The following is a 72,089-nucleotide window of genomic DNA, read 5'->3' on the forward strand; positions in this document are numbered from 1 at the left end:
AAGGAGGGGGGAGAGGAGGAGACTCCTGCAAATAGCAGAGGAAGGAGGGGGAGGGAGGAGGAGGGGAGGAGGAGCCTCATGCAGATAGCAGAGGAAGGAGGCAGCAGACAGAAATGACACTTAGTACTCTGGACTGAGACAAGTACACACTATAGAGGGATATGCTTTGTTCAGATTTCATATCTGAGGTTTAACACCACTTTAAAGCTAAACTTCTGTGTTTTGTTTAACCACTTGCCACTCGCTAGTGGTGGATTTACTGCTAGTGGACGGCACCACGACATACTGGTACATTGCGGTGCATATGTGGTACACCCCCTGGGACATGCAGTGGTGCTTTCACATGACTGCTGTGTCCAGTAGCCGATCATAATGATTACAATGTAAACAAAACAGTCATGAATTGCTTACTATTGTGATGCTGTGATTGGCCAACAACTATCACATGGTACAGTACCTGGGCCAATCACAGCATCACAATAGTAAGCAAGCTATTCATGACAGCTAAAACTATTGCTTACAACAGTGATCATCACTAATCATCAATAATAGTTTAAAAAAAATCCCAGACCCCCCCCCCCCAGTATAGTACCGTGTCACTATGTCCTTTATTAATTCTCTGGCAAAAACTGCAAATCTTATCACATGTGCGACAAATGTAAAAACTGCTCTGGATGCCAAGTGACTGAAGATGTTGCTGGAATGTTTATATACAGTAGGACTCTGGTGCCCAATATGTGGCCCCTGGGCTGTTGGGCCCCGTATAGAAAGAATGGCAGCGGGGGGCTGAAATGCTCTCTGTGTTCCAGCAATCGCCACTGAAAGAGAGAGAGACTGTGAGCCGAGTTATCTCTGCCCATTGTACAAGTAAGGTCTTGGCCTGGGGGGAGAGAGAGTGACACGGGAGCATGTGATGGGTAAGTGATCACCAATGGGAGGGGACTGGGGGTTCATTTCCTTTTCAATGACCGCCAAAGATGAGGGGTGGGATGGTTCAATTTCACTGTCATGACCAACAATGTGGGGGTGGGGGGGGCGGAGAATGAGGGGGTTAGCTCTCACTGTCACTTACTACCAGTGTGTGGAGGGGTGTTAAATCACCAATGTGGGGGGGGGGGGTAGTTTTAACTTTCACTGTCACTAACCACCAATGCAGGGAGAGATTATATTTCACTGCGCTGATTACCATTGTAAGGGGGGGGGGTTAACTTTCACTGCCAGTGACCACCAAAGTGGGGGGGTTATTAGAACTGACGCTAGTGCTGGGGGTTATTATTGCTGCCACTAACACCAATGCCGGGGGTTATTGCATTGGCTGACACCAATAATGGGAGTTATTCTTGTGTCCACTGACACCAATGATGGGGGTTATTGCATTCGCTGACACCAATAATGGGGGTTATTCTTGTGTCCACTGACACCAATGCTGGGGGTTATTATTGCTGCTATTAACACTAATGCCGGGGGTTATTGCATTGGCTGACACCAATAATGGGAGTTATTCTTGTGTCCACTGACACCAATGATGGGGGTTATTATTGCTGCCATTGACAACAATGCTGGTAGTTATTATTGCATCCACTGACACCAATAATGGGGGTTATTCTTGTGTCCACTGACACCAATGCTGGGGGTTATTGTTGCGTCAACTGACACTAATGCCGGGGGTTATTATTTCTTCCACTGACACCAAGGCTGGGGGTTATTATTGCATCCTCTGACACCAATAATGAGTGTTATTCTTGTGTACACTGACACCAATGATGGGGGTTATTATTGAATCCACTGACACTAATGCTGGGGGTTATTATTGCTGCCATTGACACCAATGCTGGGGGGTTATTATTGCATCCTCTGACACCAATAATGAGTGTTATTCTTGTGTTCACTGACACCAATTATGGGGAATATTATTGCTGCCATTGACACCAATGCTGGTAGTTATTATTGCATCCACTGACAACAAAGCTGGGGGTTATTTTTGTGTCCGCTGAAACCAATAATGGGGGTTATTATTGCGTCAACTGACACTAATGCTGGTGGTTATTATTTCTTCCACTGACACCAATGCTGGGGGTTATTCTTGTTGTGTCAACAGTGTGCGTTGAAAAACTGCAAAAATGCAGCAGGACCCCACATTTTGGGGAGTTGAGGTGCAAAAGTGTGCTGCTATTGTGTGGCCCTCTGGAGGTGTGGGGGTCATCACTTCATGCCCTCTATAATTTTCCAGTTGGCCACCACTGCAGTAGAAGGTCCACACATAGTTACATTGTAACACTGGCTGTTACATAAGTTACAACGTATTCTGCTGACATGCAACAGAAGAGCTTCCAGAAGAATATTTACACACAAAAAGAAAAGTCATACAGCATCTCAGAAGAGCAGTTCTTACTCTAGGGACGTATACCGCGCTGTCCATCTCAATAGAAGGCTGTGTTATCCAATCATATTCATAGTTCTTATTTATTTGTAAGCAGTACCACCATGGCACTCACGATCAGGAATTTTAAGCCATATTTGTCTGACTGTGACGCGGCCTAGCAAAGTGATTTTCTCTTTTAAATAACTCGATGTAAATGAGCTCATCAAACTACATAGAGCTGGGATTTTCTTAGGGCGCATTTCCATATACTACAACAATAATATACCCCACAGAGACAATGGAGTTCTATAAACTAAGAAATATGTAAAAAAAAAAAAAAAAAAAGAAATCTTGTTGACTCAGCAGAAAATTGTTGAAATTGGTCTGGTGATTAAGGTACGGAACACCCAGGGATATGAAGATTAAATGTGTTTTACACCGTAGGGAAAATAATATGTATAAATGCGCAGTAAGATACTTAAACAAAATATAACTGCTCCAAAACCACCAAGATAATTACAGTAATAAAGTAATCTTCCATAAATCAAACGCTTTGGGGAAATTTTCCTAATTCAGCATTTACTGACTTGCTACATGAATTTGTTACTTGATACATATTATATAATATAGATGAACGGAGACGCTGTGTACAATGTTCCAGATTAGAGATGAGTGCTCATTCAGACTCCTTCCTGTAGACAGACCTTGGCTGATATGCCAATCTCACCCAAAATCATCGAGAAACGTTGCCAATGCAAACCGAATGAGAAGAATCTTAAAAGCAAAAGCTGGTACATGCTAGAGCAGAGTTTCTCAGCCAGGGTTCCATGGAACTCTAGGCTTCCTGCATAGGTTGCTAGGGATTCCATGGAACGTTAGGCTTCCTGCAAAGGTTGCCAGGGGTTCCATTGAACTCTAGGCTTCCTGCAGAAGTTGCTAGGGGTTCCATTGAACTTTAGGCTTCCTGCAGAGGTTGCTAGGGGTTCCATGTAACTCTAGGCTTCCTGCACAGGTTGCTAGGGATTCCATTGAATGTTAGGCTTCCTGCAGAGGTTGCTAGGGGTTCCATTGAACTCTAGGCTTCCTGCAAAGGTTGCCAGGGGTTCCATTGAACTCTAGGCTTCCTGCAGAAGTTTCTAGGGGTTCCATTGAACTCTAGGCTTCCTGAAGAGGTTGCTAGGGGTTCCTTGGAACTCTAGGCTTCCTAAAGAGTTTGCTAGGGGTTCCATGGAAGTCTAGGCTTCCTGCAGAGGTTGCTAGGGGTTCCTTGGAACTCTAGGCTTCCTGCAGTGGTTGCTAGGAGCTCCTTGGAGCTCTAGGCATTTAGCAGAGGTTGCTAGGGGTTCCTTGGAACTATAGGCTTTCTGCAGTGGTTGCTAGGAGTCCCTTGGAACTCTAGGCATTCTGCAGAAGTTGCTAGGGGTTCCTTGGAACTCTAGGCTTCCTGCAGAGGTTGCTAGGGGTTCCTTGAAACTCTAGGCTTCCTGCAGAGGTTGCTAGGGGTTCCATTGAATTCTAGGCTTCCTGCAGAGGTTGCTAGGGGTTCCTTGGAACTCTAGGCTTCCTGCAGTGGTTGCTAGCAGTTCCTTGGAGCTCTAGGCATTCTTCAGATGTTCCTAGGGGTTCCTTGGAACTCTAGGCTTCCTGCAGTGGTTGCTAGGAGTTCCTTGGAACTCTAGGCATTCTGAAGAAGTTGCTAGGGGTTCCTTGGAACTCTAGGCATTCTGCAGAAGTTGCTAGGGGTTCCTTGGAACTCTAGGCTTCCTGCAAAGGTTGCTAGGGGTTCCTTGGAACACTAGGCTTCCTGCAGGGGTTGCTAGGGGTTCCATTGAACTCTAGGCTTCCTGCAGAGGTTGCTAGGGGTTCCTTGGAACTCTAGGCTTCCTGCAGAGGTTGCTAGGGGTTCCATTGAACTCTAGCTTCCTGCAGATGTTGCTAGGGGTTGCTTGGAACTCTAGGCTTCCTGCAGTGGTTGCTAGGAGTTTCTTGGAACTCTAGGCATTCTGCAGGAGTTGCTAGGTGTTCCTTGGAACTCTAGGCTTCCTGCAGATGTTGCTAGGGGTTCCTTGAAACTCTAGGCTTCCTGCAGAGGTTGCTAGGGGTTCCTTTGAACTCTGGGCATCCTGCAGAGGTTGCTAGGGTTTCCTTGGAACTCTAGACTTCCTGCAGAGGTTATACAAGAAAAAGAACCGCTGCTCAAGGTGTGTGATGAGAGACTAATTGGAGAGTCTTATAGAGTGCCAGCCCCGGCCCGCCTCTGTGAGAAACTTGGAAAGAAGAAAGAAATGTGTCACGTACCTGGTGGTGAGCATGACGTGTAGAGGAAGGCCTCTCGTACAGCTCCGGCTCGTGAGCTGCTGATATGGGACAGCAGACTCAGGAGCACGGTGAGGTAAGAGTGCCTATGATTGGTCAGAAGTCTGTGCAGGTAGTAGCCAGGAACCCACGAACAGGAAGCCAGAACCAGCAGGTAACAGGCAAGCGAGATGGTAGATAGGTTGGCAGACTTGACAATAAGCAAGCAGAGGTGCACCACATGAAGCAGGAACTGTAGCAGGCTGGATGGCTAGAAGCAGGAACAGACGAGCCGGGTTGACAACAGACAGGCAGATCAGGCATAAGCAGCAGGCAGAAGCGTAGTCAGGTCACAGGCAGGTTTCTGGCAACAGACGGGCAGATCAGGCATAAACAGCAGGCAGAAGCGTAGTCAGGAACATGCCGGATTGGTAGCAGAAGTCAGTACACACAGGAATCAGGATTCAGGTAAACGCTGTAGACCAAACAGCAACCAGTCAGCGTTGAAGCTCCATTTAAATAAGCTGACTGGCGCCAGTTCTGGTGACAGGTGCATGCACGAGCGCGTCTACAGAAGCGCCTGTGGTTGTTCTGGTCGTTCAAGGTTGGCGCCTGCCCACAGGTGTGTGCCTGGAAACAGCAGCTGTACTCCGCAGTCGTCTTTCCTGACAAAATGGCTGCACATCCAGAACACCCGATTGCCTTTTATTGTTCACAAGGATAACACCAAATACAACAACATATGGTCACGTAGACGCGTTTCACACATACATCTTGTGCTTAATCAATAATAAGCACAAGATGTATGTGTGAAACGCGTCTACGTGACCATATGTTGTTGTATTTGGTGTTATCCTTGTGAACAATAAAAGGCAATCGGGAGTTCTGGATGTGCAGCCATTTCTTTCTTCTTTCCCGCAGAGGTTGCTAGGGGTTCATTGAACAACGAGCAATTTCTACTGCTCAGATAAGTTCCCACTGACACCATTTTATCTTTATAGTGATCTGCGAGGGGTTCCTCTGCTGAAAAGGCTGAGAAAGGCATTGCTAGAACAAGAAGACAATGGCGCGCTCATAGTTCCAAGCAAAAGCTCACTGCAAGACATGTAAAAGCTTGCAAATGTATTAGCGCACAACCTAAGTAGTGTGTGAGGGGGTGCACATGCACACTCATGCACTATTATGCCCTGTACACACGGTCGGAAAAAGTGCGATCGGATTGTGTTGTCGTAAATTCCGATCGTGTGTGGGCTCCATCGGACTTTTTCTGTCGGAATTTCCGACGCACAAAGTTTGAGAGCAGGATAAAAAATTTTCCGACAACAAAATCCGATCGGTTAAATTCCGATCGTGTGTACACAAGTCCGACGCACAAAGTGCCACGCATGCTCAGAATAAATTAAGAGAGGAAAGCTATTGGCTACTGCCCCGTACGTGTTTTACGCCACCGCGTTCAGAACAATCGGATTTTCCAACAACTTTGTGCGACCGTGTGTAAGCAAGACAAGTTTGAGCCAACATCCGTCGGAAAAAATCCATGGATTTTGTTGTCGGAATGTCCGATCATGTGTACGGGGCATTATTGTTGCCAAATGGCGTACCTTAGCTGAACGGTGGCATGGACAGATTGCCAAGGGGTCTTCAGCTAGTTCCTGATTTATTGGTCCCCTTACCTGCTACATTTCCACTCCTGTGTATGACCCGGCTTCCCTTTAGACCTGTGTTTGGTTTCCTGTCTACCTGTTGTGACCTTAGCCTGTGTTTGGGTTCTTTCCTATTTTCAGATTTGGTATGTCGCTGCCGGGCTATGAACTGACCTCATTTTGTATCCTCACCCTTCCTCTGCCTTATGTTTCTGTACCTCACTGTCCGGTTGTTGATGACCTTTTGGCTTGTGTCCTGTCTTTGCTCCTGTTTTCTAATCAAGTGCCACCATGTGTCCACCCTCTGGTCCTTATCTGGTGGTCCGTTGTCATCTGTGCCTCACATCCAACAGTTTGCACTGCCTGCTACACTCTGTGTCTTCACATCTCCTGCCACCACCACTGGCGGGTTAGACAGAAGGTGCAAGAAAAGCCCCCTCTCTAGCTTGATTTGCCCCAGATACGTGACACTTGTCTTGTCGAGGTGACTTCTAGAAGCAATATGAGACAAGGTCCTAACCTCACCTCCCGGCCATTGGATTTATACCTCCAGTTCCCCTCCCCTAGGTCGGGTCATTTGACACAGACACACAATGCCCTGATTGGGGTCCCAGAACCAGAACACCTAGAACTTTCACAATACTCTGTTAGCAGCTCTGCTCTTGGTTTATGTGGTTAGACTGGGTGATATGTAAGTAGAGAGTACACCATTAGACCAACAAAAGCACAAATGGGGCAAATGCTGCAATAATGGCTACCCAGACAGATCATACTAAGCTCAGGTTGGATGTCTGGAGCCTTTCATCTTACAGAGCTAAATGTCCCTGACAAAAGCTTGGGACTGTCCACAACCTCCACCCACCATGAAAACATAACCACAAGAAAAGGGAAAGGGGAAAATGGAAGGATCCATTCCTCTTAAATAAGAACCTTCACCACAACAGATTCTCCATAGCTACTTTTTTTTTTTTTTTTTTTTTACTATTTTTGCCTGTCACCACCCTTTTGCTGCCATTTCTGTCTAGGCTAGAGTGACGTGCCCCTGCTCCCCCAGCCTCTTGAGATATTACATCACAAATCCCAGGAGGCTCCAGGAGGTATGGACCCACAGTGGGTGGAGCTGGTATGCGTCATCAGGAGGCAGCTGCCTGAAGCTGTAAGAGGTATGACTAAGAAGGACCAAGATAGAAGCGCAGGACCCAAGCTGCTACACCTGATCAATGGATGGCAGCAGGACAATGCTGGATCCACCGAGAAGGTGAGTATCTGAATCAAGCTCAGTGCTGTGTAGCACCCTCCTAGAAGAGTTTGCCAGAGAGGCTCATGTAAATCTAGTGGCTCCTCGGTAAACCTTGGAGCGGTGTGTTATTATTTTTGGCTGTTCTGGGTCTCACTGGCTGCAGGCTCAAATACATCTCCCTACCTTCTAGTGGATTCTGGAATGTAGCGGGTTGTAAGAGGCAGACCCTTGGCTGGCATATTTATGTGGTCTCAGCCAATCCCTGGGGGGGGGATGCACAGTAGGTGGCTGAGGAGTGTATAAACGGCTTGAGGCCTTGAGCAGCAGGGTTCTTGTTCAGGAGAAGATTCCAGCCTGAAGGCAGTGTGGGCAGTGTGGCTGAAGTCTGCAGGAGTTCATCGAGATACCAGCTCAGCGGGAGTTGGGGGGCCTATTTGCTGGAAGTAGTTGAAGCCAAATTATGGGGATTCACTGAAGATCTGGCTAGGAGATTCACAGGAGAAGCGTCTGGCCGATATTCGATGGAGGCATCCAAGTATACGGGGTCAGTGTAAGTATAGGCCTAGATGTAGGATCTGAGTGATTGTCCGTTGCTTTAACACCCTGGGTACCCGCTCCCATGCTGCTGGATTGGGGCCTGCCCTCTGCTTGGAGTCCCAGGGTTGCCTATCGCTTGCCGAGAGTGGAATTATCCTGAAGAGTATAGACAAGGCAGAGAGTATCCTCTGGTTACTTTGCACACTAAATTCGGAGTATCCCAAAGTCTATTTTGCACCCCAACCAGGTTCAACAAGCATTAAAGTGGTTATAAAGGCTCAAGGTTTTTTTTACCTTCATGCAGAGGTTGCTAGGGGTTCATTGAACAACGAGCAATTTCTACCGCTCAGATAAGTTCCCACTGACACCATTTTATCTTTATAGTGATCTGTGAGGGGTTCCTCTGCTGAAAAGGCTGAGAAAGGCATTGCTAGAACAGGAAGACAATGGCGCGCTCATAGTTCCAAGCAAAAGCTCACTGCAAGACATGTAATAGCATGCAAATGTATTAGCGCACAACCTAAGTAGTGTGTGCGGAGGTGCACATGCACACTCATGCACTATTATGCCCTGTACACACGGTTGGATTTTCCGATGGAAAAAGTGCGATCGGATTGTGTTGTCGGACATTCCGATCGTGTGTGGGCTCCATCGGACTTTTTCCGTCGGAATTTCCGACGCACAAAGTTTGAGAGCAGGCTATAAAATTTTCCGACAACAATATCCGATCGGTTAAATTCCGACCGCGTGTACACAAGTCCGACGCACAAAGTGCCACGTAACCAGGTTCAACAAGCATTAAAGTGGTTATAAAGGCTCAAGTTTTTTTTTTTTCCCTTCATGCATTCTATGCATGAAGGTAAAAAACCTTCTTTTGCAGCCGCCCCCCCCCCCCCCTCCCCCATACTTACCTGAACCCCATCTCGATCTAGCAATGTGGACGAGAGCAGCAGCTCTTCCTCCTCATTGGCTGAGACACAGCAGCAGGAGCCAGGCAACTAGTATTCACCAAAGGAGAGATCAGCAATGGCAGCCTCCATTATTTTCTCATGATAGGGTCACTTTAAATCTCAGTGACCCCCCCCCCCCTCCACTTCCCACCACTGACTTCCATAGAGGGCGCCTTATCCTGACCATGGCCTGATCCTGAAACAGTCCCAGGAATCGAGGAAATGAGCGTCTCCAATCTATGGACACCTTCCCTCCAGAGAACTTTGGGGGTTGTTTACGAAAGGCAAATCCACTTTGCACTACAAGTGCAAACTACTCGTGCACAGTGCACTTGAAATTGCACTGAAAGTGCACTTGGAAGTGCAGTCACTGTAAATTTTGAGGGGTAGATCTGAAATGAGGGGAAGCTCTGCTGATTTTATCATCCAATCACGTGCAAGCTAAAGTGCTGTTTTTTATTATCCTTGCATGTCCCCCTCGGATCTACAGCGACTTCACTTCTAAGTGCACTTTCAGTGCATTTTCAAGTGCACTTTGCACTTGCAGTCTGCACTTGTTGTGCAAAGTGGATTTACCTTTCGTAAATAACTCCCCTTGACTTTCCTCACTTCATTTTAATTCAGCAGAAATGTCATAAAGCTAAATTGATTTATTACCATATAAATTGTAATTCTTTTCCGGGATCCTACAGTAAAATATGCTAATGCTAATAGTAATTGGACTTTCTTATGTTCTATTAATTTAGGCACAAATGCAGAGCAATAACAAAAAAAAAAAAAAAAAAAATAAAATAAACGATTACAAATAACCCGTAGAGCCGTGCGCCAAAAAAAAAAAAAAACTGATTTCCTAAACGCGGCAGTGATGTGAGAATTGGTCGTTTCCCATATAAGCAAAATATGTAAAATATTTATCAGCGGCGCCCAGCCGTAGCGGGAGCAAGTAATCAGAGCATGACCCGCAGTTCCTATCCGGGATAATAGATTTGGCGTTTATTGATTTGTTTTGCTGATAATTGCACCCATAACAAACCGAACGTCTGAAAAAACAATATATCCGCGTCTGCTTCTTATGGAGGCTTGCAGCCGTCAGACCTAGAAGTGCGTGCGTTGGCAATGTGCGTTCGCCTAATAGCAATTTGTTACTGGAGTGCTGCTATCTGGGGCTGTAGGACGGCGTTGCTCGCTCCCATCCATCACGCTGACGTTGTTTTATTATACAAAGTTTATTCTTTTTTATTTTTTTTTTTTTCGCAGCGACGCTCAGCAAAGCGCCGCTTGTTTATGATATGTATTAGCGGAGAGCATAGGCTCTGCTCTTTAAGTGTGATTTAACCCGACTCCTGAGTTCCAGGGCCCGCCATTAATCCTATATCAAGCTCTCTCGGGTTTTCCCCGCGCCGAGGAAGACGCACCGCCAAGTGATTGTCACCGAGCAAAGTTTTGACAAATGTCGCGCCGCAAGTTTTCGTGGAAAGTAACAATAACCTGCTCAACCATGGCGGTTATAGAAACGCAGAAGAGCGACGGCAGAAAAAAGTCCGAGTGGCCCGCCGAGTCTGCCCAAATTTATTTTTTCCTAATTTTTTTTTTTCTGGGGGAATTTTTTTTTTTGTGTTTAACCACTTCCCACCCGCCCAACGCCGTGTGACGTCGCGGACTTTGAGCGGCGATATCTGAATGATAGGTGCAGCTGCAGGCATCATTCAGATATCATTCTTTTAGAGTCGGCGATTCTCTTCACCATGAGAACGATCATAGCGGCTGTTCAGACACCTGATCGTTCTTAGAGGTGGTGGGAGGAGGGTGAACTTTTCATATTAACAAGCTGGTGACTGGTTGCTAAGACTGCCCTACATCCTAGCAACCAGTCACCTGTTGGTAACTTGAATAGTTAACTCAGGCAGCTCCTGCCCTATGTTCAGTGCTGCTGTGCCTCGTCTTGTCTCCTGCTCTCTGCTCTGCTGTGATAATGACCACTGCGGAGGCTGGGGGAAAAATGCGGCTTCTAAATGGCGTGACTGCGGGTCCAGATAGGACAGTGGCTCCGTCCGAATCCGGACTATGGTCCGCCATTTAGTGATGCCTGATCTAAAAGAACCAAATGGTACAATTTTTATATTTATCTTTCAGCGCTGAACTATGTTGATAAACATTTGCCGGAGGCTCTTTTTTTTTTCTTTTTGACAGCTGTGAGTGGGCAGAGAATGGCTCTGCACTGTATAAATCGTGGAAATGCTGCATTAAGATCGTGAGGGGGGTTGAATCGAGATCCCGATTTTTTAACAATAGTGCAGCTCTAGCATGGTAGCAATGTACAGACAGCACAGAATACTAAAGGTACAAATATTTACAATGTACAATTTACAATATTTACAATGAAATGTGCAGGCATGTGGGGACCCTTCATACAAGGTCCCGCAATGTGGGGACCCTTCATACAAGGTCCTGCAATGTGGAGACCCTTCATACAAGGTCCCGCAATGTGGGGACCCTTCATACAAGGTCCCGCAATGTGGAGACCCTTCATACAAGGTCCCGCAATGTGGGGACCCTTCATACAAGGTCCCGCAATGTGGAGACCCTTCATACAAGGTCCCGCAATGTGGGGACCCTTCATTCAAGGTCCCGCAATGTGGGGACCCTTCATACAGGGTCCTGCAATGTGGAGACCCTTCATACAAGGTCCCGCAATGTGGGGACCCTTCATACAAGGTCCCGCAATGTGGAGACCCTTCATACAAGGTCCCGCAATGTGGGGACCCTTCATTCAAGGTCCTGCAATGTGGGGACCCTTCATTCAAGGTCCCGCAATGTGGGGACCCTTCATAAAAGGTCCCCCAATGTGGAGACCCTTCATACAAGGTCCTGTAATGTGGAGACCCTTCATACAAGGTCCCGCAATGTGGGGACCCTTCATACAAGGTCCTGCAATGTGGGGACCCTTCATTCAAGGTCCTGCAATGTGGGGACCCTTCATACAAGGTCCTGCAATGTGGGGACCCTTCATTCAAGGTCCCGCAATGTGGGGACCCTTCATACAAGGTCCTGCAATGTGGAGACCCTTCAAACAAGGTCCCGCAATATGGGGACCCTTCCTAAAAGGTCTCCCAATGTGGAGACCCTTCATACAAGGTCCCGCAATGTGGAGACCCTTCATACAAGGTCCCGCAATGTGGAGACCCTTCATACAAGGTCCCGCAATGTGGAGACCCTTCATACAAGGTCCCGCAATGTGGAGACCCTTCATACAAGGTCCCGCAATGTGGGGACCCTTCATACAAGGTCCTGCAATGCGGGGACTCTTCATTCAAGGTCCCACAATGTGGGGACCCTTCATAAAAGGTCCCCCAATGTGGAGACCCTTCATACAAGGTCCCACAATGTGGGGACCCTTCATACAAGGTCCCGCAATGTGGACAGATCCCCACTGAGCAAAGCAGAGTCCGCCCCATGTGATGGGGGCCTAAAGCCGGTCATAGACTGTACAAATCTCGGCCGGTTCAGCAGGGGACCTGAGAAGAGGAGGATCGAGGCTCCTCTGTGCAAAACCATTACAGAACCGTTTTTTTTTTAAAGCTGAACCTTGAATACCACTTTAAACTTCATGGTGTGACGGTATGGAGTGCATCTTTGTTTCTTGACTTTGCTACATATGCAGAGCGGGATGAACTTCTAAAAGCTCACTGTCAGGACCTGAACCTGCGACCTGTGCTGTGTCTAGTGGTGTCTCGTCTTCTTGCTGAGCCACCTGGGATACTGGAGAACTCCATGGACAATTTCCTGCATGATAGTGCCTTGAACCTTGTTTCTGGTGAACCTTGAACCCTTTGCACCTCCTATGAACTTCCTATTTAAGCCATGTCTTTGCACTTCCTGTTTGCCAGATTATTGTTCTTTCTCCAGCCAATATCTCGCTCTTGTCACTCCTGGTGCCGTCTGTATCTTCGCTGCCACTCATTACTGACCTTTGATTTGTTCCTCTTCTATGCTTTTGCTTTATCCCAACCTGTGATCACGTGTTACTGACCTTTGGCTTGTTTATTGATCCCAACCTTTTATATCTGCTACTGGGCCCAGGCTTGCTCACCTCCTGGTAGGGGAGCTGGGGAGCACGACCTGGTACTAACATGCAGTAAAACCCAGTGGCGGTTGTTCTTTTTTTTTGGGGGGGGGGCGTCAAACAACCACTCCTCCCCAGGCGGCCGGCAGTGGCACTAATATCCCACCCCTCCCGCTCGCCGTCTGCCAGTCGGTTCCTCACTTACCCCATTTAGGTGGTGGGCTACGGCTCCAGTGTCCTCTCCTCTGGCATGGCGGCTTCCACCGTGCGTTTCCTATCTCCTCCTAGGCGCTAGGCGTCCAATAGGATCGCCGGACGTTTTGGCCAATCAGGAAACGGGTCTCACGACCCGCTTCCTGATTGACGGGGAGGAGATTTGGTGTGGAAATAGGAAATATTCATTCTCTATCTGCACACAACTGGATGGGTTTGGGGCGCAGAGTTGTGTGCTGAGCCCATCCAGTTGTGGAAGCCTATTAGGGCCTCCGGCTCTAATCACGTGTTTCAAAAAAACACACCCCCCAATTGGAATCCATAGTCCAGTGCCCTGTATTTAGATCAGGGGGCCGGATGCATTAATAGGGGGGGGTGGCGCCCGTGCACCCCTAGTGGATGGTCCGCCACTGGTAAAACCCATCCCCACCATCAGGAGCTCTGGTGAACATTGGTTAGTGCTTAGACTCCGCTCCTCAGGTGAGCCTGTGTATTTCACCAGGGTCATCTGTTGCTGCACTTATCCAGCTGATCGGTGGGAGCCTGGCTACTACTATAGGTACTGGTCTCCGAGTCTGACTACTATAGGTACTGGTCTCCGAGTCTGACTACTATAGGTACTGGTCTCCGAGTCTGACTACTATAGGTACTGGTCTCCGAGTCTGACTACTATAGGTACTGGTCTCTGAGTCTGACTACTATAGGTACTGGTCTCCGAGTCTGACTACTATAGGTACTGGTCTCCGAGTCTGACTACTATAGGTACTGGTCTCCGAGTCTGACTACTATAGGTACTGGTCTCCGAGTCTGACTACTATAGGTACTGGTCTCCGAGTCTGACTACTATAGGTACTGGTCTCTGAGTCTGACTACTATAGGTACTGGTCTCAGAGTGGTGAAGGACCTGAGAAGCATACCCAGGACTTGGAGCGGTGCAGTCCTTTTCTTTTTCTTTACAGGGAGCGCCGATGATCATATGATCATATCATCGCCAATGAATATTCGCTGTTTCAACACTGATCCTCCTCCCGGCCAATCGGGAAGTGGGTCTGATACCCGTCACCCAATTGGCTGGAAGGACAGGCGATCCTATTGGATGCCTAGGAGGAGGGGAGGAGACGCATGGCGGAAGCGAGGAAGAGAAGACACTTGAGCCGATGCCCGCCGCAGACTGATGTCCACTGATGCCCCGATCCTTGCTGCTGCCCAATGTGCCCGCCGCAGCCTGAAGTCCGCCGACGCCCCTATCCCAGCTGCTGCCCGATGCCCGCCGCAGCCTGATGTCCACCGATGCCCCATCCCCGCCGATGCCTGATCCCCGCCGCTACCCGATGCCCGCCGCAGCCTGAAGTCCGCCGATGCCCCTATCCCAGCTGCTGCCCGATGCCCGCCGCAGCCTGATGTCCACCGATGCCCCCATCCCCGCCGATGCCTGATCCCCGCCGCTACCCGATCCCCGCCGCAGCCTGATGTCCACCGATGCCCCCATCCCCGCCGATGCCTGATCCCCGCCGCTACCCGATCCCCGCCGCAGCCTGATGTCCACTGATGCCCCCATCCCCGCTGATGCCTGATCCCCGCCGCTACCCGATCCCTGCCGCAGCCTGATGTCCACCGATGCCCCCATCCCCGCCGATGCCTGATCCCCGCCGCTACCCGATCCCCGCCGCAGCCTGATGTCCACCGATGCCCCTATCCCCGCCGATGCCCGATCCCCCGCGCTGCCCGATGTGCCCGCCACATAGATGGGGTAATTGCCGGTGGACCAGCAGACAGGGAGAGGGGTATTTGAGGTGCCGTGCGGGGGGGGGGGGGGGATGGGCATGGGGTGTGTGGTTGTCATCCACTTCATATACCTGTGCTCAGTATTATACATGGAATAAGACTCACACACCAGTTAATTGCCCCTTCTTCATGATGATAAATTGGAGCGCCAATGTACAGTTAGCACTTAGCAATTGTAATTATTCCCCAATCATATTAATTTTAAACAGGAAAATAAATAAATAACGGCGACATTATGATCATAAAATATAGTCCCATTAATAAAACATGCGGTGTGATTAATGGACTCCTCGCCGTCCTCTGAGTGATAAATGGACGGTTCCCATGCAAATCCCCCATTGTTTCTTCTTCAGGTCTGAGAACACCCCGCGCCGTATTATGGAAATAAAAACCGCGGCTCACCTCGGATTAAGGTTCTTATTCATAACCTTCGCCAATCATGATCATTAATGGTAACAAAAAAAAAAAAGTATCTTGCAGATATGACCTTCCTTAGGCAAATCTCATTGGCTGATAACTATAGACTTTGCTGCGGCAGACGCTTCTCCTCTCTCTCTGCTGAACTTCTGTTCCTTAGAAGTCCCCAGACACAAGTTCACAAGTCCACCGATCGGTGGGAGGGACGGCTTTAAAGACACAACAATGCATGGAATCCTTCAACGTTTATTGTTACTTTTTATATGAAGACTGTTGTATGTAATTGATAAAGATTGATATCAAATGTAGCTTTAGGTAGGAAACAAAAATTTCAATCAGATATCTATTAAAAGCAGATGAAGATTGTTAAACCGATCGTCACCAAAAGGACTAAATGTATGCCTGAAATCGTCAGCACATCGGACCCCTGGGGGGTATTGACTGCTCACGCCCAGTGGCGGCTGGTGCTAAACTTTTTTTGGGTGGGGGGCAGCAAACAACCCCCCCCCCAGGTCTGCGCTCCCCCCTCCAGGGTTCTGAAGAGGCAGGAACAGTGGCGGCTGGTGCTTTGTCGGTCGGAGGGCGCAGCAGACAGACTTGACCACAGACACCCCCCCCCGTCGCTCCAGCCCACCAACCCAGACTAACCCTCTCCCCCCCAATCGCTCAAGCCCACCACCAGACACCATACCCACACCCTACCACCCCCCCCAGGCGCAAGCTGGCTCGCCCGCCCTCTGGCCTGCCAGGCCCCCCCGTCAGCCGTGCACGTACGGCGGCTTCCCCCTCTGTCTCCTCCGTGTCCCGGGGTCTTCGGACTCCCGGCCAATGGGGTCTTAGGACTTTAATATTAGGTCTTAGGAATTAATATTTCTCCTCCCGGCCAATCAGGAGGCCGGTCCAGAGACCCCATTGGCTGGGAGGAAAAATATTAATTCGCTAATGTCACACAACAGGGTGGACTCAGGGGACGCAGTGCTCCGCACCCCAAGCCCACCCTTTTTGAAGCCAATTAGAGTCTCAAGCTCTATTCATGTGCTTCTAAAAAAAAAGGAAAAAAAAATCCATTGACATCCATGCGTCCAGCATGTAGATTAGGGGCCGGACGCATGGGTTAGGGGGAAGGCGCCCCTTGCGCCCCTAATGAGCAGCCGCCACTGGGCAGGATGTGTCCTTGGCACTTTGGCATTGAGTTTCCTGTACAGTCCCAGGCTGCCCAGGTACTCGTCCATGGTGACTTCATTGAGAGACTTCTGGCCAAAGTATTTCTTCCATCCCTTGTTCCCGAGCCCCACGCCGCACTACAACACACGGGCACCTGAGAAAGGACGGCCGACCCAGGTCATGTGCCGCGGCTTCCCTGGCTCCTCCTCCTGGCTAACACGGTCTACTTTAGATCCGCCTCCTGTCCTGGTGATGCCGGAACCCGATAGCGAATATTGATTCGTTAGTGTCACAAGTGGGTGGGTTCAGGGCGCAGTGCTCTGCTCCCCCCCCCCCCCCAAGCACCCCTATGGTCATTATGGGTAACCTTCATCTTCTCAAATGCTCAACGCAGAGCCTGGGAGAGGAATGAAGTTTTGTGACCTCTAGTAGAAGATTTCTTCAATGATGGATCTACTGTAGGGTGCGATTTTCTGGGATCCAAATGAGGGTGTGTCCCAAGACCAGACAAGAAGGCCTGGTGTGAATGATTCGGGCAGAACGGTTGTGTGTCTGCTTAGAGAAGACCCTCAACTTCCCGCTCCATGTCCCCCCAACTTCCTGTTACCTTCTCCCCTTTCCCCATTTCTACCTATAATGTGTATACAGTATACCCATCTGTAAATGAACCCCTTCAATACCGGGGGAACTTCCCCCCCTTCCTGCCCAGGACAATCTTCAGCTTTCACACTTTGAATGACAATTACTCAGCCATGCTACACTGTACCCAAATGGATTTTTTTATCACTGTGTTCCCACAAATAGAGCTTTCTTTTGGTGGTATTTAACCACTTGCCGCCCGCCATATAGCAAAACGACTTCGGCAAAGTGTTTTCAATGTCCTGACCAGACGTCATATGATGGCATCGCGCCGATCATTGTTGCGGCGTGTAAATCTGACACGCCGCAACTCCGATCTATGTAAAGAGTCTCTGACGTAGACTCTTTACCATGTGATCAGATGTGTCCAATCACGGCTGATCACGATGTAAACAGGAAGAGCCGGTGATCGGCTTTTCCTCACTTGCATCTGTCAGACGCGAGTAGAGGAGAGCCAATCGGCTGCTCCTCTGACGGAGGGTCTGTGCAGATCGATTATCAGTGCAGCCCCCCCAAGGATGCCTACACTGGACCAACAGGGACGCCACCACCAGGTCACCACCAGGTATGCCACCCTAGACCACCAGGAATGCCAATCAGTGCCCACAATGGATGCTATCAGTGCCCACAATGGACATCACTGATTGGCAGGCATTATTGTTTGGCACTGATTGATCCATCAGTACCATACGTTACAGTACATCCGTGCCGCATATCAGTGCCCATCTGTGCCGCCTATCACTGCCCATCTGTGCCGCCTATCACTGCCCATCTGTGCCGCCTATCACTGCCCATCTGTGCCGCCTCTCAGTGCCCATCCGTGCCACCTATCAGTGCCCATCCTTGCCGCCTATCAGTGCCCATCCGTGCCGCATATGTAACTGAAACAAAAAAAAAACATTTTTTTTCAAAATTTTCGGTCTTTTTTTAATTTGTTTAGCAGAAAATAAAAATTGCAGGTGATCGAATACCACCAAAAGAAAGCTCTATCAGTGCCCATCAGTGCCCCATATTAGTGCTCATTATCAGTGCCCATCAATGTCACCTCAGTGCCACCTCATCGGTGCCCATCAGTGCCGCCTTATCAGTGCCTATTAGTGCAGCTTCATCAGTGCCCATCAGTGAAGGAGAACACTTACTTATTTACAAAGTTTTGTAACTGAAACACAAAAAAAAAAAACCACCACCAAAAGAAAGCTCTATTTGTGGGAACAAAATGATAAAAATGTAGTTTGGGTACAGTGTAGCATGACTGAGTAATTAATAAAAGGAGAGAGAGGGAGAACACTCTCTCTAAGATTGTGAGATTTTTGAAGGGAGATGGTGTATCTGTAGTGGTAAGCTAATGCCATACAACTTAAAAAACAACATACAACATAAAAAATTCAATTTTTATTAATACAAAAGTATTAAAAATGCATTGCAGACATACAAAAATAGCAAAGAAATGATGACCATACATAAATTGAATCAAAGACCATGCGTGATTGGTCAGCCATAGATTAATTCAAAGAGATCATGCGTGATTGATCAGCCGACATGTTTCGCGAAAAATTTCGCTTCATCAGGGCATGAACGACATCACCGATTTATTCTATGAATATCGATCTATAGAGCAGATCAGCTGCCACCATTGCCAAACGCCACCTAATACCCCCCGCTGAAGCAAAATATCCACGGGTGCCAGATCCCAGCGGATAACGCTGACAAGGAAACCGGACCGCACATAAGGCAAGGCAAAAATCTAGAGAGGGGGGTGCCGTGCTGTTATAGTCCATTAGAGGAAGAGCGGTGCCTGCCAGTAACAGATGGGTAGACACAGGGTGCGTCTCTCGTTCATGCCCTGATGAAGCGAAATTTTTCGCGAAACATGTCGGCTGACCAATCACGCATGATCTCTTTGAATTAATCTATGGCTGACCAATCACGCATGGTCTTTGATTCAATTTATGTATGGTCATCATTTCTTTGCTATTTTTGTATGTCTGCAATGCATTTTTAATATTTTTGTATTAATAAAAATGGAATTTTTTTCTAAGTTGTATGGTATTGGCTTACCACTACAGATACACCATCTCCCTTCAAAAATCCCACTATCTTAGGGAGAGTGTTCTCCCTCTCTCTCCTTTTATTTGTTTCTCATTATTGAGGGATTGGGAGCTGTCTCTGGTACTTCCTGTTTACAGCCCAACCATCTATTCTTTGCTGATGCTACATGACTGAGTAATTGTCATTCAAAGTGCGACAGCGCTGAAAGCCTAAAATTGGTCTGGGCAGGAAGGTGTATAAGTGCCGGGTATTGAAGGGGTTAATTCACCACTGGGGTTTTTCTTTTTTGCTAAAAAAAAGACCGAACATTTTTTTAAAAAAAAGGCGTTTTTCTTCATTTCTGTTATAACATTTTGCAAATAAATAATCTTTCTTCATAGATTTCGGCCAAAATGTATTCTGCTCCCCCCCCCCCGCCGCGCTATGTAAGCCACACCCCCATATAAAAACAGTGTTTATACCACACGTGTGAGGTATCGCCGCGATCGTTAGAGCGAGAGCAATAATTCCAGCACTAGACCTCCTCTGTAACTCAAAACTGGTAACCTGTAGAAATTTTTAAACATCGCTGATGGAGATTTTTAAGAGCCAACGTTTGTCGCCATTCCACGAGCGGGCGCAATTTTGAAGTGTGACATGTTGGGTATCAATTTACTCGGCGTAACATTATATCTTTCACAAAATAAAAAAAATTGGGCTAACTTTACTGTTGTCTTATTTTTTCATTGAAAAAAAAGTGTATTTTTAAAAAAAAAAAGCGCACTTGTAAGACCACTGCGCAAATACAGTGTGACAGAAAGTATTGCAACGACCGCCATTTTATTCTCTAGGGTGTTAGAACCCCCAAACATTATATGTTTTTTTACTAAGTAATTTTCTAGCAAAAAAAAAAAATGATTTTAACTTGTAAACAACAAGTGTAAAAAAAAAGAGGCTCGGGGCTGAAGTGGTTAAGGCCCCCCGGGTGCAAGTCATCCGGTCCCGGTGACTTATTAATGTTACGTTTTTCAGGTCTACTTCTAATTTTATCCTCTGTTAGCCATGGAGGTGCTTCCTGAGATGTGTTTCGAAGATAAACATTGCCATTTTGGTTACCGAAGCCCCCTGATTCCCTTGTGAAGACTGAGGAGAAGAATACATGTAGAACCTTCACCATCTCTCCATCTTTGTAACCAGATTCCCTTCCTCATTCTTTATGGGGCCAATATGTTCTGACCTCCCTTTTTTTACTGTTTACATACTTAAAGAATTTCTTGGGATTGTTTTTACCCTCCTCCGCTATGTGCCTTTTGTGAACTATCTTAGCCGCCTTGATGGTACCCTTACATTTCTTGTTGCATTCTTTGTAAAGTTGGAATGCTGATGATGATTCCTCAGCCTTGTATTTTTTGAAGGCCTTCTCCTTTGCTTTTATATGCATTTTTACGCTGGAGTTAAAGCGGAGTTCCTGCCAAATTTTTATTTTATTTTTTTAATCGATCCGAGCGTTATTAATTTTTAAATAAAAAAACGAGTATACAAGGTTAATTGTGGAACTTTCTAAAACATAAATCTAATAATTACAAGTTTCCCCCTCCTGTTGTGGCCGTCGCCATCATGATTGTGGGCATGTGAAGCCCAATCCATATCTCTTCCTGGATAAGCGTTGGAGAGATGCATGCTGGGTAACCAGCATGCACCTCTCGATCTCGCGCATGCACGATTCACCGGCGGCCATAGTGATTTTTCATCACAGTACTGCCCACAGACTCCTGGGAAATGGTGACACATCATTTCCCAGGCGCACAGGTGATGGAGGAAGTGACGAGGAACTCCGCGGACAAGGAAGTGGCAGATTAGGAGGACTACATAGCAACAGGGAGTTTCTGGTAAGTATAAAAAAAAAAAAAAATTCTCCAAATGTTTCTTTATAGGTTAAAAGGAGTCTGTTAAGGGAAAAAAAAATTTCAGGGTGGAACTCCGTTTTAACCTGTTCCCGACTGGCGCACGGCAGAATGGCACGGCTGGGCAAATGAGTGTACCCGTACGTCCCTTTAGATTGCGTGTGCGCCGCCGGCGGCGCGCCAGCCAGCAACTCGGTGAGTCGGGTCGCGGGTCCCGCGGACTCGATCGCTGTGGGGATACCCGCGATCACCTCACGGAATCCCGCGATCAACTCCCTACAGTTAGAAACACTCCCCAGGACATACTTAACCCCTCCCTAGCCCCCTAGTGGTTAACCCCTTCACTGCCAGTGTCATTTACACAGCAATCAGTGCACTTGTATAGCTCTGATTGCTGTATAAATGCCAATGGTCCCAAAAATGTGTCAGAATTGTCCGATGTGTCCGCCATAATGTCGCAGTCATGATAAAAATTGCAGATTGCCGCCATTACTAGTAAAAAAAAAAAAATATCAATAAAAATGCCATAAAACTATCCCCTATTTGTAGACGCTATAAATTTTGCACAAACCAATCAATAAACGCTTATTGCATTTTTTTTTTTTTTTTTTTTTACAAATAATATGTAGAAGAATACGTATCGGCCTAAACTAAGGAAAAAAAATGTTTTTTTTTTTTAAATATTTTTAAAAAATATTAAAAAAAAGTAAAAAATAACGCTTTTTTAAAAAATTGTTGCTATTTTTTTGTTTATAGCGCAAAAAATAAAAACCGCAGAGGTGATCAAATACCACCAAAAGAAAGCTCTATTTTTGGGGAAAAAAAAAGGACGTCAATTTTGTTTTTAGAGCCACGTCGCACGACCGCACAATTGTCAGGTAAAGGGACGCCGTGCCGAATCGCAAAAAACGCACTGGTCAGGAAGGGGGGTAAAATCTTCCGGGGCCACCCAAGACATTTATTAGCTCTTTTAAATGTATTTCCCAGTGGGATGCATCGGAGAAATACCTTTTATTTAATAGGCTCTTAAAGCGCACCCATTTGTCCTCCGTGTTAATTGTTCCCAGGATTTCATCCCATTTCATTTTCATTATAATTTATTTCGGATCCATTGAAATTCATTACTGTTGTGATTCAGAGATCTCCAGATACATCCGAATCTCAGAATCATGACAATTTCCTCCAATTTTGCGATCTGTAATGGAACGAATCACGTGTGTCTAATTTACAATCCTGGGTGACGTACAAAAGGAACAGTCTACAGATTTTGTATATAAAATACAATCCCAAAAATACGGGAGCTGAAAGACAATAAGAAAAGCGCAAACATCGCATGAAAACGACTCTCAGCTAAACATGACAGTAATAAGTCACAACGCGTACTCATTAATAATATAATATAGTTCCCTTTCTCACGACTCCGTTTTCTCCTCGAACGCTGACAGCTTTTAACAAGTCGTAATAAATTATTTCATCTGTTTACAGATTACATCCAATGAACATAAATCACATCAATGTACGAACGGCTGCTTGCGTAACGTTGCGTGTCATCGTCACTCATGGATCGCTCGCCTTTTCCCCCGCGCCACCGTGCAGGCTCCATTGCATCAACGCCTTTTCCGCCATGCTAATGAAATATCGGACTTTCTGATTGGCTGGCTGCTCCGTCCAGGGAGGGTGGGGGGGTGGGGGGGTGCGGAGGAGTCACAAGCCGCCCCCAAATTGGAAGCCTGACAAATGACATCAGAGAAGTGAATAAAGCACGCGGCGTCGGCGCGGCTCGGAGACAATAAATGTTACGGCCGCACAATGAGGAGAAATGAGACGTCTCGATCCCCGCGGGACACAAAATACGTCTCGGCGGACGACAAGTTGTTAGCATTATGGATGGCATCCGCTTCGGCCTTTATCATGTTTTAAATTTGTTTTTCGAACCCGTCGCTCCGCTCCTGCCCAATATTAGGATTCCGAGACGCACTCGGCATTATCTCTCCGCTCGAGTGTATTAGATGTATTATTGCTTATTTTTAATATTGCTCTAAAAAAAAAAAAAAAGAAGAAGAAGCTGGTGAGAAGACGGGAAAAAAGGCGCTGAAATTGGATAAAAAAACATGAGCGCAAATAAATGAATGTTCTGATTATGCCGATCGCTGGATTAATTCTGCGAGGCAGAGGAGCTTATAGAGGGGAGAAGAGAAACAAGTGTGATCACCCGGGCGTAAATGTTTCCTTATGTAACATGATGTATGGCCGAACGATACAATTCGAGCGTTCTCCGCCCAGAGCCGCCGCGTGCTGAGATCATCAGTTATAGGATTTCATATTTCCTGGAATATTATCGGTATCAGACATTTGTACTGGAATCTTGGCCTACTGTATATCGATCATCTACACCAGCGGTCTCCTAACTGCGGCCCGGGGACCGGATGCAGCCCTTTGCTTGCCTTTATCCGGCACTTGCCGCACTATTCCATTAAATGACACCAATGATGGGGCAGAATTACTTCGACCAAGACCAACAATGGGGCACTATTCCTCCCACTGATACCAATGATGGGGCACTATTTCCTCCCACTGACACCAATGATGGGACACTATTCCTCCCACTGATACCAATGATGGGGCACTATTTCCTCCCACTGACACCAATGATGGGGCACTATTCCTCCCACTGACACCAATGATGGGACACTATTCCTCCCACTGACACCAATGATGGGACACTATTCCTCCCCACTGACACCAATGACGGGACACTATTCCTCCCACTGATACCAATGATGGGGCACTATTCCTCCCCACTGACACCAATGACGGGACACTATTCCTCCCACTGACACCAATGATGGGACACTATTCCTCCCACTGACACCAATGATGGGACACTATTCCTCCCACTGACACCAAAGATGGGGCACTATTCCTCCCACTGATACCAATGATGGGGCACTATTCCTCCCACTGATACCAATGATGGGGCACTATTCCTCCCACTGATACCAATGATGGGGCACTATTCCTCCCACTGATACCAATGATGGGACACTATTCCTCCCACTGATACCAATGATGGGGCACTATTCCTCCCACTGATACCAATGATGGGGCACTATTCTTTCACTGACACCAATGATGGGACACTATTCCTCCCATTGACACCAATGATGGGACACTATTCCTCCCACTGACACCAATGATGGGGCACTATTCTTTCACTGACACCAATGATGGGGCACTATTCCTCCCACTGATACCAATGATGGGGCACTATTCTTTCACTGACACTAATGATGGGACACTATTCCTCCCATTGACACCAATGATGGGACACTATTCCTCCCACTGACACCAATGATGGGGCACTATTCTTTCACTGACACCAATGATGGGACACTATTCCTCCCATTGACACCAATGATGGGGCACTATTCCTCTCACTGACACCAGTGATGGGGCACTATTCCTCCCACTGATACCAATGATGGGACACTATTATTTCCACTGATACCAATGATGGGTCACTATTCTTCCACTGATACCAATGATGGGGCCCTTTTCTTCCACTGATACCAATGATGGGGCCCTTTTCTTCCACTGTCGCCAATGATGGGGCACTATTCCTCCCACTGATACCAATGATGGGACACTATTCCTCCCACTGACACCAATGATGGGGCACTATTCCTCTTACTGACACCAATAATGGGGCACTATTCCTCTTACTGACACCAATAATGGGGCACTATTTTTCCCACTGACACCAATGATGGGGCACTATTCCTCCCACTGAAGCCAATGATGGGGCACTATTCCTCCCACTGACACCAATGATGGGGCACTATTCATGCCACTGACACCAATGATGGGGCACTATGCCTATGACAATGAGGGAATATTCCCCCCAGTGACACCAACAAAAGGTGGTGCCCTGTTCATTTGGGAAGGGGCTGGTAAACATGACAGAGGATTAAGGCTGCGGGGCTGCCACTAATGTGTCCGGGTCTCAGGCCGATTGAAACACGGACAAATGATTCAAAACTCATATTGCCCAGGATTTAGGTGACAACCCTAGTTGGGGTGCATGGTGAGGTATGCTGAGTGTATTGAGGTGCATGGTGAGGTGTGCTGAGTGTATTGAGGTGCATGGTGAGGTGTGCTGAGTGTATTGAGGTGCATGGTGAGGTGTGCTGAGTGTATTGAGGTGCATGGTGAGGTGTGCTGAGTGTATTGGGGTGCATGGTGCAGTGTAGTAATGTACAATGTACCCCGTTATATTCAGTCCTTCGGAAACAATGGTGGACTGCTCTGTTAGATGGAAGAATCTTCTGTCTTTGCTGAATGTTCCTGATGCTCATCCTCTGTACATTGTGCTGTACATGACATACCCCAGACCCATCATCTGTTGGGGGTGGAGTGGGTACAGAGATGTGTTGGGGGTGGAGTGGGTACAGAGATGTGTTGGGGGTGGAGGGGGGTACAGAGATGTGCTGGGGGTGGAGGGGGGTACAGAGATGTGCTGGGGGTTGGGGGTGGAGGGGGGTACAGAGATGTGCTGGGGGTTGGGGGTGGAGGGGGGTACAGAGATGTTCTGGGGGTGGAGGGGGGTACAGAGATGTGCTGGGGGTGGAGGGGGGTACAGAGATGTGCTGGGGGTGGAGGGGGGTACAGAGATGTGCTGGGGGTTGGGGGTGGAGGGGGGTACAGAGATGTGTTGGGGGTGGAGGGGGGTACAGAGATGTGCTGGGGGTGGAGTGGGTACAGAGATGTGCTGGGGGTTGGGGGCGGAGTGGGTACAGAGATGTTCTGGGGGTTGGCGGTGGAGTGGGTACAGAGATGTGCTGGGGGTTGGGGTAGAGTGGGTACAGAGATGTGCTGGGGGTGGAGTGAGTACAGAGATGTGCTGGGGGTTGGGGGTGGAGTGGGTACAGAGATGTGCTGGGGGTTGGGGTAGAGTGGGTACAGAGATGTGTTGGGGGTTAGGGGTGGAGTGGGTACAGAGATGTGTTGGGGTGGAGTGGGTACAGGGATGTGCTGGGGGTGGAGGGGGGTACAGAGATGTGTTGGGGGTGGAGGGGGGTACAGAGATGTGTTGGGGTGGAGTGGGTACAGAGATGTGTTGGGGGTGGAGTGGGTACAGAGATGTGTTGGGGGTGGAGGGGGGTACAGAGATGTGTTGGGGGATGGAGTGGGTACAGAGATGTGTTGGGGGTGGAATGGGTACAGAGATGTGTTGGGGGTGGAGTGGGTACAGAGATGTGTTGGGGGTGGAGTGGGTACAGAGATGTGTTGGGGGTGGAGGGGGGTACAGAAATGTATTGGGGGTGGAGGGGGGTACAGAGATGTGTTGGGGATGGAGGGGGGTACAGAGATGTGTTGGGGATGGAGTGGGTACAGAGATGTGTTGGGGGTGGAGGGGGGTACAGAGATGTGTTGGGGGATGGAGTGGGTACAGAGATGTGTTGGGGGTGGAGGGGGGTACGGAGATGTGTTGGGGGTGGAGTGGGTACAGAGATGTTCTGGGGGTGGGGGGGGGTACAGAGATGTGCTGGGGGTTGGGGGTGGAGGGGGGTACAGAGATGTGTTGGGGGTGGAGTGGGTACAGAGATGTGTTGGGGGTGGAGGGGGGTACAGAGATGTGTTGGGGGTGGAGGGGGGTACAGAGATATGTTGGGGGTGGAGGGGGGTACAGAGATGTGCTGGGGGTGGAGTGGGTACAGAGATGTGCTGGGGGTTGGGGGCGGAGTGGGTACAGAGATGTTCTGGGGGTTGGCGGTGGAGTGGGTACAGAGATGTGCTGGGGGTTGGGGTAGAGTGGGTACAGAGATGTGCTGGGGGTGGAGTGGGTACAGAGATGTGCTGGGGGTTGGGGGTGGAGTGGGTACAGAGATGTTCTGGGGGTTGGGGGTGGAGTGGGTACAGAGATGTGCTGGGGGTTGGGGTAGAGTGGGTACAGAGATGTGTTGGGGGTTAGGGGTGGAGTGGGTACAGAGATGTGTTGGGGTGGAGTGGGTACAGGGATGTGCTGGGGGTGGAGGGGGGTACAGAGATGTGTTGGGGGTGGAGGGGGGTACAGAGATGTGTTGGGGGTGGAGGGGGGTACAGAGATGTGTTGGGGGTGGAGTGGGTACAGAGATGTGTTGGGGTGGAGTGGGTACAGAGATGTGTTGGGGGTGGAGTGGGTACAGAGATGTGTTGGGGATGGAGTGGGTACAGAGATGTGTTGGGGGTGGAGTGGGTACAGAGATGTGTTGGGGGTGGAGGGGGGTACAGAGATGTGTTGGGGGATGGAGTGGGTACAGAGATGTGTTGGGGGATGGAGTGGGTACAGAGATGTGTTGGGGGTGGAGTGGGTACAGAGATGTGTTGGGGGTGGAGGGGGGTACAGAGATGTGTTGGGGATGGAGTGGGTACAGAGATGTGTTGGGGGTGGAGTGGGTACAGAGATGTGTTGGGGGTGGAGGGGGGTACAGAGATGTGTTGGGGGATGGAGTGGGTACAGAGATGTGTTGGGGGTGGAGTGGGTACAGAGATGTGTTGGGGGATGGAGTGGGTACAGAGATGTGTTGGGATGGAGTGGGTACAGAGATGTGTTGGGGGTGGAGGGGGGTACAGAGATGTGTTGGGGGTGGAGGGGGGTACAGAGATGTGTTGGGGGTGGAGTGGGTACAGAGATGTGTTGGGGTGGAGGGGGGTACAGAGATGTGTTGGGGGTGGAGGGGGGTACAGAGATGTGTTGGGGGTGGAGTGGGTACAGAGATGTGTTGGGGATGGAGTGGGTACAGAGATGTGTTGGGGGTGGAGTGGGTACAGAGATGTGTTGGGGGTGGAGGGGGGTACAGAGATGTGTTGGGGGATGGAGTGGGTACAGAGATGTGTTGGGGGATGGAGTGGGTACAGAGATGTGTTGGGGGATGGAGTGGGTACAGAGATGTGTTGGGATGGAGTGGGTACAGAGATGTGTTGGGGGTGGAGGGGGGTACAGAGATGTGTTGGGGGTGGAGGGGGGTACAGAGATGTGTTGGGGGTGGAGTGGGTACAGAGATGTGTTGGGGGTGGAGGGGGGTACAGAGATGTGTTGGGGGTGGAGGGGGGTACAGAGATGTGTTGGGGGTGGAGTGGGTACAGAGATGTGTTGGGGTGGAGTGGGTACAGAGATGTGTTGGGGGTGGAGTGGGTACAGAGATGTGTTGGGGATGGAGTGGGTACAGAGATGTGTTGGGGGTGGAGTGGGTACAGAGATGTGTTGGGGGTGGAGGGGGGTACAGAGATGTGTTGGGGGATGGAGTGGGTACAGAGATGTGTTGGGGGATGGAGTGGGTACAGAGATGTGTTGGGATGGAGTGGGTACAGAGATGTGTTGGGGGTGGAGGGGGCTACAGAGATGTGTTGGGGGTGGAGTGGGTACAGAGATGTGTTGGGGGTGGAGGGGGGTACAGAGATGTGTTGGGGGTGGAGGGGGGTACAGAGATGTGTTGGGGGTGGAGGGGGGTACAGAGATGTGTTGGGATGGAGTGGGTACAGAGATGTGTTGGGGGTTAGGGGTGGAGTGGGTACAGAGATGTGTTGGGGGTGGAGGGGGCTACAGAGATGTGTTGGGGGTGGAGTGGGTACAGAGATGTGTTGGGGGTGGAGGGGGGTACAGAGATGTGTTGGGGGTGGAGGGGGGTACAGAGATGTGTTGGGGGTGGAGGGGGGTACAGAGATGTGTTGGGATGGAGTGGGTACAGAGATGTGTTGGGGGTGGAGGGGGCTACAGAGATGTGTTGGGGGTGGAGTGGGTACAGAGATGTGTTGGGGGTGGAGTGGGTACAGAGATGTGTTGGGGGTGGAGGGGGGTACGGAGATGTGTTGGGGGATGGAGTGGGTACAGAGATGTGTTGGGGGTGGAGGGGGGTACAGAGATGTGTTGGGGGTGTAGGGGGGTACAGAGATGTGTTGGGGGTGGAGGGGGGTACAGAGATGTGTTGGGGGTGGAGATGTGTCATCCGCTCGGCGGTAATCAGGGGAGAGATCCCCCACTGAGCAAACGAATTCCTCTGTGTCAACTTTAATTTGTTTTGCCGGGTGCCTGCCATCACACAAGTCCCGCCTCCTGGTTTTCTCCTTTGACAGACAGCACACTTGTCCAATGCCAGGTCATGTGTGCTGTCTATCATAGGTAGGAGCCGTCCAGGAGGCGGAAATTGTTTGATGGTCCGGCAAATCGAATTAAAGTTGGCACAGCGGGAGATACCAGCCAGCCCCCCCTCCCAGTGTGTGGCACCTGGGGCATACCGACCCCCCCCCCCCCCCGCCTCAGCACCCACCCAGGATCTATGTGATGATCTTGCCATCTTCGGCAGAACACCGGCTCTTTTCTCCTCTCTGATCCGCTGCACACATGAGGCTACATTCCTAGGCACTGGTGAGGCTGCATAGATGGGCACTGATGAGGCTGCATAGATGGGCACTGATGAGGCTGCATAGATGGGCACTGATGAGGCTGCATAGATGGGCACTGATGAGGCTGCATAGATGGGCACTGGTGAGGCTGCATTCCTAGGCACTAGAGAGGCTGCATAGATGGGCACAGCTGAGCCCTGCATTCTTTATGTAATGCACTCCTGAACTCTGCACTTTGTTTTTTCTCTGTCTTATCTTCATAACATTTGGCAGTCATGTCTCAATAAATTCTAAGCAGTACCTTTTTTTTTTATCTTTATTTATGGATGAAATGTTAGAAATAACAAATATGTGATACAATCATTCCATAAACACATCCCACATACACTGCATATGTCATTGGAGGGAAATATGATTATAAAATAGTTTACCATTTGCCAAAAAAAAAAAAAAAAAGTCTCCGGATTTCATTTTAAAAATGTGGTCACCTTAGGATGGATGGAGCTGGCATGGGATGGGGGGGGGGGTGGATGGAGCTGGGATTGGATCGGGGGGGATGGATGGAGCTGGGATGGGATGGGGGGGGGGGTGGAGCTGGGATGGGATCGGTGGGGATGGATGGATCTAGGATGGGATGGGGAAGGATGGGGGGAAGGATGGGATGGGGGGGTGAATGGAGCTGGGATGGGATCGGGGGAGTGGATGGAGCTGGGATGGGATGGGGGGGTGGATGGAGCTGGGATGGGATCGGTGGGGATGGATGGATCTAGGATGGGATGGGGGAAGGGTGGAGCTGGGATGGGATCGAGGGGGATGTATGGAGCTGGGATGGGATGGGATGGGGGGGTGGATGGAGCTGGGATGGGATTGGGGGGATGGAGCTGGGATGGGATCGGCGGGGCATGGATGGAGCTAGGATGGGATGGGGGGATGAATGGAGCTGGGATGGGATGGGGGGGGTGGATGGAGCTGGGATGGGATCGAGGGGGATGGATGGAGCTGGGAAGGGATGGGGGGGTGGATAGAGCTGGGAAGGGATGGGGGGAGGATAGAGCTGGGGTGGAACAATAAAATAGAATAGAAAATAAAGAAATAGAATAGAAAAGAATATATATATATGTTTTAAATTCTATTCCTTTATTTTCTATTCTACTTTATTCTCTTTGGAAATTGGGAAACTCAAATTTGAAAAGTATTCGAAAACGATTTGAATTTGACTTTCGTCCAAATTTTTTTTCGTTATTTCGGATTAGTTTAAATCCGGTACTATTCTAATGCGATCTGCGAACCTATTTGGGGGGTGTCATTAAACTTTACATTACGAACCGCTGCCGGTGTCAAACTTCCTGCGAGTGAGTTGCGATGCGGGAACCCGGACAGTAGACATGTGCAAATAGTTTTGTTCCAAATACGTTTTCTTGACGAATTTCGACAAATTCATTCATTCGGAAACATCCGAAATAACAAAAAGCCGTTTAACAAATTTTTCTGAATATTCGTAATTCGAAAATTTGAAAATGCGTACATTCGAAAATCAGGAAATTTGGAAATGTGGAAATTCATAAATTCGTAAATTTGAAAATCCAAAAACCCCGAAAATGTGAAAATCTGAAATAACTAACTATTAAATTATAGGTATTGAAATTTCTGTTAAAATTTGTCAGTGAACGTAACGAATACGAAATATCCGAAATAACAAATGCCGCATCTAAATGAATGGAACGTAACTAAATAAAAATAATAAATAACAATAATAATAATTAAAAAAAAGTATCATTAATTAATGCCATTCCATTTTTTTGGATACGACATTCGTTATTTCTGATAATTTGTAACTTCGGATAAATTCGTATTCGTTACGTTCACTAACAGCCAAACTTGAAAGGATATTCCAATACCTATAATTTAATAGTTAATTAATATTAGTTAGGTAGTTATTATTTTGAATTTTGAATTTTCGAATTTGCGAATTTACGAATTCTCTAATTTTCAAATTTTCAAATTTACTAATTTTCGAATTTTCAAATTTACGAATTGCAATCATAATGAATGACCCCCAAAAACGGAAAAAAAAACAAATGAAATGAAAAGGAATGAATTTTTCGGCAGTGCACAAGTCTATCACACAGGACTCGTGCTGGTTCCTGCTTCGCTTCGCACAGTTGTGAACCGGGACTCAATGTGTTACTCCATCTAACACTCCCCTTTCCCTGACAATGGGGCTGTCTGATGTGCCTCCTGTGCTTATTCCTCCAGAGTTGTGCCTCACTAACACCGGAGGTGTGTTACTGGCTATTGCTATTCTATTGCTCCACCCCTGCCAATCCCCTCTGGCTCACCTGAAGACGAATTGTCTTCCTGAACTGGCTCCTTCCAGGTTGGATTGACCGGGTGAATGGGTACAGCTGGCCTTCTGGGAACATCTTCTGGCTCCTGCTGGGCAGCACTGACAGGCACCAGTTCTCCAGCCGGGCTGCAAGCCGAGGCGGACTTCCAGCCTTTTTCACAGGCGTCGCTGGTCTTCGCGGCGGGTGGGGGGGTCTCTGTCCTGAGACTCAACCCCACCTTTTGTGGTTGCTCTTTGGCCCATTCCGGCCTTCTGGGACTTCCGTGGCTGTTCTGTACAGAAGCCTGGCTGCAGGTTTACTCTGTAGTTGAGCGGCTCCTGCTCGCTCGGTGTCAGTCTTGTAAGCGGTTCGTCGCAGTGCCCACACCGGATCCAGGCACTCACCATGGCGGTGGGTCTCCTGCAGTCAGGACACAGCAGACACAGCCTCTTCGTCCCCTCGATCAATCCGAGGGCAAATCCCCCTCTATGCGCCAGCCAAACACCGGTATGCACGAGCGTCACCTCCTGCAACTGAGTCAGCACAGGCAACACTCACGCCACCATCCGCCATCTTGCTCCTCTCTCTCCACATGCAAGATACGCTAGGTCTTCTTCGCGGCCCGGCCCCAAAGCTTCCAGACTGGCTGGCGCCAACAGTTCTGATAAGCAGGCTTGTTCCCGCATGCTCTGTAACCCCTTCTTGGCTGGACTGAAGTTTGCAGGCACAGCTCACATGTTCGTGGTCACTTATTTGATGGAACGTGCTGCTCAGCACCAATTGTGAGTAACTGAAGGCAGATAACAATATAAGTTCACTGTAGTTGTCACAAGTAATAGCAAAGTCACATGATGTCACACTGTTTCTAGCAGGTTTCAGGACAGTCTTTAGCTTCAGCCGTGGTTGGACAACTGATAGACACCCTCCTGCAGGAACCAAACGGCTCACTCCAGTTGCCACGGGCAACGGCAGACATTTCTGTGTAGCTTTTACTATTTCCAGCAGGCTCTTGCAGCACACAGTCACTATTTACAGCTTTATGCAGTCCGCTGGGCACTTAGTAATCCATGGGCGCGATTGCCCTCCCTGGTTGCCACGGGTAACAGCACACAATACAGTTCTCACTGATCAAGCAGGTCTTGACAATGACACAAGTAGCTGGCCCAGGCGTGATTGGGGCAACTGGGCATGCAGTGCCAGCACTGACTTGGCAGCAACTCTGGCTGGTTACTATGGACAACGGCGCTTACATCACACAGCAACAGTCACAGTTTGGCAATGCACATAACTCCACCTTCCTGTTTAACCCCCTTCTGTGGTCTTAGCAACAAAGCGCAGTCCTCTGGCTCGTTGATCTTTGGTTGCTAGGGGCAAGGGCTGTGCAGGTTACCATGGGCAATATCCTGGACGAGCCCCCAGATGTAGCATTCCCTATGTAGGAGCTGCAGATAAACAGGGATCCCCCACTCCTGCACCGCCAGGTGTACCAAATTTCACAGGCACTGAAAAGTCAGAAAACAGTCCGTAGCTTTGTTTTTGTTGTTTAATTAGCAACTTGTGCTGTGGAAATTTTATTATGGGTGTTTTATAGATTGTCATCGGTCTCCCTGTGTCTGATTTAACCAAGGAGCGCTCTAGCAGAGCGCACTTGGGTTGAATCGGGACCACCGGCAAAACCGTCAGTATGAAAACCTTCTCATGGGCTTGGAGACGTGTTCTCTGTGTGTGTGTGGGCGTTTGTCGGTTTGTAAGTATGCGATGCGCTGGGCTTCTTGCCTTCAAATGTCTATGCACATTAGAGAAGCGAAGTCCACATAATGAAAAAAACATCTTATATCTCTCTTGTGGCTACGCTATCCCTTTTGGATACATATCTGCTTTAATAAGAGGACATTGATATCTGCCTTGTTAATATACTCGTACCGTATATTGACAACAGCAGTAGCAATGTCCCCGCAGATCTTCTCAAGCCTGTAAGGACAAGTAGAATGATCTCACTAGATACTGGTTACTCTGAGCAGTACTGAGTGGGCTCCATGCTGACCAAGATGGTGGATGCCCTCCCCTTTAGTGTTGTCATTTCCTGTGTAGTCATTTCCTGTGATGTCATTTTGTAAGGAGGAAGCGATTGGCTTTTGGGCCCATGACTTCCTGTTTGTCACTTCCTTTTGTTGTCCATGAATAAAAGCCAAGTGGCTGTGCTCAAGAGAGGCAGTCGAGCGATGGAGCTAAGACAGTGACTATGTCCATTCACTTGGGGAAATACGGGAGACACGGGTTTATTGAGAAGTATTATACCAAAAGGCTGAAAGGAAGCTTAGTAGCGCAGGAGACACGCTTTGTGCATAGCGTATAGCGAAATCTCCACGTCACTTGGATGGGGATGGGGATGGGAAGTTTATGGGATGCCCACTTGACTTTGATAAGAACTTTAGGGACAACTTCCTATAAACAGACTCCTCTTCAGCTTTCCTCCTGCAAACACTTTCAGTTCCTTTCTTGCACAACTTCTGATGATTCACTCCTGAGGAAACTGACAGACTCCTTGTCAGCTCAGTAACCGCCCTTTACAGGCGGGAACTCACAGTTCCTTAAAAAGTAGCACATGTGGGGTGAAACAGCGTGTAACCTTTCTTCCTGCTTCCTTTGTGGGCACTGATCCCAGAACCACTTCTTCAGGCAATGCTAGCCCACCTGGCTGCAGCTGCTTCTTTCACCAGCCTACTCGGCTGACTCTCTGGAGATCTCTCAGGGAAAAGGTAGCAGACTCAAGCCCACAGCTGTCTTCAAGGGAGACAGGCTACATGTGGCAGTCCCCCCCCCCTTTGTTAGCCCCACCAGGGTTGAATTACTCACTGTGTCCTCTCTTTTCTCCCGTGCCTCCAGGAAAACCTCCTCCCTTTGTGTTTTTGGCAGGATCCTTTCAGTACCCGAGCCTCGGCTCAAGACAGGACGCCCCCCCACCAAACTAGGGGTTACCCCTCAGGTCCACCAAAAGCGTCCTCTAAATTGTATCTCCATGCTCCACCCGACTGCCCCTGCTATCCTGGCCCATATCTATTTATGGGGTTGTCTCAGCCCCCTGCCAGCCCACCATTTTTGGGGATTGGCTGATGCCCAGTGGCAGCTGGAGGTTTTTCATTTTGGGTGCGGCGGCAAACAACCACCCCCCCCTGTTGGTTGGTCAGCGGCACCCCCCCTACCCCTGCACTTACCCCATCGGTTGTAGGCAGGCGGACTCCTATGGGTGGCGGGGAGCGGCCGAGTTGCAGGCTCCTATGGGCGGGTTGCAGGCTACTATGGGTGGCGGGTTGCGGGCTCCTACGGGTAGCGGGTTGGGGGCTCCTACGGGTGGGTTACAGGTTTCTACCGTAGGTGGGCTCCTATGGGCAGCGGCTCCTGTGTCCTCTCTGCATCACGGCGGCTTCCGCTGTGCGGCTCCTCCCTCCTCCTCCTAGGTGTCCAATAGGATCGCGGTGACCGGTGTCAAAACCCGCTTCCTGATTGGCCAGGAGGAGGATCAGTGTTGGAACGAATATTGATTCGCTGATGTAGCACACCTGGGTGGGCTCGGAGTGTACTCTCTGCCACCCGAGCCCACCCTATATTGAAGCCTATTAGAGCCTCTAGCTCTAATCAGTGCTTCAAAAAAATACCCCCCCCCCCCTGCATTGGAATCCATGTCCTGAAAAGGGCCGGACGCATGGATAGGGGAGGTGGCGGTGGACAGAGGAGGTGGCGCCCGTGCACCCTTAATAGGCGGGCTCCACAAATATTCATGGCAGCCCCTCCTAGCCAACGCCCTCTAGTTCTAGAAGGTTCTCCAACCTTCCAGACACCAGGCGGATGCACCAGAGAGTTGCCAAGATGAGTCACCCAGCCCTGGCCTCTAATAACCCTCAATGACTCCTGGCCAGAAATGTGCTTTTTCCTGCATTGCCACTACTAGTAGCACACACTAGAGGGTGCTACACTATATATAAACAATATAACATATAACACATATAACATACAGTATACAATATAACACATGTAACTATCTATCCTCTTAAGACACAAAGCACACAAGTAGCATCTGACGCAGAACAAAGTAGAAAATCCATATTATAAGCAATGAAGGAATGCGTATTTCGGTGGAATTTCCTTTACACATACTGTATATAGGTCATACATAATGGATCGTTATTTGTTGCTGCATTGATGAAGGTTGATTGCCCCCCCGGGGGGGAAGGGGGACAGGCTCGCTGTAATGTATGCAATTCCAAAATAAATTGTCGACCCAATACAAAGCGCGGTCATTTCTGACAAATGAAGCCGCATTTCAGGCAATATGACTTCAATGGAGACATTGTTCCCAAAGGGATTTCCGCTAAATATTTATTAAAGCCGCTTGCTCTACTTAATAAATAACGTCAAATGCTCACCGCCGACAGCCATGGCAGGAAAACACCGCCGGGGTAACCGCCGCCGTAAAATCTTTACACTTACAAAGACCCTCATTACACATAAGTCTCCATCCCCTTCACCCAGATTAAAGGGGGCTTTTCTACTTTACCCGTAGAGTTCTTCATGGGGACCGTATTGAAGGACTCGGGTTTAAAATGACCCGGAAACAGAGGAATCCTAATGCTTCACATCAATCCATAACAGAATAAGGGAGCAGCTCATGGTAATAAAAGCCAATGCATTTATTGAAACATCCGAAGCATGATTACACCACCAGTATGACCACCCACCTAATATTGATTAGGTCCCCCTATTAATGTAAAGGGGGGCCAGAGCTGCTGGGGGCTGTGATGTGAAAGGGGGGGCAGAGATGCAGGAGGCTGTGATGTGAAGGGGGGGCAGAGCTTCTGGGGACTGTGATGTGAAGGGGGGCCAGAGCTGCAGGGGACTGTGATTTAAATGGGGGCCAGAGCTTCAGATGGCTGTGATGTAAAGGGGGGCAAGAGCTTATGGGGGACTTTGATGTAAAGGGGGGGCAGAGATGCAGGAGCCTGTGATGTAAAGGGGAGTCAGAGCTGCAAGAGGCTGTGATGTGAAGGGGGGCAGAGCTGCAGGGGACTGTGATGTTAAGGGGGGTAGAGCTGCAGGGGACTGTGATGTGAAGGGGGGCCAGAGCTACAGGGGGCTGTGATGTGAAGGGGGGCCAGAGCTACAGGGGACTGTGATGTGAAGGGGGGCCAGAGCTACAGGGGGCTGTGATGTGAAGGGGGGGCAGAGCTGCAGGAAGCTGTGTTGTGAAGGGGGCCAGAGCTGCAGGGGGGCTGTGATGTAAAGGGGGCCAGAGCTGCAGGGGGGGCTGTGAAGAGGACCACAGCTGCAGGGGGCTGCGATGTGAATGGGCGGGGCAAAGCTGCAGGGGGCTGTGATGTGAAGGGGGGCCAGAGCTACAGGGGACTGTGGTGTGAAGGGGGGCCAGAGCTGCAGGGGGCTGTGATGTGAAGGGGGGCCAGAGCTACAGGGGGCTGTGATGTGAAGGGGGGCAGAGCTGCAGGAAGCTGTGTTGTGAAGGGGGGCCAGAGCTGCAGGGGGGCTGTGATGTGAAGGGGGCCAGAGCTGCAGGGGGGGCTGTGAAGGGGACCACAGCTGCAGGGGGCTGCGATGTGAATGGGCGGGGCAAAGCTGCAGGGGGCTGTGATGTGAAGGGGGGCTAGAGCTGTAGGAGGCTGTGATGTGAAGGGGGTCCAGAGCTGCAGGGGACTGTGATTTAAATGGGGGCCAGAGCTTCAGATGGCTGTGATGTAAAGGGGGGCAAGAGCTTATGGGGGACTTTGATGTAAAGGGGGGGCAGAGATGCAGGAGCCTGTGATGTAAAGGGGAGTCAGAGCTGCAAGAGGCTGTGATGTGAAGGGGGGCAGAGCTGCAGGGGACTGTGATGTTAAGGGGGGTAGAGCTGCAGGGGGCTGTGATGTGATGGATCAGAGTCATTGCACAAACATGCAATTCGGACCTCTGCGGGAAGAATCTTTTACTGATTTTACCTCCTTTGTTCATTTTTCATTTCATTTTAACCATTTTAATGCATTATAGTAACAAAAAAAAAACATTTAGCCCAGAAAAGTACTTCATGCATTCATAAAGGTCACAAACGTCTATTTGACCATTTTTGGGTGGAAGACATTTTTTTTAAAATTAATTTGCAATGAAAAGTCGCTCCGGTCACTTTCACACTTTCACGACACGTCAGGGGGGATTAAAGAAACCAACAGAATCTATGTGGCAGTTTTGCAACATTTTTAAAGATTTTCCACCATTTTATCGGCACGACGCGTTTTGAAGTTTTGTAAACGAAAGAGAAATTTAGTGGCAGAAAAGAATGAACCGAAGCAAAACAAGTCATTATTTTTCCTGATTTTTATATAAACAGGCTCAGCGTCTTTTTTATGTGGAACATAAACACCAGCAGGGAGTCGCAAGACACGTGAAGAAAAGTAAAACTTCTCTGGGAGTTTATTCGGATTATTAGATACAAAGCCAGCCGGAGGTCTTCACCCGCTGAGGCAGGAAGGTTACCCTTCTATATATCTCTATATACGGCTCAGCGCTCCCCGTCCCGCTGTGCTCACATGTCATGTATCCCGGTAGGATGGATTTTTCTCTTGATTGGGTTATGGTTGTAGGCGGATAGGGAGTGGAGGACAAGGTACCACCGAAGATCTTTTAATCATAAATCTGGGTCATCACCCTCATGATGTTATTACTATATGATGGAGCATCCAATGCCAGACTCCACATCACATTGTCCTTGTTCTGTCAGCCAATGTCTTCTCTCCATTCCGGCTTTCCCATTATGCCTGAGTAATATTGATGGGAAGACCTGTGAGGGCAAAGGACCAGGACTTTCCTTCTGCCAGCAATCCATCTTAAGAGTTGCCGCTTCCCATCTGTGCTTACAGCGGCGAGGCCTCGTTCACAACGTGTCTGCGCAGCCCCGCAATGGCAGATAAGGTCCCGCGCCTGCGATAGATAATCATTAAACCTTTAATTCATTAAACCGGGAAACATTTGCATCAATTTTGTTTTATGTCCTCTACAGACATTGCAAACGCCAATTAAGATAGGCAAAACGCAAAAATTGAGTCGTAAATATTTTTTTTATTTACTAATATTAGATGCATTATTATTAATATTATTATCATCATCATCATCATCAAATATTAAAATAATATTATTCAAGATTGTTATTTAATTGTTTTTTTATGTACAGTATCTCACAAAAGTAAGTACACCCCTCACATGTTTGTAAATCTTTTCTTCTATCTTTTCATGTGACAACACTGAAGAAATGACACTTGTCTACAATGTAAAGTAGTGAGTGTACAGCTTGTATAACAGTGTAAATTTACTGTCCCCTCAAAACAACTCAACTCAACTCAAAAGTCAGTACACCCTTAGGTGAAAATGTCCAAATTGGGCCCAAAGTGTCAATATTTTGTGTGGCCAGGGCAGCCATCAGAAATTTTGGGGCCCCTTACACAGCTTTAGGCCTGGGCCCCCCCGGGGCCTGACCCCCAACATTCCCCAGGGCCCGCCCACTGGTCGTCCCACCGAATCGGCCCACCGGCCATCCCAACGAGTTCTTCGGTGCACCCACTTTTATTTTAACGCTCTTACACCTTCATATATGAAAAGTGAATTAAAAGTCATCAGTGCTTTCAATATTTAACAGTAAAGCCCCTTTCACACTGGGGCGGTGGGTGCGTCGGCGGTAAAGTGCCACTATTTTTAGCGGTGCTTTACCTTCAAATTTGCAGCGCTATGCGGCCGCTAGAGGGGCGCTTTTACCCCCTCCGCCCCGCTAGCGGCCAAGAAAGGGTTAAATCCACCGCAAAGCGCTGCTGCAATAGTCAGGAGTGGTGGAGGAGCAGTATACACAAAAATGCTGCTAGCAGGACTGGGATGGATGGTGCTCAGCGTGGGTGGGGATGCCTGCGTTGTGGAGACTGGAGAGATGGATGATGCTCGGCATGGGTGGGGATGCGTGCGTTGTGGAGACTGGAGAGATGGATGATGCTCGGCATGGGTGGGGATGCCTGCGTTGTGGAGACTGGAGGGATGGAGTAGATGCTGGGTGCGGATGAAGATGATTGAGTTGCATTGTGAAAATGGATGAGGATGACTCTGGATGGAGATGAGAGTTACATAGTGAAGAGGCGGGCAGCGGGCTCTCCCAAATGTAACTTATTTTCACCCACGGAGTCATCCATTTTCACAATGCAAATCGATTATAGGCAGCTAGTCAGCCTAAGGGTGTTACATCCAAGAAGAAGGAGATAACTCAATATAAATAAATAAAGTCCCACTAAAATGTACAGGCAGCACAGGGGGCACAGTCAGCAGCACACATTAAATATTTGCAACTTACCCTCCATGCTGCACTCTCCGATCTGTTATTGGTGTCTATGTGCACTATTGACGAGCTGGCCACTCCCCCTGTCCCTGTCCTGCCCAATCACAGTCCGTGCAAATCCTGCAGCAGCCATTAGCAGAGCAGAGAGCACTGGCCACGGTGAGAGTGAAAGTGTCATCTCTTCTTCTTCTCTCCTCTCTCCAGCAGCCTGATAAGGGGGGATTTGGTGCTGGCGAAAAAGTGTCATCTCTTCATGTTTTCTCCTCCTCTCTCCAGCAACGCTAACGCTCTGATTGGGGGGGGAGATGCGACGGCTGGGTCCCTGAGGACATGCGGGCCCCTTACATGTGTAATGCCTGTACCCCCCTGATGGTGGCCCTGTGTGTGGCCACCATTATTTTCCAGCACTGCCTTAACCCTCTTGGGCAAGGAGGTCACCAGAGCTTCACAGGTTGTCACTGGAGTCCTCTTCCCCTCCCCCATGATGACATCACAGAGCTGGTGGATGTTAGAGACCTTGCGCTCCTCCACCTTCCGTTTGAGGATGTCCCACAGATGATCAATAGGGTTTAGGTCTGGAGACATACTTGGCCAGTCCATCACCTTTACCCTCAGCTTCTTTAGCAAGGCAGTGGTGGTCTTGGAGGTGTGTTTGGGGTGGTTATCATGTTGGAATACTGCCCTGCGGTCCAGTCTCTGAAGGGAGGGGATCATGTTCTGCTTCAGTATGTCACAGTACATGTTGGCTTTCATGGTCCCCTCAATGATCTGTAGCCCCCCAGTGCCGGCAGTAGGGATGAGCCGAACACCCCCCGGTTCGGTTCGCACCAGAACCCGCGAACGGACCGAAAGTTCGCACGAACGTTAGAACCCCATTGACGTCTATGGGACTCGAACGTTCGAAATCAAAAGTGCTCATTTTAAAGGCTAATTTGCATGGTATTGTCCTAAAAAGGGTTTGGGGACCCGGGTCCTACCCCAGGGGACATGTATCAATGCAAAAAAAACTTTTAAAAACGGCCGTTTTTTCGGGAGCAGTGATTTTAATGATGCTTAAAGTAAAAAAAAAAAAGTGAAATATTCCTTTAAATATCGTACCTGGGGGGTGTCTATAGTATGCCTGTAAAGTGACGCGTGTTTCCCATGTTTAGAACAGTCCCTGCACCAAATGTCATTTTTAAAGGAAAAAATCTCATTTAAAACTGCTTGCGGGTTTAATGTCATGTCGGGTCATGGCAATATGGATGAAAATCAGTGAGACAAACGGCATGGGTACCCCCCAGTCCATTACCAGGCCCTTTGGGTCTTGTATGGATATTAAGGGGAACCCCGCACCCAAATTAAAATAAGGAAAGGTGTGGGGCCACCAGGCCCTATATACTCTGAACAGCAGTATACAGGCGGTGCAAACAAGACAGGGACTGTAGGTTTGTTGTTAAGTAGAATCTGTTTGTAATTTTGAACATTTTTAACGTGTTTAGCTCCAGCCAAAAAATCTTTTCTAAGCTTTTTGGAAAACATAGGGAAGGGTTATCACCCCTGTGACATTTGTTTTGCTGTCTTTCCTCCTCTTCAGAAGATTTCACCTCACTTTTTTGTCCCAATGAAAAATGTTTTTTGAAAATTTGGGTTTTTTTGTGGAACAAGGATTGGAAAGCATCAGTGGAAAGGAGAAATTGTTTTCCCATATTAACTCTTACAGGAGAGAATTTCCCTTCCTAGGGGTAGATTTCATCTCACTTCCTGTTGTCTCCTTCCGTTTGCAAGTAGGAGTCGTTTGTAAGTTAGATGTTTGAAAGTAGGGTCCTGCCCTATATACTCAGCAGAAATTTGGGCCTTAGGTGTTGCTGTGGCCACAACACTGTAAGCCCTCACAGGGCCCTGCTGTGAAATATTAGATCAAGAATTGTAATTACATGCCCCTGTTGAACAGGAGCTGAAAAATTAGGCCTTAGGCACTGGTGCTGGTGCCACAACACTGCAACCCCTCACAGACACTCTAGTTGGAACGCAGGAACGAGCCCTGCTGCAAATTATTGCTTCAAAAATTGTAATTACACGCCCCTGTTAGACAGGGGCAGAAAAATTGGGCCTTAGGCACTGGTGCTGGTGCCACAACACTGCAACCCCTCACAGACACTCTAGTTGGAATGCAGGAACGAGCCCTGCTGCAAAGTATTGCATCAAAAATTGTAATTACACGCCCCTGTTAGACAGGGGCAGAAAAATTGGGCCTTAGGCACTGGTGCTGGTGCCACAACACTGCAACCCCTCACAGACACTCTAGTTGGAACGCAGGAACGAGCCCTGCTGCAAAGTATTGCATCAAAAATTGTAATTACACGCCCCTGTTAGACAGGGGCAGAAAAATTGGGCCCCAGGCACTGGTGCTGGTGCCACAACACTGCAACCCCTCACAGACACTCTAGTTGGAATGCAGGAACGAGCCCTGCTGCAAAGTATTACATCAAAAATTGTAATTACACGCCCCTGTTAAACAGGGGCTGAAAAATTGTGCCTTAGGCACTGGTGGTGGCGCCCAGAACCAAAAATGTTCTTACAAGCTATCAGCGTGATGATTGAGGAGGAAGAGGATAATTACTCAGGGATAGTCACTCAGCATCAGCATAGGCAGTCTTTGAAGGGATCTGAGATTTCAAAAAAAATTATTCGGTTACATCAGCATCAGGTGCTTGGTAGCTGGTGGTGATCCAAGACTCATTCATTTTTATGAAGGTCAGCCGATCGACCGAGTCGGTGGACAGACGCACCCTGTGATCGGTTACCACGCCTCCAGCAGCACTGAATGTGCGTTCCGAAAGAACGCTGGATGCAGGACAGGCCAGTAGCTCAATTGCATACTGTGCAAGCTCTGGCCAGTGATCCATCCTCAAGACCCAGTAACCCAGAGGATTTTCGGTGGGAAAGGTGTCCAAGTCTGATCTTGCCCCTAGGTATTCCTGCACCATGTAAAACAGACGCTGGCGATGGTTGCTGGAACCGATCATACCTTGGGGCTGCGGACCAAAAAATTGTCTGAACGCATCGGTCAGACGGCCACCTTCTCCACCGCTCCTTCTTTGACTGACCGAAGCCTCAGCAACACGTTGTCCAGAAACAGGAGTTTGTAACCTCCCAGTCTCTGGGAACGCGTTGCACAGACCTTTCTGCAAGGCCTCCCGAAGATGTTTCATCCTCTGCTCCCTCTGCGATGGCAAGATAAGGTCCGCAACCTTACCCTTGTAACGTGGATCAAGGAGGGTTGCCAGCCAGTATTGGTCCTTCTCCTTGATACCACGAATACGAGGATCCTTACGCAGGCTTTGCAGGATCAGGGAGGCCATGCAGCGTAGGTTTGCTGAGGCATTCGGTCCGGAGTCCTCTGGGTCACTAAGAACGACATGGTCCGCAGCCACCTCCTCCCAGCCACGTACAAGTCCATGTGTTTCTTGGGACTGATCCCTTAAAGACTGCTGCTGATGCTGAGTGCCAGGCTCCACCTCCATACTGACACAATCTTCCTCCTCCTCCTCTTCCTCCTCGTCCTCTTCCTGTGTGATCGGCGGGCACGCAGGAACACTGTCTGGATAAAGGGGGCCTTGAGAGCTAAGGAAGTCCTCCTCTTCCTGCCTCTGTTCTGCCTCAAGTGCCCTGTCCATTATTCCACGCAGCGTGTGCTCCAACAGGTGGACAAGGGGGACAGTGTCACTGATGCATGCACTGTCACTACTCACCATCCTCGTGGCCTCCTCGAATGGTGACAGGACAGTGCATGCATCCCTGATCATGGCCCACTGGCGTGGGGAAAAAAAACCAAGCTCCCCTGACCCTGTCCTGGTGCCATAGTCGCACAGGTACTCATTGATGGCCCTCTGCTGCGTGTGCAGCCGCTGCAGCATGGCCAACGTTGAGTTCCACCTGGTGGGCATGTCACAGATTAGGCGGTTCTTGGGCAGGTTAAACTCCTTTTGGAGGTCCGTCAGCCGAGCACTGGCATTATATGACCGGCGGAAATGCACACAGACTTTCCTGGCCTGCCTCAGGACATCCTGTAAGCCCGGGTACCTGCCCAAGAACCGCTGCACCACCAAGTTAAGGACGTGAGCCAAACAGGGCACATGGGTCATTTGTCCCTGTCGGAGGGCAGAGAGGAGGTTGGTGCCATTGTCGCAAACCACCATTCCTGCCTTAAGTTGGCGTGGCGTCAACCACCTCTGAACCTGCCCCTGCAGAGCTGACAGAACCTCTGCCCCAGTGTGGCTCCTGTCCCCCAAGCACACCAGCTCAAGCACCGCATGGCATCTTTTGGCCTGCGTACTTGCGTAGCCCCTTGAACGCCTACGGAGCACCGCTGGTTCCGAGGAAGAGGCCATGGAGGAAGAAGAAGAGGAGGGGGTGGAGGAGAGAGGTGTGTCACAATCAGCATTTTGGAGGCGTGGTGGCGGAACAACCTCCAACACTACTGCACCTTGTCCTGCATCCTTCCCAGCTGCCAGCAGAGTCACCCAATGCGCCGTGAAGCTTAGGTAACGTCCCTGTCCATGCCTGCTGGACCATGAGTCAGCGGTAATATGCACCTTACCGCTGACCGCCCTGTCCAGCGAGGCATGGACATTGCCTTCCACATGCCGGTAGAGAGCCGGAATCGCCTTCCGTGAGAAAAAGTGGCGTTTGGGTACCTGCCACTGAGGAACCGCACATTCCACAAACTCACGGAAGGGGGCAGAGTCTACCAACTGAAAAGGCAGCAGTTGAAGTGCTAGCAATTTTGCCAAGCTAGCATTCAACCGCTGGGCATGTGGATGGCTGGGAGCAAACTTCTTTCGGCGGTGCAGCAGCTGGGGCAGGGAAATTTGCCTGGTACAATCTGACGTCGGTGTACCAAAAGCAGATTGCCCACAAGTACTTGGCTGTGACACACCTAATTTTACACCTTCATTCCTCTCACTGCAGGTCTCAGAGAGGACTGAAGGTCTAGTGGGGTTGGAAATCTCAGCTGATGAGGAGCAAGGAGAGATCCTCTTTGTTCTTTGGTGTGGGTCTTTTAGATACGCTTGCCAACGAACTGCATGGCAGGTCAACATATGTCTGGTCAAGCATGTGGTACCCAAGCGGGAGATATTTTGGCCACGCGAGATACGCTTGAGACATATGTTGCAAATAGCAGCGGTGCGATCTGATGCACTCGTCTCAAAAAAGGCCCACACCAAAGAACTTTTTGAATAACGCGCAGAGACTGCAGCGCCCTGCACATGTGGAGCTTTGGGGTGTGATGCAGTCAATGTGCTGCCCTTAGGCTGGCCCCTGGAGGGCATCCTGCCTCGTTGGTGATGTGCTGCCGCCTCCTCCTCCTCTCTCCTATCAGGCACCCACGTTGAGTCAGTGACCTCATCATCCCCTCCCTCCTCATCACTGGAGCAAACCTGGCAGTATGCTGCAGCAGGGGGAGCATGACTGCCAGATTGCTGTCCTTCTTGGGCACCCCCTCTGTCCGCGCTCATGTTACTGCCTTCATCGAGCTCAGTATCGTCATCAGAGCCTTCCAAACGCTGGGCATCCTCCTGGAGCATGTACCCAACACTGTGGTCAAACAGTTCGAGGGAATCCTCATGAGGACATGGTGGAGCTAGGGAAGGAGTCACTGATGACATTGAGCTGAGGGAAGAGGCCGCTGCTTTGCCAGACAAAGCACCCTGGGCATGGGTGAGAGAGGATGAGGAGGATGAGGACGGCTTGGTCATCCACTCGACCAAGTCTTCCGCATGTTGCGGCTCAACATGGCCAGCTGCCGAAAAAAAGGCCAAGCGTGTCCCATGGCCACGTGCTGATGAGGATGCACCGTCTCCACGACCAGCACTAGACACAGAGCCTGCTTGCCCTCTCTTATTGGCTTGTGACTGTCTGCCTCTCCTTCTTGGCCTTCCAGACATACTAATGGCCTGTAGCTGCACTAAGCTGGGATAGAACACCTGTAATTTTCTTCAAGTAGCTTTATATACTGTAACCAGACAAGCCTGCCTGTCAGTAGGAAGATAACAGGAACGGATCTAGCTGAACACTGTGAGCAGGACGCACTGTACTAAATGTAAATAGTCTAGCTGCCTGACCGTGGTACTAATAGGATCAAATAGAACACCTGTAATTTTCTTCAGGTAGCTTTATATACTGTAACCAGACAAGCCTGCCGGTCAGTAGGAATTTAACAGGAACGGATCTAGCTGAACACTGTGAGCAGGACGCACTGCACTAAATGTAAATAGCAGGAACGGATCTAGCTGAACACTGTGAGCAGGACGCACTGCACTAAATGTAAATAGTCTAGAAGATAACAGGAACGGATCTAGCTGAACACTGTGAGCAGGACGCACTGCACTAAATGTAAATAGTCTAGAAGATAACAGGAACGGATCTAGCTGAACACTGTGAGCAGGACGCACTGCACTAAATGTAAATAGCAGGAACGGATCTAGCTGAACACTGTGAGCAGGACGCACTGCACTAAATGTAAATAGTCTAGAAGATAACAGGAACGGATCTAGCTGAACACTGTGAGCAGGACGCACTGCACTAAATGTAAATAGCAGGAACGGCTCTAGCTGAACACTGTGCGCAGGACGCACTGCACTAAATGTAAATAGCAGGAACGGATCTAGCTGAACACTGTGAGCAGGACGCACTGCACTAAATGTAAATAGCAGGAACGGATCTAGCTGAACACTGTGAGCAGGACGCACTGCACTAAATGTAAATAGCAGGAACGGATCTAGCTGAACACTGTGAGCAGGACGCACTGCACTAAATGTAAATAGCAGGAACGGATCTAGCTGAACACTGTGAGCAGGACGCACTGCACTAAATGTAAATTGCAGGAACGGATCTAGCTGAACACTGTGAGCAGGACGCACTGCACTAAATGTAAATAGTCTAGAAGATAACAGGAACGGATCTAGCTGAACACTGTGAGCAGGACGCACTGCACTAAATGTAAATAGCAGGAACGGATCTAGCTGAACACTGTGAGCAGGACGCACTGCACTAAATGTAAATAGCAGGAACGGATCTAGCTGAACACTGTGAGCAGGACGCACTGCACTAAATGTAAATAGCAGGAACGGATCTAGCTGAACACTGTGAGCAGGACGCACTGCACTAAATGTAAATTGCAGGAACGGATCTAGCTGAACACTGTGAGCAGGACGCACTGCACTAAATGTAAATAGTCTAGAAGATAACAGGAACGGATCTAGCTGAACACTGTGAGCAGGACGCACTGCACTAAATGTAAATAGCAGGAACGGATCTAGCTGAACACTGTGAGCAGGACGCACTGCATTAAATGTAAATAGTCTAGATAGAAGATAACAGGAACGGATCTAGCTAAACTGAATACAGTGTATATATATATATGCAACACCTGGGATGCATATATATACACAATACACTGTAAGTGCAGCTAACTGACTGACTGTTCTGCCTAATCTATCTAACTCAAATCAAATGACACTCTCTCTCTCTCTCTCTATCTCTCAGCACACCGGAACACACACTACACAGGGCCGCCGTGCAGGCGGCCTTATATAGTGTGGGGTGTGTACTAAATCCCCTGAGCCATAATTGGCCAAAGCCACCCTGGCTTTGGCCAATTACAGCTCTCTCTACTGACGGTGCTGTGATTGGCCAAGCATGCGGGTCATAGTGCATGCTTGGCCAATCATCAGCCAGCAATGCACTGCGATGCCGCAGTGAATTATGGGCCGTGACGCGCCACACGAATTTAGCGCGAACGGCCCATAACGTTCGCAATTCGGCGAACGATCGAACAGCCGATGTTCGAGTCGAACATGGGTTCGACTCGAACACGAAGCTCATCCCTAGCCGGCAGCACTCATGCATCCCCAGACCATGACACTCCCACCACCATGCTTGACTGTAGACAAGACACACTTGTCTTTGTCCTCCTCACCTGGTTGCCCCCACACACGCTTGTCACCATCTGAACCAAATAAGTTTATCTTGGTCTCATCAGACCACAGGACATGGTTCCAGTAATCCATGTCCTTAGTCTGCTTGTCTTCAGCAAACTGTTTGTGGGCTTTCTTGTGCATCATCTTTAGAAGAGACTTCCTTCTGGGGGGACAGCCATGCAGACCAATTTGATGCAGTGTGCGGCGTATAGTCTGAGCACTGACAGGCTGACCCCCCACCCCTTCAACCTCTGCAACAATGCTGGCAGCACTCATACATCTATTTCCCAAAGACAACCTCTGGATATGACGCTGAGCACGTGACCTCAACTTCTTTGGTGGACCATGGCGAGGCCTGTTCTGAGTGGAACCTGTCCTGTTATACCGCTGTATGGTCTTGGCCACCGTGCTGCAGCTCAGTTTCAGGGTCTCTGCAATCTTCTTATAGCCTAGGCCATCTTTATGTAAAACACCAATTCTTTTTTTTTTCAGATCCTCAGAGAGTTCTTTGCCATAAGGTGCCATGTTGAACTTCCAGTGACCAGTATGATAGAGTGAGAGCGATAACACCAAATTTAACACACCTGCTCCCCATTCACACCTGAGACCTTTTAACACTAACGAGTCACATGACACCGGGGAGAAAAAATGACTAATTGGGCCCAATTTGGACATTTTCACTTAGGGGTGTACTCACTTTTGTTGCCAGAGGTTTAGACATTAATGGCTGTGTGTTGAGTTATTTTGAGGGGCCAGTAAATTTACACTGTTATACAAGCTGTACACTCACTACTTTACATTGTAGCAAAGTGTCATTTCTTCAGTGTTGTCACATGAAAAGGTATAATAGAATATGTACAAAAATGTGAGGGGTGTACTCACTTTTGTGAGATACTGTATGTTAATATTTAATTATAGAATTTAAATTGTATGTACTTAATGTTATACCTATAGTATTCAATGGTTGCCACTGCACACGTATCAGAGAAATATTTTTTTATTATTATCATCATCATCATCAAATATTCAAATAATATTATACAGCATTGTTATAAATTCAATTGTTTATTTTTTTATTTATGTATGTTAATATTTAATTATAGAATTACAATTGTATGTACGTAATGTTATACACATAGTATCCAATGGTTGCCACTGCACACGTATCAGAGAAATCTGAAAATTTATTATCAAACCGTAATTTTCCTTTTCCTGACGGACTCCATGGCAGCCTACGTGTGGGTTAACCCCGCCTCCTCTCTAATGCTATAGGACCCCATACCCATAAATTTTAATTCACCGCTAGGGACTGCGTTCCGTAACTAGCCACCTCTTTGACCAAATGAGCGGGAACTCCGTCTGCCATGGAGTCCATCAGGAAAGGAAAATTACGGTAAGTATTTGATAATAAATGTTCTGTTTTCCTGACAGACTCCATGGCAGCCTACGTGTAGAAAATAACTAGCCAGACCACACGGGTTGAGTTATGCTGAACAAAAAAGCTTTAATTTGCCCCATCAACTGACAGGATTGTTAAACCAAAGTTCACAGAAGATAGAGAAGCAGACTCTATGCAATAATGTGACATACAGTAAAAGTATTAATGGAGGCCCAAGGGGCCGCTTTGCAGATGACATCTGGAGCCACATGCCGGGCTGCTGCCCACGAAGCCACCATACCCCTGGTGGAATGTACCGACACCGCTTCTGGAGGAGCCAAGCCCTTAGCTCTATAAGCCTGCTGAATGGACTGGACAATCCAGGCCACAATCGTTCTGGTTGAAGCTCGCTTCCCTCTGTTACAGCCGGTGTACAGAATGAACAGATAATCGGAGCGTCTGAAGGAGGAAGTAGCTTGCAGGTATTCCTTCAGTATTTCGCCTACATCCAGAGGATGAATTTCGGTGGACCCTGGAGACCTGAATGTAGGTAGGACGATTTCTTGGTTCTCATGAAACACTGAAGTGACCTTTGGTTTTGAGCCGAGCATAGGGATGAGGACCACTCGGTCTGGAAAAAAAGTCAGGAATGGTTCTTCATGACCCAAGGAACCAATCTCAGAAACCCTTTTGGCCGAAGTGATAGCGACCAAGAAGGCGACTTTTGCAGAAAGGTCTTTGATAGAAATCAGGGTAGACCCCATCACACTGAGACCAGACAATGGGGTTGAGAACGAGGGGAAGATTCCATTTGGGGAATCTTGGTTTTCTTTGGGGCTTAAGTCTTGAAGCCCCACAGAAGAACTGCCGGATCAGTGGGTGAACAGCCCATGATATTCCAGAGAAGGCCGATAAGGCTGAGACATGGACTCTAAGAGAGATGATGGATAGAGACAGATCTAGGCCGGATTGATGGAAGCTGAGGATATCCTGGATCTCTGGATCCCTACATGATCTGCTCGTAGAGGATGAGAATGCAACAAACTTGGCCCATATTCTCTTGTATACTTTATTCGTGCTCGCTTTTCTTGAGCTCATGAGGGTGGAGATCACTTTTGAAGCAGAGAGAGATTCCAGCCTCTCCTTCTCAAGAACCAGACCATCAGTCTCAGTAATGCCAGGCAAGGGTGCAGAACTGCCCCCTGAGAAAGAAGGTCTGGCCTGAGAGGAAGAGGCACCGGGTCCCGGAAGCTGAGCTGGGTCAGGAAGGGAAACCATGGCCTGTTCGGACAGTAAAGCGCAATCACCACCACCTACACCTTCCATTCGAAGTCTCCGTAAGAACTTGAGGATGATCGGAAGTGGGGGAAAGGCATATATCCTGCCGGAGTACCACTGATGTGTCAGGGCATCTATCCTGAAGGCCTGGCTGCAATGGACTCGAGTATAGTACTTCCTGATCTTGAAGTTGCAGGGGGATGCAAATAGATCCACTTCGGGATCGACTGCCAGGGACAAGATCCACTCGAACGTCTGCACTCGTTGTCCAGCTGTGCGTGGGACAGGAAGTACGCCTGGATGTTCTGTGCTCTGGGTATAAAGACTGCCAAAATATTGGCCAGGTTTTTCTGGGCCCAAGACATGATGGGTTCGACTTCTTGGAGCAGGGTGGAGCTCCAAGTGCCCCTTGCCCCCTCACATAAGAGACTGCTGTCATGTTGTCCATTCTTAGTACCACTGACTCCCCTTTCAGGAGATGAGAGAAGGATTGAAGGGCACACCAGGCCGCCCAAAGTTCCAGGACATTTGAGCCTGTATTGTGGAGAGCATCCCACTTGCCTTGTGCAAGTTCTGACCTGCAGAGGGCTCCCCATCCAGCACCGCTGGCATCGGTCGTGACCATGACCCACGAAACGGGGGCGATGGAGTGACAAGTGAGCAAATTTTTGCGCTGAAGCCACCAGAAGAGACTGTTCTTCATCACTGACGTTATGTGAAAGGACTGATTGATGTCCCCCAAATTCCACTGCTGAAAGAACCCTGTCTGAAAGGGACGTAACCTCCACAGATACCACTTGACCATGGGGGTCATGGAGACCATTGTGCCAATAATTTTTAGGCACTGTAAGGCCCTCAGGCGTGAGGAGTTCAGAGCTTGTGAAATTCTCTCTTGAATAACTGGGATCTTCTCCACCGGAAGAGAGATGGTGCTTTCCACTATGTCGAACTGGGCCCCCAAGTATATCAGGCGGTTTAGGAGCCACCCAAAGTCGACCAATGTGGTGATAGCCTGCTCCTTTTGGGTCAACAATTGCTCCTTGTCCTGGGACAACAACAGGAGGTCGTCGAGATAATGGTACAAGCGTATCCCTCTTGTTCTGATAAGGGCCACCATGGCCAGTAGAACTTTCGAAAAGACTCGGGTGGGGTTGTCAGGACAAAAGGGAGGCAGGTAAACTGCAGATGTTCTTTCCGATGACGCAGTGCTTTGCTAGCTGATGATTGGCCAAACATGCACTATGACCCGCATGCTTTGGCCAATCACAGCGCCGTAAGCAAACAGAACTGGAGGTATTTGCAGAATTCCTCTACCGCAGGTATATGGAAGTAAGCATCTTTTAAGTCGATTGAAATTAGCCAATCGCCTGGCTGTGTGGCTTGCTGGATGGTAGACAGGGTCTCCATTTGGAACCTTTCGTATTTTTTGAATTTGTTTAGGGAAGTTAGATCTATCACCGGGCGCCATGAACCGTTTTTCTTCCGAACTAAGAAGAGAGGGAAGTAAACCCCTTGGAACTCTTTGTCCTTTGAGACAGGCACTGCCACTCCCTGTGTTCTCAGCAAACCCACATAGGATAGTAACACCTGCTTCTTTTCTTCTGACCGTGGTAGCAGGGTGGAAATGAATCTGGGGGGTAGGAATACTGGTGAAGGACAATGTGTGGCCTGAGGATACAGGCTTGCTGGTCCAGTAATCTGAGATTGAGGCCACCCAGACGTGCCGGAAGAGAAGCAAACGAGCCCCCACCTGACCCACCTAGCGGGCCCAATCTCAAAACGAATTAGCCGGCTCACGTCTGGCTTTTAGCGGAGCTTCGGAAGGGAGCCTGCCCTCTGTTCCAATTCCTTCTGAAGTCCCGGCCGGGCCTGTAAGAGTGTGCTTCTCTTGAACTGCGTCTTCTAAGCTGAGGTCTCTTCTGACCGAACAGACACCTATCTTGGGGTAGGAAGCACGATTTCCCATCAGTGACCTGGGCTATAGCTCTGTTCAGGCTGTTACCAAATAGCGAGAAGCCCTCAAAGGGGATCCTACACCAGGCTTGTTTGGACACCGGATTGGCGACCCAAGGCCGTAACCACAAGACCCGCTTATCCGTGACTGAAGGCAGTCCAGGCCAGCAGGCGGATAAGATCGATAGAAGCCTCCCCCAGGAAGGCCGCTGCCAGCTTCAGTTCCTGGACTGCTGAGCCTCTGGCCAACTCTTCTGAAACCCCCCTGAGTACAGAGTCCACATTCTCTGTCCAGGTTTCCATAGCCTTGGACATAGCCACTAGGGACAGGGCGGCTGTGCAAGCCATACCGGCTAGCCAGTACATTCTCTTGAGGTATCGGTCTATTCTTCTCTCAAGACCGTCCTTGAAGGATACCGCTTCTCCTAAGGGAAGAGTAACATGTTTTGCCAGACGCATCAACGCTGCGTCCACGAGGGAAGCATTTTCCAGATGTTTCACTTCCTCTGTCTTGAAGGGATATAATCTGGAGGTTTTGCTTGACATAGAGGCCTTCTTGTCTATTTTGTTCTACTCCTCATCAATAATATCCTTCAATTCCACAATGAGCGGGAAGTTAGAATGTTCTTTTCCCAAGTTTTTAAAGAACTTCCTTTGTTTAGCCGGCAGAGTGGAAGGGTCTTCCCACTTCAGGGCCTCTTTGACCGCCTTGACTAGCGGAGAAATAAGAGCAAAAATTGAAACCTCTGGCAAACTCGTCTCCCTCTAACTTACTGTCCAGGAGAAGCATTGTAGGGCTGGAATAGGCCTGGATCCTCCTGTGCTGTTGTGGAAATTTTATGAAGATGTATTTTAAAATGTATTGTCACAGTGTCTCCCAGTGTTCGTTCTCCCGCAGCCCGCTCTAAAGAGCTGACTGGGGCAGACTGACGCTGGTTGAGATCCGTTAGGTAGTGGAAAACTTCCTGTTGTTTGGAGAGAGGTGTTTGCGGAGTGGGGATATGTCCACCAGCAAAGGGCCCCAGTGCAATGTACAGAACGATCGTCTGGAGGGGATGTGTTCGCTCTGAAAACACATTATCGGTTTAGCGGATGTGCGCTCGTGTCACCCCTGTATGCCCGATCAACATATTTGAGGTGCCATGACATACACCTGCAGATAATCTCCCATCAGCAGGAACAGTATTCATTGTTTTGTATTGGTTGTTGTATACATTCATTTTTCCTGTGTTGACATTCACATCCTGTGTTGTTACATCCTTATTTGGTCATATCCTGTGAGGCCACGTCCTGTGTTGTTACATCCTTATTTGGTCATATCCTGTGAGGTCACATCCTGTGTTGTTACATTCTTATTTGGTCATATCCTGTGAGGTCACGTCCTGTGTTGTTACATTCTTATTTGGTCATATCCTGTGAGGCCACGTCCTGTGTTGTTACATCCTTATTTGGTCATATCCTGTGAGGCCACGTCCTGTGTTGTTACATCCTTATTTGGTCATATCCTGTGAGGCCACGTCCTGTGTTGTTACATCCTTATTTGGTCATATCCTGTGAGGCCACGTCCTGTGTTGTTACATCCTTATTTGGTCATATCCTGTGAGGTCACATCCTGTGTTGTTACATTCTTATTTGGTCATATCCTGTGAGGTCACATCCTGTCCAGGTTGTGACTTCCTGTTTGTGTGTGAATAAAAGAAGCAGTGAACTGCTTGGCGGCAGTGATGCTGAGATGAGGACGTAAGAATGTGGTAATGTCTGTTTACTGGGAAAAGGGGGAGACATGGGTTATTTAAAGGTGCATTATACCATTATGGTGGAAGGGCACTTATTAGCACAAGAAGTATACACTCAAGAGTATAGTGGAATATCCACCACATGGGCCTCGTCAGCCAGGGAGCCAGATAGTGTGGTGGACTGGCTCAGCGTGCGGGTTGTACTTTCAGGGATTGCTGCACCACACGCTTAACAAGAGACTCCATCTGTTGGTTTTCTGTCTCTTTTTCTCCAGCCACCCAGGCAAAACATGGGTCACACAGTGACTTGCCCTCCGGGACTCGTGTCCCACATCCCCAGCAGGCTCTGTGATCAGAGCGGCTGTCATGGCGGTGGGTGTGGTGACTGGAGGAGGAATGGGAACATCTCTCCTGTTTGGAGGAGGAATGGGAACATCTCCTCTGCTGTTGGGTCCTGGAGGGAGAATCACGTCGGGATCTGGATGATGAGTGATGATGTTACGGTCTGGCAATGTCCTGGGCCATGATTTGACGGTCTGACTTGGAAGGGCTGGAGGAAGACAAGAGAGAAAAAAAGGGGGGGGGGACTGGCGTTAAAAATGCATTCCCAACGAAAAAATAATCTTAGCCCCTCCCCTCATCTGCCCGTACCTTGTGCGTGAGGGCTCACGAAGGCGGTGACCTGTCCATGACTCCTGGACGGAACATCAAACCAAAAGAAGGATTTACACGGGAAAGAGGACACCTTAGGATAAGCTTGGGAGCAAGCAATTGAAGCCAAACAGATTAATCTATTTTTTTTTATAAGCTCGGGAGCAAGCAAGAGAAGCCAGCATTTTTTTATCTTCTCCTTTAAGATTCCAGCAAGCTCCCCCACAAGGCTTACCTTGTCCCAGCAAAACCCAGGCTCGGGGAAGCTGTCGCTCACTGCCCACAGGATTTCCTACTTTCAGCAGGGGCTGACAGCTTTTTAAAAACCCCGCCTGAGTGACGCCACCTTGCGCCTGCGCCGTGGAGGGCCGCGGAACGCCGCCTGTGCGATCGCCGGGCGCTCCGCGCATGCGCGAGCCAAGTCTCTGTATCACAGATGCCTCGTGCATGCGCAGAGGCTAGTGGCGACCGCAAACCAGAAGTGCCGCGGCGTCCTGGAATGCAGAAGTGCTCCAGATGCCATGAGAGACACCTACATGGCTCACAGGGAAAAAAGGAGCAGGGAGACAAAAACACAGAGGCACAAAAAACCATGGAGAATAAGATTAAAAACAGCAGACCTTGCCAGCTGAGTCGCTTGCCAGACGTCCATCCCAGGCATACAGAGGCAATCTCCCCGCCACCACTGGGGTATCTTGTGCCTGAACAGCCACTCGCCCCCCCCATGGCTGGGCCCTGAGCTTGCACCGCATAGATTGTATGCCGGAATCCGGAGTTATCCCGACTGGACGCCAAGCAGGAACAAACCAAATCTAGGTCCTTGGAGGAGGACAAAAAAGGAACGCAGTCCCTAGCGGTGAGTTCAAATTTATGGGTATGGGGTCCTATAGCATTGGAGAGGAGTCGGGGTTAACCCACACGCAGGCTGCCATGGAGTCTGTCAGGAAATTGTTTTTTTTTTTTTGTCATCATCGTCACCAAATATTCAAATATTATACAGCATTGTTATTTATTTAATTGTTTATTTATTTATTTATGTATGGTAATATTTAATTATAGAATTTAAATTGTATGAATGTAATATTATACACATAGTATCCAATGGTTGCCACTGCACACATATCAGAGAAAAATAAATTGTTTATTATCATCATCATCAAATAATATTATATTATACAGCATTGTTATTTATTTATTTGTTTATTTATTTATGTTAATATTTAATTATAGAATTTCAGTTGTATGTACATAATATTATACACATAGTATCCAATGGTTGCCACTGCATATGTATCAGAGAAAAAAAAATGATTATTATCATTATCAAATATTCGAATAATATTATACAGCATTGTTATTTATTTAATTGTTTATTTATTTATTTTTGTATGTTAATATTTAATTATAGAATTTCAATTGTATGTATGTAATATTATATCCAATATTATATAATATTAATAATATAGTACCAATGGTTGCCACTGCACACATATCAGAGAAAAAAAAATATTATTATCATTACCATCAAATATTCGAGTAATATTATACAGCATTGTTATTTATTTATGTGTTTATTCATGTATGTTAATATTTAATTATAGCATTTCAATTGTATATACATAATATTGTACACACTGGGGTTGATTTACTAAAGGCAAAAAGACTGTGCACTTTGCAAAGTGCAGTTGCACTCTGCAAGTGCACTTGCTCCAGAGCTTAGTAAATGAGCAGAAGCTCTGCTGACGTCCATCATCCAATCATGTTCAAGCAAAAATGCAGTTTTTTTAATTTTTCTTGCATCTGATTGGGTATTCTTTGCAAAGCAAAGCCTTACCTCATTTACAAAGCTCTGGAGCAACTGCACTTGCAGAGGGTAACTGCACTTTGCAAAGTGCACAGTCTATTTGCCTTTAGTAAATCAACCCCATAGTATCCAATGGTTGCCACTGCACACTTATCAGAGGGAAAAAAGACTGTAGTACATATACTCCAAAAAAGAGGGCAGCACTCATGGGTAATAAAAGGTGAACGCACAGTGAAGCTTTTTATTTGATGTTTGGTCAAGGCACAAGCTCATCCCCACCAGCAACCCCCTTCACATCAGTGTGTCCCCAGAAAGTCCCCATCAGAAGTCCATATCAGAGAGTCCCCATCAGAAGCCCCCTTCACATCAGAGAGTCCCCATCAGAAGTCCATATCAGAGAGTCCTCATCAGAAGTCCATATCAGAGAGTCCCCATCAAAAGCCCCCTTCACATTAGAGAGTCCCCATCAGAAGCCCTCTTCACATCAGAGAGTCCCCATCAGAGAGTCCCCATCAGAAGCCCCCTTCACATCAGAGCCCACACCAGCAGCCCCCTTTACATCAGTGTGTCCCCATCAGAGAGTCCCCATCAGAAGCCCCCTTCACATCAGAGAGTCCCCGTCAGAAGCCCCCTTCACATCAGAGTCCCCACCAGCAGCCCCCTTCACATCAGAGTCCCCACCAGCAGCCCTGTCACATCAGTGTGTCTCCATCAGACCCCCATACACATCAGTGTGTTCCCATTAGAGAGTCCCCATCAGCAGCCCCTTCACCTCAGAGTCCCCATCAGCAGACCCCTTCACATCAGAGAGTTCCCATCAGAAGCCTCCTTCGCATCAGAGAGTCCCCATCAGAAGCCCCCTTCACATCAGAGTCCCCACCAGCAGCCCCCTTTACATCAGTGTGTCCCCATCAAAAGCCCCCTACACATCAGAGTTGCCACCAGCAGCCCCCTTCACATCAGTGTGTCCCCATCAGAGAGTCCCCATCAGAAGCCCCCTTCATATCAGTGTGTCCCCAGAGAGTCCCCATCAGAAGCCCCCTTCATATCAGAGTTCCCACCAGCAGCCCCCTTCACATCAGAGTCCTCACCAGCAGCCCCCTTCACATCAGTGTGTCCCCAGAGAGTCCCCATCAGAAGCCCCCTTCACATCAGAGTCCCCATCAGAAGCCCCCTTCACATCAGAGAGTCCCCATCAGAAGCCCCCTTCACATCAGAGTCCTCACCAGCAGCCCCCTTCACATCAGTGTGTCCCCAGAGAGTCCCCATCAGAAGCCCCCTTCACATCAGAGTCCCCATCAGAAGCCCCCTTCACATCAGAGAGTCCCCATCAGAAGCCCCCTTCACATCAGAGTCCCCACCAGCAGCCCCCTTTACATCAGTGTGTCCCCATCAAAAGCCCCCTACACATCAGAGTTCCCACCAGCAGCCCCCTTCACATCAGTGTGTCCCCATCAGAGAGTCCCCATCAGAAGCCCCCTTCACATCAGAGTCCCCACCAGCAGCCCCCTTTACATCAGTGTGTCCCCATCAAAAGCCCCCTACACATCAGAGTTCCCACCAGCAGCCCCCTTCACATCAGTGTGTCCCCATCAGAGAGTCCCCATCAGAAGCCCCCTTCACATCAGAGTCCTCACCAGCAGCCCCCTTCACATCAGTGTGTCCCCAGAGAGTCCCCATCAGAAGCCCCCTTCACATCAGAGAGTCCCCATCAGAAGCCCCCTTCACATCAGAGTTCCCACCAGCAGCCCCCTTCACATCAGTGTGTCCCTATCAGAAAGTCCCCATCAGAAGCCCCCTTCACATCAGAGAGTCCACCCTCTCCTCCCCCTCTCACATGTTCTCAGTTTTGAAGGCAGCTTCTCGTTCCTCTCTCCAGTCATGTGATAACAAGTGATAAGGGGAGAGAGGAAGGAAAGTCTGCCAGCTGTCTATCTCCCCCTGCAGGCTGGAGGGAGCATAACGCCTAATGCTCTCTCCAGCCTATGACGGAAGCTGCTCCCCCTGACAGGAGTGAAATCGCGATCACTCACTGTCAGAGAGAAGCGGCTCCAGGACCGCACCTGACTGGCCCACTGAGCCATCGGCCCACCGGGAAACTCCCGGTAGTCCCGATGGCCAGTACATGCCTGCCTTGGCCAATTGTTAGGAGATCAATTCATTCCCCTCTAAATCTGGACTTGTTGCACCCTTTCTCTTCTGTCATTGGGTGGCACTATGCTAGTGACATTAGGTAAGACAGGGGCTTTGCAAGCTCACACGTGAATGGATGGGGGTATCTCAGCCAATGCGCAGGGATGTTCTTTGGTCCCTTAGCCTGCTGGGAGAGCCTATTTATTTGGTTGAGGTCAGGTGATCGGAGTTCTGTGCCACCTGGGCGGCTGTCTGGGTGGACGTTTATTGTTCTGCCCCGGGTTGCTAGGCCAGAGCCTGAGGTCTATCCCGGGGACATCTGGCTGCTAGGTTGTCTGAGGGCCTATCCAGAAGCAGGAAAAGCAGCGTAGGGTTGGGACTGCGGGCTTGCAGTCCAACTAGAAGTAGTGGTTCCGCCGGACAGGGGACCAGCGGTGGTCGGTGGTAAAAGGAAAGCTGTCGCCACTAAGGGATCATCCACCTTGTTACCAGAGACCACTGTGAGTAAGCTGAGGACAGTACTTCTCGCCAGCCGGGGACGGTGAAGAAGTGGGAAACACTTCAGTGAAGTGCCCAGTCAGGGACCCAGCGGGACAGCAGAGGTGACACTTGTGGAGCACCAGTGATTTCCAAGCCAGTGACCTAATGTGTCGGGGGGTGAAGCTTGAGGAGTATCTGTGAGTTCCAAGCCAGGGACCCAGCAGGGAAGCGGGGGTGACGCTTGAGGAAGATACTGAGTGCTAAAGTGGAAGAGCTCAGGGGATCCGATGGCTATTGAATCCGAAGTCTAGTGAGAGAGACTGGGAGCTCGTTGAGTGAAGACCCACAGTGAGTGAGTGTGGAGTAAACAGAGAACTGTTTGTGTTGCCAATAGTTAAATATACTACCGTTAGTAACTACTACAAGACTTGCCACAGGAGACAGCAGTCCTACCTATACAGAAGTGGTGTCCGGCTGGAGGCCTTCACCTGTATAGCTGTCTACCTGTAGAAGTCTCGAAGTCTGCCAATGAACATTGCATCTACTTAAGGGTGTCCTGGCCCTAACCCTCTCTCCCACAGTTCTGTCCAAGAGACAATAAATCTCTTTACATTCAAAAAGTGTCTGGCGCCCACCTGTTTATCTTGCATTACACCCACCATGCTGTGTAACCCACTCTACCCAGAAGGATGTCAGCTCTCTCTAACTCTGTAGGTCACCATTAGGCCTCAAGGGACTCGGGACTTTGCTACATTATTATTACTGTTAATATGTAATTATAGAATTTTAATTTTATGTATTTAATATCATATACATTATTAATATTATTATTGGAATTGTACAGTCCCCCATATATTGTATATTGATGCGCAAACTGTTGGCACTATATAAAACCTGTATTATAATAATAATATCATATTATACTGTATTTTTTATTAATAATATTATTATTATTATTATTATTCAGGATTTATATAGCGCCGTCAGTTTACGCAGCGCTTTACAACATTAGGGCAGACAATACAAGTACAATACAATTCAATACAGGAGGAATCAGAGGGCCCGGCTCGTTAGAGCTTACAATCTAGGAGGGAGGGTCAAGTTATACAAAAGGGTAATAGCTGTGGGGGATGAGCTAATGGAGAAAATAGTGCAGTTGTTAGATGGGGGCAGGATAGGTTTCTCTGAAGAGGAAAGTTTTCAAGGATCGCCTAAAAGTGGATACATTTGGAGACATGTGACAGATTGGGGTAGGGAGTTCCAGAGGATAGGCGAGGCTCGGGAGAAGTCCTGGAGGCGGATATGGGAGGAGGTGATGAGGGAGCTAGAGAGCAAGAGATCTTGGGAGGAACGGAGAGGGCGATTAGGTTGGTATTTTGAGACTAGGTTAGTGATGTAGCTGGGGGCAGAGTTGTGGATGGCTTTGTAATTTATTGTTAGTATTTTGAATTTAATTCGTTGGGCGAGTGGCAGCCAATGGAGGGATTGGCAGAGAGGGGTAGCAGACACTGAGTTGTTTGTAAGGTGGATGAGTCTGGCAGCAGCATTCATGATGGATTGAAGTGGGGATAGACTATTTAAAGGTAAGCCAATGAGAAGTGAGTTGCAGTAGTCAAGGCGAGAGATAACCAGGGAGTGAATCAGGAGCTTTGTGGTTTCATTGGTTAGAAAGGGACGTAGTTTAGAGATGTTGCGGAGGTTGAGGCGGCAAGCTTTGGAAAGTGATTGGATGTGGGGCTGAAAGGAGAGTTCAGAGTCCAGGATAACACCTAGCACCCTGACATGTGGGGACGGGTGGATAGTTGTGCCATTGCTCTTGACAGAGAAGTCAGGGGAAGAGGCACGTAGGGGAGGAAATATTATAAGCTCGGTTTTGGACAAGTTGAGTTTGAGGAAGTGGTGTGACATCCATACAGATATGTCGGTTAGTAAGTTAGTGATGCGTGAGGAGACTGATGGAGTGAGTTGAGGAGTGGAGAGATAGATTTGGGAGGAGGAGGAGACTGATGGGGTGAGTTGAGGAGTGGAGAGATAGATTTGGGAGGAGGAGGAGACTGATGGGGTGAGTTGAGGGGTGAAGAGATAGATTTGGGAGGAGGAGGAGACTGATGGGGTGAGTTGAGGGTTGGAGAGATAGATTTGTATGTCATCAGCGTAGAAATGATATTGAAAGCCGTGAGAGGCTATCAACTGACCCAGGGAAGAGGTGTAGATTGAACATAAAAGAGGTCCAAGAACAGAACCTTGGGGGACCCCAACAGAGAAGGGAAGAGGAGTGGAGGAAGTAGAATTGTAAGTGACACTGAAGGTGCGTTGGGATAGGTAGGATGAGAGCCACTGAAGAGCACAGTCACGGAGACCGAGGGAGTAAAGTTTTTTGAGGAGGAGGGGGTGGTCAACCGTGTCAAAGGCAGCTGAAAGATCCAGAAGTAGGAGTACAGAATAGTGTCCATTGGTTTTTGCAGTTAGTAGGTCATTTGTGAGTTTTAAAAGAGCAGTTTCTGTGGAGTGTTGAGGGCGAAATCCAGATTGAAGGGGATCAAGAAGGTTGTTTTTAATGAGGTGGTCACTCAGTTGGTTGTAAACCAGGCGTTCAAGGAGTTTAGAGGAAAAGGGGAGCAAGGAGATAGGGCGTAGGTTGTTAGGATTGGTGGGGTCCAAGGACGGCTTTTTAAGTATGGGGGTGACCAGTGCATGTTTTAGAGCATTGGGGAAGATGCCAGAGGTGAGGGAGAGGTTGAAGATGTGGGTTAGAGAGTGTAGGATGGGGTCAGAGGGTGACCGTAGCATTTGAGAGGGAATCGGGTCCAGGGGACAGGTGGTTAGGTGGGCGATAGAAAGAAGTTTGGCAACTTCGTCTATAGTAGCAGATTTGAATAGGGGGAGTGTCAGTTGTACCTGTTGACATGGGGTCTTAGCTGGGGGAGACACCTGTAGAGCGGAGATTTCATCATGGATTGTATCAATCTTGTTTTTGAAGTGATTAGCAATTTCCTGGGCAGTGAGTAAGTCAGTGGGTGGAGGCGGTGGAGGACAAAGTAGAGAGTTGAAGGTAGAGAAGAGTTTACGGGGATTGGATGAGAAGGTGTTAATAAGAGTTGTAAAATAGGTTTGCTTGGCAGTGTGGAGGAAAGAATAGTATTTTTGGAGGGCAGATTTGTATTGGTTGAAGTCTTTGAGAGACTTAGTCTTGTGCCACAGACGCTCAAGAGCACGACTACGTTTTTTGAGAATTTTAGTGTCATCTGTTTGCCAGGGTTGTAGGGGTCGAGGCCTGATTCTGCGTGTAGTGAGGGGTGCAAGCTTGTCCAGGGTGAAGGACAGAGATTTATTGTAGATTGACGTGGCTTGGTTGGGGCAGGACAGGGGAGAGATTTTGTCATAGAGGTGGTCAGTAGCAGAATAGAGGAGAGAGGAAAAGGATTTGTAGGAGAATACAAGGTCAAGCGTGTTGCCATCAGAGTGTCAGGGTTCTCCCAGCACCAGACCTGGGCGCTTGCGTGCGCCTATGCGCCGGCGCGCCCCTGTTCAGACACAGCGGCAAGCTGCTGCTGCTGTTGTTGGGCATCGGCGCGGCGTTCGGGCGCGCGCGGGTGCGCGGCGCGGGTGCGTACGCGCGTTCGCATTAACGCCGGTTTGGCGCCATTTAGCATATAAAAGTCCCCCTGTTCCAGGGAACATTGCTGCTTCGTCTCAGCTTTGTGATTGAACCTGAACTTGTATCTGATTGCCTGCTATCTGATCTGACCCGGCTTGTTGACCATCTGACCTGCTCCAATTCCGACCCGGCCTGCCTGACCACTCTGCTGTCTGTATCTGCCACCGTTGCCGACCCTGCCTGCTCACCGACTCTGCCTTGCCTGCTGTGATCCCCTTGCCAGTTACCTGCCGACCCAGACCGTTTGACTCTGCTTGTGCCTGCCACTTTAATTGCTGTTGCACCTCCAGCTTCAGCTCCTGTGATCCTTCACCTCCAGAGTGTCAAGTCTGCTGCTGTTCCAGTCTCCACTTACCTACAGTCCTGCCATCCCTGGAGGGATCTCTGCCGCTACACCAGAGCCAACTCCAACAGGCACTCCTGCCCCACTGCGCTCAGGAGACCACTGTCCCCAACTCCAGTGACTCCTGAACCAGCGTTGTATGAGAAGTCTCCTCCTACAGTCAGGCTCTCCTACCAGGTACCTAACAGTACGAAGCAGCCATGACTGAGCCTGCAGGAGATACTTCTCCCTTGAAAGAAATATGCACCCACCTTGCGGCCCTCGCTCAAGCAGTACAATCCCTCCAGGACAATTACAACAGATTGGAGGGACAAGTCCAGAACCTTGCAGGACCTGACCCCTTGGCCTCCTCCTCAGCCGCAACCCCAGCACAGACGGTTCCTGGTCCTTCTGTTGTAATGCTTCCACCCGAACCAAAGGTCCCCACTCCTGATAGATTCTCCGGAGACCGGACCAAGTTCCGGGCCTTTCGCAACGCCTGCAAGCTCTTCTTCGCTTTACAGCCCCGAACTTTCTCGCTGGAGGCTACTAAGGTGGGGTTCGTGATCTCCCTTCTACAAGGAGAACCTCAGACCTGGGCTCATCGTCTACTGGAGGAAGATTCAGCACTAACCCAGTCCTTATCCTCCTTCTTTCGGAGCCATGGCGCAAATATATGAAGACCCTCAACAGACTGCTACAGCTGAATCAGCTCTGTTTATACTTCAGCAAGGCCGCAGACCTGCAGAGGACTATATCATGGACTTCAGACGCTGGAGTGGAGACACCCAGTGGAATGATGCGGCCCTGCGTCACCAGTTCCGCTTGGGCCTGTCTGAAGGCTTAAAGGACGAACTTGCCCGAGTGGGTGTACCAGATACTCTTGAGGCTTTAATTAACCTGACTATTCAAATCGACCGACGTATTCGGGAACGTCGATCTGAACGATCTGCTTTACAATCCCGCCCGGTCTGGATGACAGCCAGAGCACCACTTCCGGCAACACGCTATGTACCCCCATCCAGTTCAAATCCAGCTAATGCCACGCCTGACTCTGCAGAACCTATGCAACTAGGACTGATGCGATCTGCCTTATCACCTGAAGAACGGGCCCGACGCCGGCAACTCAATCTGTGCCTCTACTGCGGTGGGACTGGGCACTATGTCCTGAACTGTCCAGTTAAATTAAGTAAGTGCCCGTCTTCCGCATATTCCAGTCTTTCTGCTCTGTCTGCGAACTCTACTCACATCACCCTTCCTCTGTCTTTGCAGCTGCAAGAAAGGACTATAACAATCAACGGCATCATTGATTCCGGAGCATGCAGTTGCTTTATTGATTCAAACTTTGCCAGCCAGCATAACATCCCACTACGAACCAAGACCCATGGACTAGCTGTATTTTTAGCCGATGGATCCCGCATCAGATTGGGACAAGTAACCCAGGAAACCCTGCCTCTGCCTGCTTCTACTTCCTCCCAACACAAGGAATTACTGGTCCTTGATGCCATCTCCTCTCCTATGTTTCCCATCTTCCTGGGTATTCCTTGGCTGCAAGCCCACAATCCATACATTCATTGGACTTCTGGAGAAGTGAAATTCTCATCTTCATACTGTCTTGAACACTGCTTCAAGGGAGATTCGGATTCCCCAGCCACTTTACTTTGTCTGGACACCGACCAGAAACTTTGTCAGGTCATACCTAAACAGTATCATGAATTCCTTGATGTTTTCAGCAAGAAGGGGGCGGACTCTCTTCCACCTCATCGTCCCTACGATTGCCCCATTGAATTGCTGCCAGGATCCGAAATACCATTCGGACGCATTTTTCCATTATTGGAGAAGGAACAGGAGGTACTAAAGACATATATTGATGAGAACCTGGCCAAGGGTTTTATACGCCACTCTACCTCTCCAGCTGGTGCCGGAATATTTTTTGTCACCAAGAAGGACAAATCTCTCCGTCCATGTATTGACTATCGTGAACTAAACAAAATCACGGTCAAAAATCGGTATCCTCTGCCCTTGATACCTGAACTCTTCCAAAAATTAAGGACTGCCGTCATTTTCACTAAACTTGATCTTAGGGGGGCATATAATTTGGTCCGCATCCGAGCTGGGCATGAGTGGAAGACAGCATTCCGAACCCGATTCGGGCATTATGAATATTTGGTCATGCCCTTTGGACTCTGTAATGCCCCTGCGACCTTTCAACACTTGATTAACGATGTCCTCAGGGACTTCTTAGATGTGTTTGTAATCGCATACTTGGACGATATCCTGATCTTTTCGGAATCCCTAGAATTGCATCAAGAACATGTCCGCAGAGTGTTGGGTCGTCTCCGCTTACACAGTTTATACGCAAAAGCGGAGAAATGTGAGTTCGAACAGCAGAGTATTCAATTTCTGGGATTAATAATCTCCGCAACAGGAATTAAGATGGACCCACAAAAAGTTTCCGCTGTTCTGAACTGGCCGGTACCCTTGGACAAGAAGGGAATTCAGAGGTTTGTGGGGTTTGCGAACTTTTACAGAAAATTCATTAAGGGGTTTTCAGCCATAATTGCACCCATTACACAGTTAACCAAGCAGAATACCCGTTTTTCCTGGAACCAATCTGCTCAAGACGCCTTCGAAAATCTCAAAAGTCTATTTACTTCAGCACCTATCCTCAGTCACCCTGAACCATCTTTACCGTTTATCTTAGAGGTTGATGCCTCCGAGATTGCGGTAGGTGCGATTCTTTCACAGCGAAAAGGTAGCAAAGAAATAATGCATCCTGTAGGGTTCTTCTCCCATAAACTTTCTCCTGCAGAGAAGAATTATGACGTTGGTGACCGAGAGCTTCTCGCCATTAAGACTGCACTGGAAGAGTGGAGGTACCTGTTGGAAGGGGCTATGCATCCAGTTTTAATTTATACTGATCACAAGAACTTGGAGTATTTACGATCTGCCAAACGCCTGAAGCCTCGACAAGCCCGCTGGGCCCTGTTTTTCTCATGTTTCTCTTTCCATATCACCTATCGTCCAGGCTCAAAGAACATTAAACCGGATGCATTATCACGTATGCATGACAATCCTAAGGACTTATCTTCTCCTGACACCATTTTACCCGCAAACAGCTTTTTACTGCTACAAACAGATTTGCTTTCCCTGATTAAGGAAGCATCCTCTGAGTCAGCCAGGCCTACTGGGGTTTCTTTAGTAAGAAGAGATGGTCTGTTCTGGAAGGGAAGCCAAATTTTCATTCCTGAAGATATTCGGGTCAAGGTTTTGACACTTCTCCACGATCATCCTTTGGCAGGTCACTTTGGAGTTCGTAAGACCCTGGAACTAGTACAGCGTACATTCTGGTGGCCCAATCTGAAAGACTTTTGTGAAAAGTATGTCAGTTCCTGTCCCATCTGCATTCAGAACAAGTCATCTAGGAATCGTGCTTGGGGCCTATTAAAACCATTGCCTGTACCTGACAGACCATGGAAAATGATTTCTATGGATTTTATTGTGGAGCTTCCATGTTCTGAAGGGTGCTCAGCCATCTTTGTAGTAGTGGACCGTCTAACCAAAATGGCTCATTTTCTACCGCTAAAGGGAACCCCATCTGCCACCGAAACTGCTCGCATATTTGTCAAGGAAATCATCAGACTTCATGGTGTACCTGTAAACATAGTTTCTGATAGAGGGGTTCAATTCACCTCACGCTTCTGGAGATCCCTGTGTGAGACCCTGAAGATTGAATTGGCCTTGTCCTCGGCCTATCATCCTCAAACGAATGGCCAGACAGAAAGGACTAATCAGACTCTGGAGCAGTACATCAGATGTTTCACATCTTTCACACAGGACGATTGGGTATCTCTGCTACCCTTAGCAGAATTTGCCTACAATAATGCGAAACATTCTGCCACCGGTCAATCTCCCTTTTTCGCCAATTATGGCTTTCACCTAACCTTTTTGCCTGATTTCCTTTCAGAGTCTTCGGTTCCAGCGGTACAAAGTACAGTGGAGTTCCTCAGTCGCAACAGCCGGTTGTTGCAGGAAACTGTGTCCAAGGCTCAGGCAGATGGTAAGAGAATCTTCGACCGGAAAAGTAGGGGGGAGCTGAATTTACAAATCGGCGACCAGGTATGGCTTTCTACCGTTAATATCAAACTTGCATGTCCTTCTAAGAAATTGGCACCTAGATTCATGGGACCCTTTCCAGTTAGAAGGAAAATCAATGAAGTATCCTATGAACTGACTTTACCTGATTCATTCAAGATCCATCCAGTATTTCATGTTTCTCTGCTCAAACCTGCTGTACCTGACCCCTTTCCTGCTAGAGGGACAAGACCCCCTGAACCTGTTGTAATTAATGGCAGCGAGGAATTTGAGGTTGAGGCTATCCTTGATTGTAGAAGAAGGCAAGGGCAAAACCAATTCTTAATCAAGTGGAAGGGTTACGGCCCAGAAAGTAACTCGTGGGAACCGGACAGTAATGTGCATGCTAGGCGGTTAGTACGTGCTTATTTCTCTGCTCATCCTGAGGAAAAAGAGGCTGTTGGGCATCCGGAGGCTGCCCCTTGGGGGGGGGCAATGTCAGGGTTCTCCCAGCACCAGACCTGGGCGCTTGCGTGCGCCTATGCGCCGGCGCGCCCCTGTTCAGACACAGCGGCAAGCTGCTGCTGTTGTTGGGCATCGGCGCGGCGTTCGGGCGCGCGCGGGTGCGTACGCGCGTTCGTGATAGCGCCGGTTTGGCGCCATTTAGCATATAAAAGTCCCCCTGTTCCAGGGAACATTGCTGCTTCGTCTCAGCTTTGTGATTGAACCTGAACTTGTATCTGATTGCCTGCTATCTGATCAGACCCGGCTTGTTGACCATCCGACCTGCTCCAATTCCGACCCGGCCTGCCTGACCACTCTGCTGTCTGTATCTGCCACCGTTGCCGACCCTGCCTGCTCACCGACTCTGCCTTGCCTGCTGTGATCCCCTTGCCAGTTACCTGCCGACCCGGACCGTTTGACTCTGCTTGTGCCTGCCACTTTAATTGCTGTTGCACCTCCAGCTTCAGCTCCTGTGATCCTTCACCTCCAGAGTGTCAAGTCTGCTGCTGTTCCAGTCTCCACTTACCTACAGTCCTGCCATCCACAACAGGCACTCCTACCCCACTGCGCTCAGGAGACCACTGTCCCCAACTCCAGTGACTCCTGAACCAGCGTTGTATGAGAAGTCTCCTCCTACAGTCAGGCTCTCCCCACAGGTACCTAACACAGAGTGAGTAGAAGCCTGTACCCATTGCTTCAGGTCAAATGAAGAGGTTAGTCTAAGAAGTTTAGAAGTAGCAGGAGTGTTTGTATTAGCAGGGATATTGAAATCCCCGAGAAGGATTGTGGGAATATCCGAAGAGAGAAAGTAGGGTAGCCAGGCAGAAAACTCATCAAGGAAAGTCGATAATGGTCCAGGGGGCTGGTAGATCACAGCAATTCTTAGTGAAGTAGGTGAGAATAGACGTATACAGTGGGCTTCGAATGATGAGAGGGAGAAAGAGGGAGGAGGGTGAATAACCTGGAAGGTGCTCTGGGGGGATAGGAGGAATCCCACTCCACCTCCCTTGCATACATTAGGCCTAGGGGAGTGAGTCCAGTAAAGGCCACCCTGGGAGAGGGAAGCAGGAGAAGGGGTGTCATATTCGTGGAGCCAGGTTTCGGTGAGAGCAAGTAGATTAAAGGAATTAGTGACAAAGAGGTCATGAACAGCAGTGAGTTTGTTGCAGACAGAGCGGGCGTTCCAAAGGGCGCAGGAGAGAGTGAGGCTGGTGTTGGGAAGAAGAGGAATGGAGACTAAATTGTGTAGATTGCGACTACTGACAAAGGGTGTAGGGTGATGGTGATGGGTGTGTTGGGCACAGTTAAATAAGGGGGGCCCAGGGTTTGGGAAAATATCTCCAGCGATTAAGAGAAGCAGAAGAGTGAAGGAGATAATATGAGAATGTGGTTTGTATGAGGGGACATGCTTCAGTATCCTGGGGGGTATGTTAGCAAGTGGGCTTAGAGTTAGAAAGAGGTAATGAGTGCAGTAATAGGGGGAGGGGAGAAGTGAGGGTGATATGTACAGATTGTGGGGTGGAGCAGAGGGATGAAGAAAAGAGAGCTTGAGGAGAGAGGCAGCAATTGTGAAGAGGAGGAGAGGTAAAGAGAGCATGTTTTAGAGAGGAAGATGATAAAATTTGGAAATGGGGTCACCTGCAGTTTGTTATAGTTTTCTTTGTGCTAATCGCTGAAGTGCAAGAGCAGAAGTGCCACTTATTTAAAGAACCCACTTCTTTGGAAGAACCCCCTGTATGTGCAGCCCCCTGTATGTGCTCCCCCGTAAAGAAGGCCTTGTTTTTATACTGTGTGTTGGGTGTGGGTTGAATCTGGCAATTAATCAATTAGGAGGGGATATTAGGAACACAGCTAGCAGGGCATAACTTTCACACCACAATCAAACTGCAAGGGGACTAAAAGGCCAAAATTGCAAAGATAAGAAAACCCATAATTTAGGTAAGACTTAATGGCTAAATAAACATTGAACTAATGTGAGCATGGCTACAGATGGAGTTGAAACAGTGGTGACAAACAGATTTACCAAATATGCATTTGTGCAGTCAGTCAATATATTCAGTTTGAAGGTATGTGGAGGTATAAACGCAGGTTTACCTGTGAAGACAGAAGAAGATGTTCAGATGGATGGGGCAAGAGCAGAAGTGCCACTTATTTAAAGAACCCACTTCTTTGGAAGAACCCCCTGTATGTGCAGCCCCCTGTATGTATTATTACTATTATGATTATTTACCAACAAACAATAATTATGTAAATAATATTATTTTATATACATAAAATTATGTATATAAAAATTATAATATTTTATCATGATGATGATGGTAATAATAATAGTAACATAATAATAATAATAATAATAATAATAATAATAATAAATCCAAAATAATAATTATATAATTGAATAATGATACTAACAACAATAATAATACCAATAATAAAGAATGCTGTATAATGTTATTATTATTATAATGCAGGTTTTATATAGCGCTAACAGTTTGCACAGGACTTTACAATATAAGGGGGCAGTACAATTACAATACAGTTCAATGCAGAAGGAATAATTAATTAATATTATTGTCATTTATTATATAATTTAAATTTGCTGTATTTAATAACATAATGCATATTAATATTGTTAATTAATATTATTATCATCATCATCATGATAAAATATTTCAATTTTTATTAAAATAATAATTGGCGCTGGAGAATAATAGTGCCCCTATCACTGGTGTCAGTGGGAGGAATAGTGCCCCATCATTGGTGTCAGTGGAAGGAATAGTGCCTCATCATTGGTGTCAGTGGGAGGAATAGTGTCCAATCATTGGTGTCAGTGGAAGGTAAGTGCCTCATCATTGGTGTCAGTGGGAAGAACAGTGCCTCATCATTGGTGTCAGTGGGAGGAATAGTGTCCCATCATTGGTGTCAGTGGGAGGAATAGTGCCCCATCATTGGTGTCAGTGGAAGGTAAGTGCCTCATCATTGGTGTCAGTGGGAAGAACAGTGCCTCATCATTGGTGTCAGTGGGAGGAATAGTGTCCCATCATTGGTGTCAGTGGGAGGAATAGTGCCCCATCATTGGTGTCAGTGGGAGGAATAGTGCCCCATCATTGGTATCAGTGGGAGGAATAGTGCCCCATCATTGGTGTCAGTGGGAGGAATAGTGCCCCATTATTGGTGTCAGTGAGAGGAATAGTTCCTCATCATTGGTGTCAGTGGGAGGAATAGTGCCCCACCCATCATTGGAGCACAGGTGTGTCAGGAGGAAGCTGTGTCAGGAGGAAGCTGTGTCTGGAACTCCTCCAGGTGATCCGTGTGAGAGGGGAGTGGTGAGTAAATCTCTCCCAGCTCTCCTGGCTCCTTTCTGGGGAAGCCATGGAGGCCAGCAGGGCCTCTCCTGCTGGAAGCTCCCAGCCATCTCCTGGGCCATCAGGTAACATGCCTTCCTCTGTACAAACCATGGCTGGTGATCTCTCTGCCCCTGGTGAGGATGAAGGTTCGGAGGCCATCCGGGAGCGAGTGGTGGCCGGGATTAAGGTCCTGAATAGAGAAAGAGACAAGCTGTACAAGCTCAGAGCGGAGGTGAAGCGCTTGAGAAGGCAGCGTGAGGGCTTACATAGCCAGAGACGTGGATCCATGGATCCGGAGATCCAACTGGCCAAGGTCCGGGTTGAACACCAGGAGACCATTGTGGCCATGATGGAAGGCAGAGATGGGCCCTTCAAAGAAAAATTTTGCAATGACCGAAGGTTTGCCAGGATGACAAAGATGGAGGTGGAGGAGGAGACCCCCAGTTCAGACCCCCTGCCCCCTCAGGGAGAGGTAAGCAGCCCCATGCCTTCCCAGGACTCAGGA

The sequence above is a fragment of the Aquarana catesbeiana genome, linkage group LG03 (assembly GCF_042186555.1).
Source record: "Aquarana catesbeiana isolate 2022-GZ linkage group LG03, ASM4218655v1, whole genome shotgun sequence".
NCBI lineage: Eukaryota > Metazoa > Chordata > Amphibia > Anura > Ranidae > Aquarana > Aquarana catesbeiana.